At 37.9% G+C, this 60,948-nt stretch overlaps 2 protein-coding genes across 2 annotated transcripts; both read right to left on the bottom strand.

Annotated features, from left to right (window-relative positions):
• Window positions 1-1,172: 1,172 nt before the first annotated feature.
• LOC138764897 (probable G-protein coupled receptor 139) lies at window positions 1,173-44,645 on the bottom strand. The gene is made up of 3 exons (XM_069941330.1): window positions 44,438-44,645; window positions 5,728-5,984; window positions 1,173-2,062 (listed from the first exon to the last, which is right to left on the bottom strand). Exons 2-3 carry the CDS (start codon window positions 5,792-5,794, stop codon window positions 1,173-1,175), a joined length of 957 nt encoding a protein of 318 aa, XP_069797431.1. The 5' UTR covers window positions 5,795-5,984; window positions 44,438-44,645.
• A 3,572-nt stretch (window positions 44,646-48,217) lies between these two features.
• On the bottom strand, window positions 48,218-56,052 carry LOC138764895 (probable G-protein coupled receptor 139). Its single transcript, XM_069941327.1, has 2 exons — window positions 55,215-56,052; window positions 48,218-49,399 (listed from the first exon to the last, which is right to left on the bottom strand). Exons 1-2 carry the CDS (start codon window positions 55,396-55,398, stop codon window positions 48,501-48,503), a joined length of 1,083 nt encoding a protein of 360 aa, XP_069797428.1. The 5' UTR covers window positions 55,399-56,052; the 3' UTR covers window positions 48,218-48,500.
• Between the last annotated feature and the right edge of the window lie 4,896 nt (window positions 56,053-60,948).

Raw genomic sequence — 60,948 nt, 5'->3', positions numbered from 1 at the left:
ATGTAACAGTAGTTGGCCTCATGGAAAAAATGAATGATCGGCTTTGAGAGAGAAGGTTAAGCCGCTCGTGAAAGGGTATGAGAACAACCTGAACAACAACGTGAGCAAAACAAAAGAGATAATTGTAGACTTCAGAAAGTTGAAGGTCGAATATTCTCAATTATTCTACAACGGTTCCGTCGTGGAGAGAATAGAAAGCATAAAGTTCCTTGTGGGAATAGAAAAGACGGCCTATCCCAGACCTATAACATCTCCTCATTAGTTAGGAAGGCACAGCAGAGCCTCCACGCCCAAAAAGAATAGAAGAGAGCAAAACTACTGGCCTCCATGTGGACAGTTTACAGAAGCACAACTCGGTGTTGCCTCGTTGCCTGGTTTGGTAGCCGTAAAGCATTGGACCGCAAGTCAGTACAGAGGACCATCAAAACAGCCGAGAGTATCACTGAGGTCACCCTCTCCTCTATTGACGACATTTACTGGGTGCGTAAATGTTATCAATAGGAATTAAAGAATTATTGAGGACCCTTTCCATTCAGCATACACTACCGACAAGAATCAACATCATCTGGACTGCCAGGCTGGGAAATGTGTGTGCCTGTGTGTCTGAGCTCTGAGAGAGAGAGAGAAAGAGAAAGAGAGAGAGAGAGAGAGATATTATTGTGCACTGTGTATTGTGTGTGAATACGTGTGCACCATAATCAGGAGAAGCGCTGTTTCGTCAGGTTGTAAATGTAGAGTCAGATGATAAATTCGAAACTGTTACTTCCTCAGTTTCAGAATCCTGCGGTGGTGTCTAATTTTGTGTTTAGATGTGCGTCTCTGTGTTATTTTCAAGTCACTTTTTGGTTCGAGAATTCTTTATGAATAAAAAGTGATTTCTCTGAGTGAGATTCTTTTTTGCTTGAAGTTTTTGTGTGTCTGAATTGATTATTGGAGATTCGTCGTTATTCTGAGGTGCTAAAGAATATTCGCACAACATTAGATCCAACTTCTTTAATGTGGAACCTCTGTTCAGGGTTGTGGCAGCGATTCCATGCTTTAGACTAGAGACTTCTACTTCAATATAATCAAAGTGAAGTCTTTCCCCTCAACCCAGTGACAGCAATATAAAGGAGAAATTTGAAACAGTAACAAACGAAGTCGATCAAAGACTGGAGATTCATTCAACTGGTTTATTTATTCATTAGTCGAATGATTGAATTTACAGGGTATTTCACCGCAGTCTTGAACTGTTCTCTGAACTTTGACTGGGTTTTCGCATAAATGAATGTGTTTGTGCAACAACTTAAGTTGAGCAGTATAAATCCGACTTCTTCCGATACATATTTGGATGGAGTATAATTAATTGGATCTATTCCTGCTATGATATAGTACAAGAAATCTGTCACATATACCATCCATAACAGTATGAAGCTGCCGGACAAGGTAAAGAGCAAGATCACTGATCTTCGTCTACTTTCCGTTTCTGGGTCACGGCGATTCTGGTTTCTCAGCCCCTTACGGACTCGACTCACTGCTAAAATGTATCTCACTGTCAGTGCGTTGAGCAATAAAATTAAACCAAATGGGAGCAATGGACAAAGAATCGCATCGAACCACTCAAACCCCATCCATCCTGGTTCAAGGAAAATATTTTTTTTATCCTTGCAACCCCGCGGCACATTGTCGATTGTCACCCAGGGCTCTAGCGTAAAGTAAAATGGCACATTTTTTACGCATATCAGAATTGTGATTGTTCCTAGAATTATAATCGCTGTTTTTCCAGTGCAATAGTTTGCTTTCAGTTTCTGACAACAAATGGCGACAAATCGGTCGAAGGTGAAAGTGACAGTGAACCAGACAGAGCAGTCTGTGGCTGCACAACTCAGGGCGTATAGAGCACTGCAGACAGGCGTGATGTCCAAGAAGTTCCTTATAAAGTAATAATCAACGATCCTCCACAAAATGACAGCAGTAATAATGGTCAGCAGGTCCGCCACTGCCATCGCTACCAGGTAGCATGTGGTACAAGTGGAGAGCCCACATTTACTCCGGGACAAGATCACAATCGCCACTAAATTCACTGCAAAATATAGAAAAGGAAAAGTCTTTGTTAGTTTCCATATCTAACACTGCATGCTAATTAGGGTAACTCTCCAAAGGCTTGTCAATGGTGGCTATTCCAACAGAATTCAAACAGGGGATTAAAGGAAAGGGGGAAAATAACATTCAACCGAGAAATTGGATGGAAATTTGTAGGTTCTGCTCGTGCTCCAACAAGGCAGGGAAATATTAACTTTTTGGGGGTCTAAAAGTGGTTTCGCAGACATCGTATTTTGAAGTTGTGGCATCGATCCTGGTACAGAAAAGCAAAAACTATCCTGGCACTAGATTTAAAAAAAACACTGTTACTGTTGTGTGGATCGTTAACGGGTTATCGAGCTGAATGAGTTACAAGACCACCATGAAGAACTCCTGCTTAGCCATCCGACGCCCGCACTTCGCCAAATCTGATCACCTGGCGGTACTTTTACTTCCGGCTTACAAGCAGAGACTGAGAACTACAGCACTCGTGATTAAGACGGTGGAAGAATGGTACTGGATATTGGGGTAATTTGTAGCTGTGGAAAAAAAATGGTCAACAGCTGAATTGACCTTAACAATGCGCAAGTCTGCTAAAGAATAACTCCCGATAACATTTAAGTCTGCTAAAGAATATCTTTAGATAACTTTGTTTTCTAATAAATACTTTAACCACACTATGTTCTTTGAACACCCTTCACTTCCCGGGATGTGATCAACTCCTTCATATCATTGGAACCCATTCTGATGACTTTACAAACTAACTTGTTTGTATAAATTCGAGCTGTGCGACTGTGTAGTTCAGAGCTGAGCCCTGGCTGTTACAGGGACTGTTCTCCGAGATATTTCATTCTAATAAAGTCTCCTGAAGTTGACGCTGAAGCTCCGTCCTCGTAGTTATTTCTCCTCGACAGTAGCTTGGATTAAATTTAAACGTTTTTGAGAAATATTCACATGAATCAGGCAATGAAATAAAGGTTTCATCAAAATGTAATTGAAGAGTAGTGGAAAGCCAAAAAAATGCAAAACAAATGAAAGATCCAGCTTTTGATTTTTTTTTAATAGAGAGCAAAAAGTCAGGGTGAAATTGCAACATGAAGTAAAATTCAAACAGCTGACATCTTGCCTATCACAATACTTTTCAATGTTGGTGGTCAATATTTTCAACGCTTCCGGTTCATTTTGCAGCGTCATTTCTCTGGGTTTATTCCAGTGCTTCATCAAATTGCCTGCACTGGAAGCCATTGCTCCAAGTATTCGCTGATTATTGCAAAGAAATTACATCCATTCGCAAACACCTAGTAGAGCCCACCTCACTGACAAAAGGCAAAGGAGGAAAAACCCAACACCCAACCCCAACCAACCAATTTTCCCCTGCAACCGCTGCAATCGTGTCTGCCTGTCCCGCATCGGACTTGTCAGCCACAAACGAGCCTGCAGCTGACGTGGACTTTTTACCCCCTCCATAAATCTTCGTCCGCGAAGCCAAGCCAAAGAAAGAGTAGGAATATGTAGGAACTCGACAACAATCGAAAATGGGCTAATAAGTAACGAGAATTTGCAGCAAGGAGCCAGTCGTCTCCTGCCTTCTCTGACATTACAAAGCAATGTTGCATGAAAATTGTTCTGTTACTCGGCTCATATCCATTCCTCTGATGTCCAATAAAATCCATTGGTTTCTGCTTTGAATTAATTCAACAGCCAAACAGCACTATAACCCTTCGGTCAATAATTCCAACGATTCCTTCTCTAAGGTAATGTTTCATCTTCGCTGTCACGTTCCTGGACACCTCAATTCAAGGGAAAAAAAAATATCTTCTACGTCTGACTTTTCAAATCCGGGCAGAATTAAAGGTTTCAATGAATATACTTCCTTCAATCTCAATAAATCAAAGAGCAACCTTGATTAATAATATCTCAAAAGTCGAACAATCAATGTGTTGAAACTTCGATACAATATGTATCAGTCCTTAAACCCGATTGCAATATTTCACTTGGCGTCACCTTAGGCCACCAATATATTTTCAGTACTCTTGGTCCCAAATCTCGTCAATAAAGACAAACGTGCATGTTGTCATTCCAGTCGCTTACTGTGATCTGTTGGAATCTAGGGGTTAAAACATTATGAAAGAAATGATTAATTAATAATTTTATGTTTACTGCATGGTTCAGGGAAAAAGAGGAATGTGATTAAGTGGCAATCACAGCATGGAGCAAAGTTGGCTGAGCAAAATTGTCTGCTCCCAAATACAGGGAGAGGAAATGCATAAAACGATTTAGGAGGAATGCTCAAACTGAGGAGGTGGTGGGTAGCACAGGAGACACAGGGCAGACCAGAACAAAGAATGGCCTGCAAGAAACTAAGTGAATGGAAAACCAGTCTAGGAGGAAGATTAAGGCATGAGGAGGTGTTAAAGAGAACAGCAGAAATTGGCCAGACAGGAACAGAATGGTGATTAGAAATATCTGGGGATGAATTAATTTCTGATCAAAACAACAGGATAGTCTGGCCTGGAGGATTAAGATGGGAGTGCTACACCCCAGATATCTGCAAAACAGGAGATGACTTGTGATAACCCTTATGCAAAAAAATCTAGCAAAGGAAGACAACTTTTGTTCTGGGTTGATCTATATAAACTGAGCCAACTGGACAATAGGGGTCAGTCTTGGGGAATAGCTCACTGTGCAGGTGACCTATGAACTAATGACTGACCCAGAGCTCTGTTAAGTTTTATTCTTGTGCTGTGTAATAAACTGACTGTTGAACCGAATACCTTCTCCTATCACTTCATTCAAAGAACACGCTGGACTCAGACTACACATAGACTAAATTAAGAGTAAGGTAAAGCCAGAGTCCGACAGATCACACAATATTTTTATCAGTAATGCATCACGGGAATAACTTGAACCCATGAATAGTAACTTCTGCGCCGATCAAATTAGTCCGCCATTGTATTTGCTTTTCTATCAAACAACTTTCTTCGTTTTCCACTTTATATTCTACTTGTCTTATTCCGGCATTCATTCATCTGCCCATCTGCTTAGAAGCCTCTGAGCATTCTCCCCGAAAAACAGACTGTGAGGCAACTCTGCATAGTCAGAAACCATGATGTAGGTGGCACTTTTGTCAGTCGTAAATATTAACGAGAGAGATTATGAGGAAATGGGTTTCTGCAACACTCACAACGAAACCGCATTAATGGTTGTATCAAACGAGAAAAGAATTATTTAAAATATAATTATCTTAATCGACGATAGCATGTTGCCCGCGATTAAAAATGGTTATAAATACCTTTCAGAAAGCCTTCCGAAAATGTACAAAACGCACCATCCAGTTAACTGCTACCGCCCTCTTATTTATAATTATGAATACAATGTCGAAATACCTACTCCCTGGTTTAACAAACAAATTTTTCTTTCGATAAAATAGTTTTGGTTCTCCGAAGTCACACCATCAATTCTAACTGTCCTGTTTACCAGTTCTTTCGTAAAATATCCCACATAGCCTTTCAAACGTTGATGTGACTTGAATTCGCCTATAACTTGTTATCTGTCTCTGTCTGTCTCTATCTATCTCTATCTGCCTGCAGAGAATAAACGATTGCAAATGATTGCTCATCTATTCTATGTGATTATTCTGGGATCGAGCATTTTATTGTCACTTACCAGGAACACCAATGATGGCAAGGATCATAAAGTATATTTTCTTGACACTGTTGATTGTTTCGAACATATTTGAACGCTTTGTTTCGGACTATGGGCAATGACTCTTCGTGAAGCTCGCTCTTGATGCAATCCTTGAAGTTAATATTTCTGCAGAGGATGTTCTCCACTGGGATTTGGAGCATCGCTCGATTTATTTGTAAAATGTTGAATAAACATATTGCGACATCTTGCTGGCACACCGTTATACCTAAATTGAACTGGAAATTTGTAAAAAGAATTCACAACATTTTGGAATATTCGTCAATGAAATGTGTAGATTTTTGTCTTGTCTTTGTGGAAATAAAATTCTAAGTTAGAGCTGAGCGACAATATAGTGGAAAAAGGTCTACTCCTTTCTCATTGAGGCAATTCAGAAACGATACGCATAAATATGGGTTGTGTCAATAACAGTTCATAATGAAATTAATGTAAGTATTGTTGGCCATACATTGTAAAATTGGACATTCAAACCAATGCACAGCTGTGGTCTCGGTGAATCTTAAAATGGACAAACGCATCTCTTTCCTCTGTTTACGGTAGATAATTAATTTAATTATCTTATCTGAGTGGTTCCTGGTTTACTCACTGCCTCTAGAATTTGCAGGGGGTGAGAATGCGAGAAAATTAAGAGAACAAATTTGAATTAGTGCAGGATTAGGAACTTTACCACGAACCTGGTCTCATTCATGCTGGGTGACTGGAAGAAATCTCTGATGTCACGCCTACAAAGAAAACCATTTCAATATCACCAGTAATCGCCAGTTATCTGTATACTTGTTGCAAATGCAAAACAATCAATTGAACCAAACTTGCGACCCAGTACCATCGCGTTATCTGATAATGTCGTCAGGAATAATGCAGCCCCTCGAGTAGGGAATTCCTAAATTTGAGAACAAACTAATACAGTCTCTCTCGTTCACAAAATTTCCCAAAACCGAGGGAATGCATAAATTAAAATGCAACACAAAAATGTTCCCTGCCTCAATTTTAACACTGGCTACCAAATCGATTTAATTATCGAAGATAACAAACCTTTTCAATTTCAATTGAAAATAGAAAACATCTCCCATGTCTCTCGCTGAAACTAATCCAGCTGCAAAACCTTGTTCGAATGCACGAATTCTAGGTTTTGGAATATAACAAGATTCTTGCATTACTTTTTTTAATGAATGAACAGCACACTTATATTAGGCGCTCCTCCAATAAACAAATCAAAAGGCCACCATAACATAACCCAATATTTCAGGAATGTAGCGCGCTGATCAATAAAACAGTATTTGACACCATTACAGGCTCTCGCCGGTAACGTTTGGATCTGATAAAATAAACTCAACGGATTAAGAATAACTATTGAAACTACTTTGAATAACTTGTCTGTCACCACGAGAGTCTTTAATTGATAGGGTATTTCCAGGTGAAAAGGGAGTGTACAGCGGTTAACACAATTCATTCTTCACGAATTTGGAATGTGTTCAAAAGAATCGAGAAGAATTTTTATATACAAAATTTGACAGGAATCTCTTAATATTTGGATATGAATTTGGAATGCTCAGCCACAGAGGTACTTCAATATATGATGAAAGTAAGTATAAATATAAATTAGATGAGAGTAAAAAGGCTACTAATTATTTTTAAAAAAGAGAAACAAAATTTTCCATTTACGTCCAAAAAATGACATTGACTATCACAGATTGGTTATGATTAAGGTAGCACTTGAAGGTTCAAGAGCCTGGAAGTTGTGGTTTAAAACTTTTCTTGAACCTATAGGTACCGGAATTCAGGTACCTATACCTTTTACGTGAAGGTGGCGCAGAGGTGAGATCGTTTATGACATGATGACATTGATGGCTTTTTGAAGCCGCGCTTCACAGAGATGTCTTCAATTGATAGGCAATCGGTGAGAAAAGTGGGTAGATTTAGTTTCCAAATCAAGATGTGATGTAAACATCGATATACTTCCTCAGTACCATGGAACCATAGGCCACTGCAGCGCAGAAACTGCCCATCTAGTCTGTGCCAAAAGATTTGTTACACCTACTCCCAGCAACCTGCACACGGGTGATAGTCCTCCATGCAAATTCCATCCATTCTCACCGTCGTCTGCGTGAAGTTCCCCTCAAACTTTTCACGTTTCACCTTTAACGCGTCTCACCCAACCTCAGTGGGAAATAAGTGTTTGAATTGACCCTTTCTATACCCCTCAAAAATGTGTATACCTCTATCAAACTTCCCCCATTCTCGGACGTCCAAACTGTTCACTATTCCTGTACAACTCAGCTCTTCAAGTCCTGGCAACATCTTATATATTTCAATATGGCTGTAGAGGTTTGACAGAATATTAGACACGCCAAATCTCCCCGGACTTCTTAGAAAGTAGAGGCGTTGGTGAGCCTTATTCAGACTTCTCTCCGTGTGATACCATGTGATATCTTCCGAAATGTCGATGCATAGCTCGTTGGATCAGCAAGCTTTCTTCACTGCTGTCTCCCTGATGAAGACAGGCCTCCTTTCCAAATGTTCACAATAAACTACTTGGGCTTGCTGAATTTGAGAATAGGATTGTTGCCCTGGCACCGGATAATCAGATTCGTGAACTCCATTCTGTCTTGTGACTCATTGTTTCCCGTTATCCGGCCAACAATTCCGGTTGTCAGCGAATTTATGAGTGGCATTGGAAGAAAACTTCGATATGCATTTGTGGCTGCAGCGGGACCAGTTCAGTGGTTTAAGCAGTCTTGTTCCGCCCTGTCACTGTTCAGCGAGAAGGAGTCATGCTGCCAGTCCTCTTTTACGTTTAGGCTGCAGAGATCCTCAACCCTGCAGAACCCTGAATTTACTGTTCGTTTAGTTGGTGTGATGGTGTTGAATGCCGAACTGTAGTCAATGAACTTCATTCTGATCTAGATGTTTATGTGGTATAGATAATCGAAAGCAAAATGGAGTGCAAAAGAGATGTCATCCGCTGCGGACTTTTTGAGACGGTAGGCGAATTGAAGTGGGTCCGAGTCCTTGTGAATCGAGTGAAACACTAAGGTCTGCAGAAACACAGAAATGCTGGAGGAACTCAGGCCCGAAACGACGGTAATACACTTTTACGGCCCATGGGCACTGCTAAGACCTGCTGAATTCCTCTGTGTTTTTCCCGGGTCCTCCTGAGGCAGGAGTCGATTCTCTATATCAAAATTTCTTAAAGCATTTCATCACGGTAATCAGATAATCAGTGGTCGATGATGAAGGGAACCTTATTCTTCTTGAGTACTGGCATGACGAATGCTCTTTTGAAACAAGGGGGGAGCAGTTCAAGACTGGAAATGTTTGGTCATGAAGGTTAGGTACACATTGAAGGCCAAATGATGTCCCAGGATTCTCCCTCTTGAAAATATTTTTGCGTCAGCGGAGAACAAAGTCGCTATGGTCTAATGAGGGTGCACCATGCTTTCCTTTTCAACGCAAGTGTCCAGGCGTTGAGCTTGACGGGAAGGGATCTTTCGCGGGTTTTAACGGTACTTGGTTTCACCGTCTCGGGTTGTTATACAATGCAAACCTGGCACAACTGCTTCACCTCCATCCGTGCCTCCAGCACCGTACGGAATTGTAATTTTGCTTCGGTAATTCCCCCAGAATTATACCCGGTCTTCCTGAATGTCTCCAAATTGCATGACGCGAACGCACGGATCTTGACTTCGGGAAGTTGTGGATCTCTAGGCCCACGGATAACTTCATTGGAGCAACGCATTTTTCAATGAATTTGGTAACAGCTGTGGCATATTCAAGCAGATTCGCCACCGAGTCGTTCAACGTGGCCCAGACTACTGATTCCAGACAGCCTCCAATCCGACTTCTGCTTCCCCAGTGTAGCTATGCGTAGTCTTCTCTGCTTGATCATCGTTTTTCAGTTTTTTGCTGAATATTGTAACGGGAAGACTAACCAGTTGGTCTGAGTGTCTACTGACGCGGAATGGACCGATGCTCTGGAGTGTTCATCCCATGTTGATGCAGGAGGTAGCATGGAAGGGCCTCCTTTAACTAGCCCATAGACGTCCTCAGTGGTGACTGTATAGTCTTCAGGATCAAGGGTCAGTTTTGACGTATGGAGAGGGGAAATGTGGTTCTGCAATCAGGAAAGCTGGCGTGAATTCCCTCGGGAGATTGAAGGTTTAGAATTTCAGGGCTAGACGTTCCAGATAAGCGTAGCAGAAATTGGATCGGATCGCTAGGCCGGAAGACCAGAGAGAGTAACCCATGATGCTGACACCGCCGCCTCGCCCTTTAACTCCGCACACCGTCCGAGCCATGCATAATGGACCGAATCTTTAGAGTTGAGATAAGCCATGTCTCTGTGAATCAAGAGTACCTAGCAGTTCTTAACTACTTCTCGCACAGTCTTATTATCCTTTGATCTTCAATTTTATTCACCAGAGATCATTTTCGAAAAAAATACTGGGGTGGCGGTGTACTCCCGGGCGACCACGTTTTCGTCCCTCAGATTCGCGGGGGGAGTGTGGAGACAGCAGGGGGTATGAATATTAATGAATTAAAACGGATTTAAAGCGCGTCAGTTTCAGAATTGTTATTACTTGCTTGTCGTGGGGCTGTTTCGTCGATTTCAATGCGAGATCGTAAAATCGCTAATTCCTTTCAGTGCGGTAAGAGTTTGTTTTTCAGTTTTTATTTCGAAACGTGAGCAACCCACTCTGCTGCTTTCAAGGTGTCATCCTGGCTCTCTCTCTCTCTCTCTCTCTCTCTCTCTCTCTCTTCCTCCCCCTCCTCTCTCTCTCTCTCTCTCTCCCCCTCCTCTCTCTCTCTCTCTCTCTCTCTCTCTCTCTCTTCAAGAATATCTGTGGAAATGTAGATCATTGCAATGTACTGATGTATTGGAACTATGAGGATAAGTATTATAGTACGATTACAACGTATTTTCGAGGACTTGAATGGTTTGACGGTGCTTGCATTGAAACAGTGGAAGCCAGTTTTAAAAATGTTTCAGAGGAGGTGCTGAGGAGTTGAAATGGGTCCAGCGACTCTGGGAGGGGCACTTTGATGCATTCCATCACCAGGCCATCGAAACTTTTATAATGATGGAGGTCAATTCGACGGGGCAGTAGTTATTGAGGCCTATTACTGTCACCATCTTTGATAATGGGTTTTTGGTGGCAGTCTTGAAACCGGTGGGGACAACGGACCTCCAGTGACACGTTGAAGATATCCGTAAGGCTGATCTGCACAGTTATCTGGTCCCACTGCCTTGCATGGGTTATCTTCAGTTCAGTTGCGGCCTTACAAGGACTCCATTCATAATGGGACACAGAGCATTTTTGGCGTCAGCCTGTTCTTCTCCTTGAACCATGCATAGAAGATATTCCATCTGTTCAGAAGGAGGTGTGTCTTTAACTTGCAAGGTTGTTTTGTGATCTGTTAAGGTATTGATCCCTTGCCACATGTATTTCATCTTACCGGGGTCACACAGCTGTCTTTGGATCTTCTGTGCTTACCCATGCTTTGCCTTCTGGGTTGCACTGGAGAGTTTAGCCCTTGCTGATAGTGCCATTTTGTCTCCAGTCCTGGAGACAGCATCACCAGCTATGAGAAATGCCTGGACCTCCGCATTCAAGATTTTAGGTGGTTCTTTCACCTCATGATTTTACAGACACCACACCCTGATGCGTTTTCAATGCTTGCAACAGATTCTGTTGAAGCCAAGCTTCTCAATGATGCTGACTTCTAAACACAAGCAGAGCATGTGGTCATTTCAAGAAGGAAACACTTCTTGTCTAAGACGCACAATGCCCATATAGAAAAATTAAAGGAAAATCAATGTAGTGAATGATGAAAATTTGTGAGAAAAGAAGGCCTTATGACCACAAGACTGAGGAGCATAAATCAACTATTCAGCCCATCCATTCTCCCCTGCCATTCAATCACGAGCTGATCCATTTTCCCACTCGGCGCCCTGACATCTCCCAATAACCTTTGATGGCCTGTCAATCTCAGTCTTGCACCCAATGATGTGGTCTCCAGAACCGCTTGTGCCAACAAATTCTCTGCAAATTCCCTCTGGCCGAAGGTCCTAAGCATTTCTGTTTTAAGTGGAGGCCCTTCAATCCTTGTTTTTCCCTTTTGTCCTAGACTCTCCCACCATAGGAAACAGCCTTTCTGCATTCCATTCCTTTCAACATTCAAAATGTTTCAATGAAATCCCCTCTCATTCTCCTAAATTCCAATGAATCAGGCCAAGAGCAGTCAAGTGCTCCACATAATCCTTTCATTTTCCGAATCATCCCAGTGAACCTCCTTTGGATCCTCTCCAACCTCAGCACATCTTTTTGTAAATGAGGAGCCCAAAACTGCACAACTGAGGTCTCATCACTGTCTTATAAAGTCTCAAGATCACTTCCCTGCTCTTATATTCTATTGCTCTTTAAATGTAAGCCAGCATTGCATTTGCCTTCTTTGCCGCCTTCTCAACATACAAGTTTACCTTCAGGCTATCCTCCAAGAGAACTCCCTGGTCCCTTTGCATCTGGTTATTTTTAATTTTCTTCCCATTAAAAATATAGTCTGCCCATTTATCTTTACTACCAACCTGCATGACCACACACTTTCTAACATAAATATTTCATTTGTCACTTCTCTCCCATACTCCTGATCTTTGTAAGTCCTTCTGCCACCTCTGCATTTCCTCCACACTATCTATTCCTCTGCCTACCTTTGTATCATCTGAAAATGTGGCCACAAAGCCTTTCATTCCATAATTCAGATCATTAATATACAAGATAAAAAGAAGCAGCCCCAACGCCAATCCCTGTGGAACACCGCTAGCAACTGGCAGCCAATCTGAATATGATCCTTTTATTTCAATTCTGCTTCCTGCCAATCAGCCAATGCCCTAATCATGCTAGTATGCTTCCTGTTGTACCGTGGACTCTTATCTTGTTAAGTAGCTTCATGTGTGGTTGGAGTAAAATACAAAGGTCTGCAGACACTGTGATTGATGTAAAAAATACAATGCAGGTCAAACATTGCACTTAATGTAGCAAAGATGAAGATACATAACCAACATTTCAGGCTTGAACCCATTAACAAGGTTATGAACAAATGTGATAATCACAAACAATAGTTAACGAGTCAATATACTAATAAAACATTAATGTTAAACACTAAATGTGTTCTCTCCACAGTTCCTGGCTGAACATTTGAGTACTTCCAACGATTTCAGTTCTTTTTATTAATTGGTGTATGCTTTTTGTTGCCATGCAAGTTCTGAAATCAGCTTTCACAATGTAATTGTTGTCAACTGAAGACCTTAAAATTAAAGAGGAGACAAACGGAGCTTGAACTAGAAACATGACCGAGGAGTCACATGATGGAGTAGTGACTGGTAGGGTAATACCAGCCCTCTCCAGAAAAAAGAAAAAAAGTGAAGAAAATACAAAGTTCAATAAATATAAAATATAAGAAATAAAAGATAAAGTTGTAGAGAAAAGAAAGAAAATGGCACCCAAGAAGGAAAAAGTTAAAACAATGGAAAAAAAAAGAAAAGACGCCAGAAAATAAAGGAGAAGGCCTTACCTGCACGAAGAAACAGGGAGCCATGATGGAGAAGAGCGCCTGATCTCTGAGGTTGGTTACGGCCCCGCAGAGTTGCGACTCCCTGACTGATGGACTGCAAAAATGCCACTCTGAGCCAAACAAAGGAGAAGGAAAACACTGACGGGAGGGGGGCTCAGTCGAGGAGCAGGCAACCACAGCACAACCAGCTGAGGGATGCCCGACACCAGGGCTCTCAGCTGGAAGAAGATGAAAGCAGCAGGAGAGAGAGTGAAAGGAAAGAAGAACAGCAGCAGGAGGCTCAACAGATGAGCATCTCAGAAGAGGACCAACAGCAAGAGGCCAAGCAAGAAGAGGCTCAACAAAGTGAGACAAGCAACTCATCAGGAAAGTCAGAAAAGATACAGATACAAAGAAGAGAAGAAGAAGACACAAACACAGGTACAGGCACAGAAGAAGGGGAAGAAGAAGATCAAGATCTTCACAGAGAAATAGAAGGAAAAACAGATGGACAGAATATAGATGAAGCTTTTTTCAAGAACAAATGAGAGCACTAAAAGAATGGTTGTCATTAGAATTTAGTGCAATTTTTTTTAAAAATGAAAAGAACAGAAAAAATGAAAAGGTTAGAGCTAGTCATGACAGAAATAGGGAAAAGAGTAGAAAATGTGGAAGAATGAAAACCGGTTGTAGAAATGGAAGTAAACGACTTAAGAGGGAAATTGGAAGAAAGTGAATAAAAAAAATTAAAGAGACACAAGAGTTGTTAGCTCAGAAAATTGATATGTTGGAAAATAATAGATGGCAAAACAACATCAAAATAGTGGGCCTAAAGGAAGATGAAGAAGGCACAGATATGAAGGAATTTATAAAAGAATGTATCCCAAAGGTCCTGGGAATGACAGAAATGCAGGAGGGAATGGGAAATAGAAAGGGCACACAGACCACGAGCTCTGAAACCACAGACACATCTAAAACCAAGATCCATTTTAGTAAAATTTTTGAAATATACAAGAGAAAATATACTGGAACAGGCAAGGAATAAAATGAGAGAAGACAATAAACCATTGTAGTTTATTCTTTTACCCAGACATAAGTTTTGAACTCTTAAAGAGGAGGAAGGAGTTTAATACAGCAAAAACAATTTTATGGAAAAAAGGTTATAAATTCATGATAAGACATCCAGCTGTACTTAAACTATTTATCCCTGGGGAGGAAAACAGACTATTCTTGGATCCGGAGGAGGCACAAGAATTTGCAGAACGCTTGCAGGAAAGAAGGAGAGAATAAAGAATGGTGATAATATATATATAAAGATGTAAAAATAATGTTTATGTAAAGAACTAAAGAAGGAAAAGAGAAGGGAAAAAAGGAAGTAAGGGGGAAAATGGGAGAACATTGTTATATGTGTAAAAAAAAGTGTTTTCTGGGGAGTTGGGGGGAGAGAATAACTGTCACTATAAAATCAGTTGCCGCTTGTGAGCAGGTTCGCAATCCAAATGAAAAGGGGAGTTGTGGTTGCCCGGCAAGGCATAAGGGGCAACTCAGAGAGTAGGGGTGGGGTATTTGGGGTTAAGGTAATATTGGATGTGGGAGTTGTTTGAGTATTTTATGTTTTAAATGTGTTGTCATACAATGAGTTTAAAAAGGGAAAACTGAGAGATGAAAATAAGGAAAAGCGGGATGGTGGTGGTGAGGAAGCGGAAATGAGGTGTAAACAGGATATAAGATCACCATGTTGAACTATATGACTATAAACATTAATGGAATACATAATCAAATTAAATGGAAGAGGCTATTAAATTTACTGAAAAAAGAAAAAATAGATATAGCATTTGTGGAGGAAACGCATCTAACTGAAATGTAACATAACAAATTAAAGAGAGACTGGGTAGGGCAGGGAGTGACAGCATCATATAATTCAAAAGCAAGAGGTGTAGCTATATTAATCAATAAAAATGTACCAATCAAAATAGAGGAGGAAATAATAGATCCAGCAGGGAGGTATGTAATGATAAAGTGTCAGATATATTCAGAATTTTGGAATTTGCTCAATATATATGCACCTAATGAAGAGGATCAAAAGTTTATGCAAGATATTCTTTTGAAGATTGTAGATACACAAGGAAATATATTGATAAGAGGGGATTTTAACCTTAATTTGGATCCAATGTTGTATATAACTGAACAGAAGACAATCAAAAAGAATAAAGTGGCCACTTTTATGGTTAAATCAATGCAGGAAATGAAACTTATGGATATATGGAGAAGGCAGCACCCAAGAGAGAAGGAATACTCATATTATTCAAGTAGGCATAAAACATACTCAAGGATTGATATGTTTTTGTTGTCAGCCCATATTCAAGGGAGAGTTAGGAAAACTGAATATAAAGCTAGATTACTATGTGATCATTCACCCCTGTTATTAGCAATAGAACTGGAGGACATCCCACAAAGAACATATAGATGGCATCAAGGAAAAAGGACAAACAAATTACTTATGATCCAATAGAGATTAATGAGAACTTTAAGGAATTTTATGAACAATTATACCAAACTGAGAATGAGGGGAAAGATGATAAAATAGAAGAACTTTAGCTAAAATTGAACTGCCGAAATTGCAAGAAGGGGAACAAAACAAACTGATAAAACCATTTGAAATAGAGGAAATACAGGATATATTAAAAAAGCTGTCGAACAATAAAATGCCTGAAGAGGATGGATTCACATAGAATTCTATAAAACATTTAAAGAGTTATTAATTCCTCTTCTCCTGGAAGTAATGAACCAAATAGAAGAAACACAAAACTCACCAGATTCATGTAAGACATCAATAATTACAGTAATACCAAAGATGGGAAAGGATCCACTAACACCAGCATCATATAGAACAATATCTCTACTTAATTCAGATTATAAGATAATAGCAAACTTATTAGCATACAGATTGGTCAATTGTGTACCAAAAAGAGTTCAAGATCAAACTGGATTTATTAAGAAAAGACAAACAGCAGATAATGTCTGTAAACTTATTAATCTAATTCATGCAGTTCAAGGAAATAAGAAGCCAACAGTGACTGTTGCTTTAGATGCAGAAAAAGCTTTTGACAGGGTAGAATGGAATTATTTATTTAAAGTATTACAGAGGTTCAATCTACCAGACAAATATATTAATTGGATTAAAGCATTATATAATGGACCATTGGCGAAGGTAACAATAAATGGATATGTATCAAACCAATTGAAAAGTAGGTCAACTAGATAGGGATGTCCATTATCCACCTCACTGTTCACTTTAGCAATAGAACCATTGGCAGAACTGATAAGAACAGAAAATAAAATAATTGGGATAAAAATAAAGGAGGAGTATAAAATCAGTTTATTTACAGCTGATATCATAGTATACTTAACAGAACCAAAAATATCAATAAAAGAATTATGTAAAAAATTGAAGGAGTATGGAGAAATATCGGGGTACAAGATCAACACAAATAAAAGTGAAGTGATGCCAATGAGTAATGCGGATTATACAGAATTTTAAAAAGAATCACCATTTAAATGGCAAACACAAGCAATCTGATACCTAGGTATTAGGTTAGATAATAACTTAAGCCATCTGTACAAATTAAATAATCAGCCACTCTTAAAGAAATTGCAGGAAGACTTAGAATATTGAAAAGAATTACTGCTAACATTGATAGGAAGGATAAATTGCATTAAAATTAATGTCTTCCCAAGGATACAATACTTATTTCAATCGTTACCGATTCCCTTAACAGTGAAATTCTTCAATGAACTAAAGGGAATAATAAGGAAATTCTTGTGAAAAGGAGGGAAACCAAGGGTAGTGTTAGATAAATTAACAGAGAGGTATAACCAAGGTGGTTTGCAGTTACCAAAAATTATTATAGAGCCGCACAATTAAGGTATTTATCAGATTTTTACCGGACAAGGGAAAAGCCAGACTGGATTAAGATAGAACTAGATAAAATAGGGGAGAAGGACCGGAACATATACTTAATAAGTGGGATGAAAAGCTGGTACAATATAAAAGCTCACCAGTACTGCATCATTTACTCAATATATGGAAGAAGATCCACTTAAATAGGAAAAAAATGAATTACCAAATACCAAAATTACTATTGATGGAAAATCCACTAATCCCTTTTACAATAGATAACCTTTCCTTTAGAGAATGGGAGAGAAAAGGAATCAAAAGAATAGAAAATTGTTTTTTGGGAAATAATTTATTAACATTTGAACAGTTGAAGTACAAATATGGAATAATTCATGGTACAATGTTTGCATATCATCAACTGAAAGCTTGTTTAAAGGATTAATTGGGAAACAGACTGAGATTACCAAAAGGAAGCAGCTTTGAATATGTGATTACAGACACAATGATAATTAAAAGATTTATAATGAACATGTACATTAAGCTGCAAGATAAGGAAAATGATGAAATAATCTATAAACCCAAACAAAAGTGGAAAAAGGATTTAAACATAAAGGTAAAAAATGAAACATGGGAAAAGTAATGTTCTGGAACTATGAAGAATACAATAAACACAAGGTTACGCATAATACTGTATAATTGATTACACAGGTTATATATCACACCTCAAAAGTTAAAAGAATGGGATCCAGCATTATCAGATAGATGTTTTCGCTGTAAGAAGGAAATGGGAACAGCAGTACATTCAATTTGGGCATGTGAGAAAGTGAAAATGTTTTGGGAAGATCTAAATCAGATAATAAATAAAATCGCAAAAGATAACATACCAAAAAATCCAGAGATCTTTCTTCTAAGTAATATAAGAAGTAAGGAATTAAGCTTCAAATTGGATAAAGTGCAAGAATGGATTATTATGATAGCCTTAGCAGTCGCAAAAAGATATATAATGCCAACTTGGAAAATGAAAGAGAGCCTGAGAATACAGCAATGGTACATCAAAATTAATAAATGTATTCCATTGGAAAAAAATAACATATAATTTAAAAATTAAAGTCACATTATTTGGGAACCATACATGGAATATAACAGAGAGGGCTTCCCTTGGACCTTCACTCCCTAAAATGATAAGAAGATAAAATGACTTGATCCAGTGTGTAAAAGTAGATGACACGCTTTTCTTGTTTATTTTTCATTGTGTGATGACATTGTTTCATGGTTTTATTGTATTTTATATGTTGAATATTTATTGGTTTTGGAGGGGGTGGGAAGAGGGGAGTTAAGGTAGGGAGGAAAAAAGAGAGAAAATGCCACTGTGTATATTTAATGAGAAACATTTGTATATTATTTTGATTGTTAGAATTCACAGTATGAAAAATAAAAAGTTATAAATTTTAAAAAACTAGAAACATGACTGTGTTTGAAATCAAAGAATTTGGCTATAACATAGATCATCTCATTGATAAAGCACGATGATGTGTTCAGCAGGGATCATTTATCTCAACAATGTAAAGAAGGGAAATGGAAGCACTGAATATTCACAACCTCTTGAGACTTTGAAACACCTCAGTTTCTTGAATGATGAAATAAATGGTTCATGAAATTACAAAATGAATAAGTGACCTGTTTTGTAGGTAAGCAATGGAAAGTTAGAGACCCTCTGCAGTAAATGGCTATAATGATAAAGTTCAGCCAATTTATAACAGGAACCATTGGTTATTTGTTCAACTAAGCAATGTCCCTTTCTGTATGCATTGACAAATATGCAATAGTTCCTTCTGCTGTTGAAATTCAATGGGAAGAAGGTGGATAATAATATGTTTAATTGAAGAACAAATGCTCACAATTGAGGGCAGAAAACATAATGATCCACCTGTTTATTCATAAAGGGCAATGGATGAAAAATTGCTTCTCTCAAATTGTTAGCTGTGAAAACATCTTGACCAATTCTAAAATGTCATGTTAAACCTGGCCACCATGCTCAAAAGATCATTCCTGTTTTTGAGAATTCCCTGCACTGACAACAGTAAATTTGTTAAATTAAGAAAATGGGAAATTCAATATATGATCAGTAATCAACAATTGGAATATCAGTCACCTGACTGCAAAACAATTCAACGCAAAATGTCTCAGAACAAGCTAACATGGAGATTTGCAAATATTCTGAAATATGCTTACTGGAAATTCCAATAATGGAAGTGGTATGTAATATATTTTACTGCCACTGTAAAATGTTTCCAAAATGTTCTAATGATGTAGAGTGTTCTTTTGTGATGCACACAGCCTGACTCGTTTAAAATCTGAGATGAAAAAATTCCAGTTCCTTCAAGTTATACATTGAGAGAGTATAAAATAAATTTATTTGCAGATGATGTTTTGATATATCTAATGAACCCTATGCAATGGTTGGGGTGTCTTCATGCGAGATTGGAACAATATGGTACATTGTCAGGTTATAAGGTTAATTGGGATAAAAGTGAAATAATGCCTTTAGCAGCTGCAGATTATTCATCTTATAAGCAGATTGCAAAATTTAGGTGATCCTGATAAAATTAAATACTTGAATAATTGTAGATGATAATTATAATCATTTATATGATTTGAATTATTTGGCATTATTTGCCAATAACTTTGATGGGGTGAGTGAATTGTGTAAAACTGAATATCCTTCCCCAAATACAATATCTTTTTCAATCGATTCTGTGCAGAATTCCTTAAAATTTTCTTAAAGATTTGAATGCCTTAGTGAGGACTTTTCTGTGGAAGGGTAAAATGGTGAGGGTGTCGTTACAAAAACTGACTTGGAAATATGTTTTAGGAGGATTGCAACATCCTCATTTTCAACATTAAATTTAATTGGCACAATTAAAATTTATTAATAGAATATCTGAAGTGGACAAATCTTTGGCTGAAATTGAAATGGCTCAGATTAATGAACAAAGAAGGAATTATTTTATTTATAAATGGAATTCTCAGCTTCTGCAGAGTTATCATTTACCAGTCTCGAAGCATTTCATGGAGTTATGGTATAAGAAAAATGAAATTATAGGGACTGAAGGCAAAGTTTTGGCCAAAACTTCTTTGTATCAGAATAAACATTTTTTTCCTTTTCAATGAATAATCAACCCTTGAAACTTTGGGAACAGAGAGGTATTAAATTGGTGCAGGATTGTTATGAAGCTGGGTATTATATTTCATTTCAAAGAATGAAGGAAAAATATGGAAGTTCTTTGAATATGTTATTTACTTATTATCAGGTTCGAGCTTTGCTGTTAGATAAATTTGGTTATATATTAAGGTTATCTAGGAGATCTAGATTTGAAAGTTTACTTATTGAAGGAGACAAAAAGGGATTTATATCAGAGAAATATGCCTTATTGCAGTATCAGATGCATAAGCCGGATGTTTATAAAGCAAGGATTAAGTGGGAAAAAAGATTTATCTGTTTCAATTTCTCAGGATGAATGGATGACTATATGTGAATATAGTATGACTAAATTAGTGAATGTAAGATATAGACTAGTTTATTATAATTTTATACATCAGCTTTATTTAACTCCTAGAAGTTAAAGAAATGTGAGTTTTTTTCTTCTGATTTGTGTTTTCGATGTGGTAAACAAGTTGGTTCTTTTTTACATTCAGTTTGGTTGTGTGAGACAGTGAAACCTTTTTGGAGTAGAATTATGGAATTTTAGAAGGTTTATTTAAATTTAAACTTTCACTTAATCCTGTGGTATTTTTATTGGGTTAGATTAAGAAATTGAGTTTGGAATTAAAATTAGATAAGTTTCAAATTCCATTTTTAACATTAGCATTAGCTGTGGCGATAAAATATTTGGCTATAACCTGGAAAAATGAGACTGATTTAAGCATTCAAAGGTGGCATATGGAAATGAGGTCTTGTATTCCACTGGAAAAGATAACAAATACTTAACATAATAATTATTCACTTTCTGTTAAAGTGTAGAGACTATATATGAAATATTTGAGTTTAAATATGTAGTCGTTTTCTATTTCTTCTCCCTTGGGTGGGGTTGCACCAAACATGGTGACTGGTTGATTGTTATAAGTGTTGAACTCTTTCTTTCTTTTTATTGGGGTAGCTAGTGGGGGGGTGGGGAGGGGGCGATTATATGGGATAAAACATGTATATTTGTACTTTATTTTTTGTTTGCATCCCTTATTCTGAATTATAAATAAAATATACAAAAAAAGTTACATGTTGAGAGGTTTCCACAAAAATTGTGAGGTTGTATCATCCTTTAAATGTGCAGTGTTTGAACAATGAAAGTGCATTTTAATTAGTTGATTACCAGACCAAAGTAAATCCCAATGGTGATGACATCAGTTACATGAGGGAATTCATTCAAATTAGTAAAAATACTCTACAATTTTGATTAAATTACTTTTGGCCACATGTCGCATCTGGGTTTTGTTAGAATGGTAAGCATTTATTGTCTATAATTCGTGAACCGTGCAGACTTCTAAGGTATTTTTGATTAATTACATCGGTGTATGTGCTATGGAAAATAAAGTGCATAAACTAAGGTCTTATATCTCTAATAATTATTGGAGATTACCAATTTCCAGATGCTAAACAATTTCATCCTGGCTGCCAGCTTATGAGGGCAATAGAGTAATTACGCAGCACCACAGCAGGTGTTTCCAATTTCAATTTGTTCAAATTAGATCACAAATACTTCTTTAAGGGGAATGCCAATTTTTCACCCACAGAACAATTATTGTGAATGAATATGATGCATTTCAAATATTGTGCTTATCTGGAGGCTAAATTCCAATTGTTACTATGTCCAAATGCAGGGTCTCGAACTGAAAAGTCATCAGTTCATTTTCTCCACAGATGGTGCTGGTCCTGTGTTCCATCAGGAGTTTGTTTATTGCTTCAGATTCCAGCATCTGCAAAGTCTTGTATCCCTGAGTGTTACAGTGTATGGAAAAAACATTGTCCAGTATGCTGAATAAATTTCTGCCTTTTTTATTTAGCCAGTTCAAGTTTGGCCAGGACAGGATTCCACTGTGATTACTCTTTTCAGTAACATGTATATTGTTCTCGATACTGCTACGGGATAACTTACCAGGAGACAGAAGCAGCCAGGTAGGTGACACAATCGCTCAAGGGGTAGCAGAGACAAGGTGAATGCTAGTAGAATGAAACATGATCGTTTGGGGGATCAGATAGAATATGTCACCTCCAGGGTGTCAGAGACAAAAATATACATACCTGTGTGATGCAGAATAACCTCAATGAAGATGGTGAACAGATGAGTTCATTGAAATGTTAGTAACAATAATAAAGTTAGAAGAAGGAACGAGGCCCTGGACTCAATATAGGGAGTTAGGTGGAAGATTAAAAAGCAGTACCTCAAAAGAGTTTTAATTTCTGCATAACTCCAAGTTCCCCTGATATTGAGGACAATAATAGGATTAAACATGGGAATGCAGGGCTGGGGATCTGGTGCAGAAGTGGAGGGGGAGGATTCTTATGTTTTTTTTTTTTTTTTAAATTTTTTATTTTTCACACCATAAATCACAATAGCCATGATATACACTTTTTCTTTTCCACACATTTACAGTGACTTTTTCTCCCCCCACCCCTCCTCCCAAGCCACCCCCCCCACCCCACCCCCCTCTCATCCATTTTAGGTATACAATCTAGGTTGCATTAATTCAGTCAGACAATGTTGTCATTCAACAAAAATACACCAGAAATTCTACAGAGTCCATTCTTTTCTTTCCTTCTCCTTCCATCAACTTAGGTAATGTTTGTCCCCGGTAGGTTTTCGCTATTGTATTTAATGTAAGGCTCCCATACTTGTTCGAATATTTCAATATTATTTCTTAAACTATATGTTATTTTTTCTAATGGAATACATTTATTCATTTCTATATACCATTGTTGTATTTTCAAATTATCTTCCAATTTCCAGGTTGACATAATACATTTTTTTGCTACGGCTAGGGCTATCTTAACAAATTTTTTTTGTGCATCCTCCAAATCAAATCCAAATTCTTTGTTTTTTATGTTACTTAGGAGAAAGATCTCTGGATTCTTTGGTATATTGTTTTCTGTTATTTTATTTAATATCTGATTGAGATCTTCCCAAAATTTTTCTACTCTCTCACATGTCCAGATTGCATGAATTGTTGTTCCCATTTCTTTTTTACATCGAAAACATCTATCAGATACTGTTGGGTCCCATTTATTTAACTTTTGCGGTGTAATGTATAGTCTGTGTAACCAATTATATTGTATCATACGTAGCCTCGTATTTATTGTATTTCTCATCGTTCCAGAACATAATTTCTCCCATGTTTCCTTTTTTATCTTTATATTTAAATCTTGTTCCCATTTTTGTTTAGTTTTACCATTTGTTTCCTCATTCTCCTTTTCTTGCAGTTTAATATACATATTTGTTATAAATCTTTTGATTAACATTGTATCTGTAATCACATATTCAAGGTTACTTCCCTCTGGTAAACTCAGATTGCTTCCTAATTTATCCTTCAAGTAGGATCTCAGTTGGTAATATGCCAGCGCTGTATCTCCATCCTCGGCTGCACCATTTCATCAGATGCAAGGATCGACAATGAGATAGACAACAGACTCGCCAAGGCAAATAGCACCTTTGGAAGACTACACAAAAGAGTCTGGAAAAACAACCAACTGAAAAACCTCACAAAGATAAGCGTATACAGAGCCGTTGTCATACCCACACTCCTGTTCGGCTCCGAATCATGGGTCCTCTACCGGCACCACCTACGGCTCCTAGAACGCTTCCACCAGCGTTGTCTCCGCTCCATCCTCAACATCCATTGGAGCGCTTACACCCCTAACGTCGAAGTACTCGAGATGGCAGAGGTCGACAGCATCGAGTCCACGCTGCTGAAGATCCAGCTGCGCTGGATGGGTCACGTCTCCAGAATGGAGGACCATCGCCTTCCCAAGATCGTGTTATATGGCGAGCTCTCCACTGGCCACCGTGACAGAGGTGCACCAAAGAAAAGGTACAAGGACTGCCTAAAGAAATCTCTTGGTGCCTGCCACATTGACCACCGCCAGTGGGCTGATAACGCCTCAAACCGTGCATCTTGGCACCTCACAGTTTGGCGGGCAGCAACCTCCTTTGAAGAAGACCGCAGAGCCCACCTCACTGACAAAAGGCAAAGGAGGAAAAGCCCAACACCCAACCCCAACCAACCAATTTTCCCTTGCAACCGCTGCAATCGTGTCTGCCTGACCCGCATCGGACTTGTCAGCCACAAACGAGCCTGCAGCTGACGTGGACTTTTTACCCCCTCCATAAATCTTCGTCCGCGAAGCCAAGCCAAAGAAGAAGATCTCCAGTTATATTGTACTTATCTCTCATTTGTTCAAAGGATAAGAATCTACTTCCTGAAAAACAATTTTCTATTCTTTTAATCCCTTTTTTTCCCCATTCTCTAAAGGAAAGGTTGTCTATTGTAAAAGGGAGTAGCTTATTTTGCGTCAATATTAGTTTTGGTAATTGATAATTTGTTTTATTTCTTTCTACATGGATCTTCTTCCAAATATTGAGGAGATGATGTAATACTGGAGAAGTTCTATGTTGTACCAATTTTTCGTCCCATTTATATAATATGTGTTCAGGTATCTTTTCCCCTATTTTATCTAATTCTAATCTCGTCCAGTCTGGTTTTTCCCTTGTTTGATAAAAATCTGATAGGTATCTTAATTGTGCGGCTCTATAATAATTTTTAAAGTTTGGCAATTGTAAGCCTCCTTGTTTATACCATTCTGTCAATTTATCTAGTGCTATCCTCGGTTTCCCCCCTCTCCATAAAAATTTCCTTATTATTTTCTTTAACTCTTTCAAGAATTTTTCTGTCAGTTGTATTGGCAATGCCTGAAATAAGTATAATATCCTTGGAAAAATGTTCATTTTAATACAGTTTATCCTTCCTATCAGTGTTAGTGGTAGATCTTTCCAATGCTCTAAATCGTCCTGTAATTTTTTCATTAGTGGATTATAATTGAGTTTATATAATTGGCCTAGATTTTTGTTTATTTGTACACCTAGGTATCTTATTGCCTGCATTTGCCATCTGAATGGAGATTCCTTCTTAAATTTTGAGAAATCCGCATTATTCATAGGCATTGCTTCTCTTTTATTTACGTTTATCTTGTAACCCGACACTTCTCCATATTCCTTCAATTTCTTATATAATTCTTTTCTTGATAGTTCTGGTTCTGTTAAGTACACTATAACATCATCCGCAAATAGACTGATTTTATATTCCCTGTCTTTTATTTTTATTCCTTTTATATTATTATCTATTCTTATCAATTCTGCTAGTGGTTCTATAGCTAGCGCAAACAATAAAGGTGATAGTGGGCATCCCTGCCGCGTTGACCTGCTTAAGTTAAATTGCTTTGATACATGTCCATTTACTGTCACTTTCGCTAACGGTCCCTTATATAATGCTTTAATCCAATTAATATACTTCTCCGGTAAACTGAATTTTTGCAATACTTTGAACAAATAATTCCATTCTACTCTGTCGAAGGCCTTCTCTGCGTCTAAAGCAACTGCTACTGCAGGTGCTTTATTTCCTTCTACTGCATGAATTAAGTTAATAAATTTACAAATATTGTCTGTTGTGCGTCTTTTTTTGATAAATCCAGTTTGGTCTAAATTTACAATTTTCGGTACCTGTTCTGCTAATCTGTTTGCTAATAGTTTAGCTATTATCTTATAGTCTGTGTTTAGCAAAGATATTGGTCTATATGATGCTGGTAAGAGTGGATCTTTCCCTTGTTTTAGTATTACTGTAATTATTGCTGTTTTACATGAATCAGGTAAGCTTTGTGTTTCATCAATCTGGTTGATTACATCCAGGAGGGGCGGTATTAATAAGTCTTTAAATGTTTTGTAGAATTCTATTGGAAATCCATCCTCTCCTGGTGTCTTATTATTTGGTAATTTTTTTATTATCTCTTGTATTTCTACTGTTCCAAATGGTTCTCTTAATTTATTTTGTTCCTCTATTTGTAGTTTTGGTAGTTCAATTTTAGTCAAAAATTCCTCTATTTTCCCTTCTTTCCCTTTGTTTTCAGTTCGGTATAATTGTTCATAGAATTCTCTAAAGTTTTCCTTAATTTCTTTTGGATTATATGTAATTTGTTTGTCTTTTTTCCTTGATGCCAATACCATTTTCTTAGCTTGTTCTGTCTTAAGCTGCCATGCTAGGATTTTGTGCGTTTTTTCCCCTAGTTCATAATATTTCTGTTTTGTCTTCATTATATTCTTCTCTACCTTATATGTTTGTAATGTTTCATATTTTATTTTTTTATCCGCCAATTCTCTTCTTTTAGTTGTATCTTCCTTCATTGCTAATTTTTTTTCTATGTTTACTATTTCCCTTTCCAACTGCTCTGTTTCCTGATTATAGTCCTTCTTCATCTTGGTTACATAGCTTATTATTTGCCCTCTAATGAATGCTTTCATTGCGTCCCATAGTATAAACTTATCTTCCACTGATTCCGTATTTACTTCAAAATACATTTTTAATTGTTTTTCAATAAATTCTCTAAAATCCTGTCTTTTAAGTAGCATGGGGTTTAATCTCCATCTATACATTCTTGGAGGGATGTCCTCTAGCTTTACTGTCAATATTAAGGGTGAATGGTCCGATAGTATTCTCGCTTTATATTCTGTTTTTCTTACTCTATCTTGCATACTATCTGATAACAAAAATAGGTCTATTCTTGAGTATGTTTTATGTCTAGCCGAGTAGTATGAGTATTCCTTTTCTTTTGGGTTTTGTTTCCTCCATATATCCAAAAGTTTCATTTCTTGCATTGATTTAATTATAAATTTGGTTACTTTGTTCTTCCTGTTAATTTTTTTCCCCGTTTTATCCATATTTGGATCCAAATTCAGGTTGAAATCCCCTCCTATTAGTATGTTCCCTTGCGTATTAGCTACCTTCAAAAATATATCTTGCATAAACTTTTGATCTTCTTCGTTAGGTGAATATACATTAAGTAAATTCCAAAACTCCAAATATATCTGACATTTTATCATAACCTATCTCCCTGCTGGATCTATTATTTCCTCTTCTATTTTAAATGGCACATTTTTACTAATTAATATAGCCACTCCTCTTGCTTTTGAATTATATGATGCTGCTGTTACATGTCCTACCCAATCTCTCTTTAATTTCTTGTGCTCCAATTCAGTTAAGTGTGTTTCTTGGACAAATGCTATATCAATTTTTTCCTTTTTCAGTAAATTTAGTAGTTTCTTCCTTTTAATTTGGTTATGTATTCCATTAATATTTAAAGTCATATAGTTCAGCGTAGCCATTTTATACTTTGTTTATCTTCTCCTTCCGTTTTTCCATCATTACCTTTCCTCCTTTTCCATTTCTGTTTTCTTATTTTCAACTCTTTATAAGACAACATTCCTACCACATCCAACATTTTCCTTATTCTCCTATTCATATCTTCTTTATCCCCAATCTCCCCTTCCCCTCCTGAGTTGTCCTTTATCCCTTGTCGGACAACCACATCTCCCCTCTCCATTTGGGTTTGCGAATTCACTCGCAAGCGTCAACTGATTTTGCAGTGACCACTATTTCTCCCCACCCAGCCCTCCCCAGAACAGATTTCACTTTTCATATGTAACAAAGGTCACTCTTTTAATTCCCTCCTTATTCTCTCTATTCCATTACCTTCCCTTATTCATTCTTGTCTATACTATCTATATTTTCCTCTAAGTACAGATACCTTCACGTATGCACATTTTATCTATTCATTCTTATACCTCTTTACCCACATACATATCAATCGTGATCATTTTTACTCTCATTACCCGTCTTCATCCCTCAGTCTACTTTTGTAATTGTTCTGCAAATTTTCGTGCTTCTTCTGGGTCCGAGAATAGTCTGTTTTGTTGTCCTGGAATAAATATTTTCAATACCGCTGGATGCTTTAGTATAAATTTATACCCTTTCTTCCATAAAATCGCCTTTGCTGTATTGAACTCCATTCTCTTCTTTAGGAGTTCAAAACTTATATCTGGATAAATGAAGATTTTTTGCCCTTTATACTCCAGTGGTTTGTTGCCCTCTCTTACTTTTTCCATTGTCTTCTCCAGTACCTTTTCTCTTGTAGTATATCTTAGGAATTTTACTACAATAGATCTTGGTTTTTGTTGTGGTTGTGGTTTAGAGGCCAATGCTCTATGTGCCCTTTCTATTTCCATTTCTTGCTGTAGTTCTGGACATCCTAGGGTCTTAGGGATCCAGTCTTTTATAAACTCCCTCATATTCTTGCCTTCTTCATCTTCCTTAAGGCCCACTATCTTTATGTTATTTCTTCTGTTATAATTTTCCATTATATCTATTTTTTGAGCTAACAGTTCTTGTGTCTCTATCGCTTTTTTATTAGATTCCTCCAATTTCTTTTTTAAGTCTTCTACCTCCATTTCTGCTGCTACTGCCCGCTCTTCCATCTTGTCCATTTTATTTCCCATTTCTGTTAAGGTCATATTAATTTTATTTATTTTCTCTTCTGTGTTGTTTATTCTTTTTCTTAAATCATTAAATTCCTGTGTTTGCCATTCTTTAAATGACTCCATGTATCCTTTAATAAGAGAAAGTACCTCCTTTATCTTGCCTTTCTTTTCTTCTTCTATTTCACTGTACTCTTCCTCTTCCTCTTCTTCTTCCTCTGGGCTGGCCATCTGTTGTTTCTTTGTTGCCCTTTTCTTCTCTTCTTTCTTGTTTCCATTGTCTTCTGTGGTCTCTTCTTGTTGCAGGTGTTCTGCAGCTGTCGTTGCCGGTTGTGGAGATCGACTCCCCAGTTGGTCGCCCCTCCCGTCGGTGTGTTTTTTTTCATGCGTATCGCGCATGTGCGAGGAGTCGCGCATGCGTGGTTGCGCACTTTTACTCGGCTCAGCGAGCCATTTTTGTAGTCCATTATCTACCGACCTGAGGGAGCGGGTTTCTCTCTCCACAGCGGGCCTCTTCGAACAGGTAAGGCCTTCACCTTCTTCCTCCGTTGTCTTCTCTTCCTCTCTTCTTACCGTTGCTTTCGATTTTTCTTTTTTTGTCGCCATCTTCTTTCCACCTTTATACTCACTTTTCTTTAACTTTTATTTCTGTGCCTTTGTGTTTTCCTTTGTTTTTCCCGACTTTTCTGGAGAGGGCTGGAGTTCACTGTCCGGCCACTACTCCATCACGTGACTCCTCCCCGGATTCTTATGTTTTTAATGTTATTTAAAAATTGCAACCATACATGCTTTCAAATATATTTCAAAGATTTAATAATATATTCAATATCAAATATATGATGATATTACCCCATCACCTCCCTCCCCTCCTCCCACCCCCTACAGTCTCAAGAAAAGAAAGAACAGTTAAGAGTTAGAATGGAAGAAAAAAAGAAAGAAGAAAGGAATATAAACAAAATGAGAAGTGTTAAAAATGTTAAAATAAACAAGAAAATGTGTCATCTACTTTTTACACACTGGATCAATTCGTTTTGTCTTCTTATCGTTTTAGGGGGTGAAGGTCCAAGGGAAGCCCTCTCTGTTATATTCCATATATTGTTCCCAAATTTGTTCAAATAATGTCATTTTATTTTTTAAATTATATGTTATTTTTTCCAATGAAATACATTTATTAATTTCGATGTACCATTGCTGTATTCTCAGGCTCTCTTCCATTTTCCAAGTTGGCATTATATATCTTTTTGCGACTGCTAAGGCTATCATAATAAATCATTCTTGCGCTTTATCCAATTTGAAGCTTAATTCCTTACTTCTTATATTACTTAGAAGAAAGATCTTTGGATTTTTGGTATGTTATTTTTTGTGATTTTATTTAATATCTGATTTAGATCTTCTCAAAATGTATTCACTTTCCTTCTTACAGCTAAAACATATATAACCTGTGTAACCAATTATACTGTATCATGCATTAACTTGTGTTTATTATATTCTTCATAGTTTCAGAACATAACTTTTCCCATGTTTCATTTTTTATCTTTTTGTTTAAATCCTTTTTCCACTTTTGTTTGGGTTTATAGCTTATTTCATCATTTTCCTTATCTTGCAGCTTAATGTACATGTTCATTATAAATCTTTTAATTATCATTGTGCCTGTAATCACATATTCAAAGCTGCTTCCTTCTGGGAATCTCAGTCTGTTTCCCGATTTATCCTTTAAATAAGCTTTCAGTTTTTTTTTTAATTTTTTATTTTTCACACTATAAACCACATTGATCAAGATACATACATTTTCCTTTTCAAATATATAGTGTCGTTTTCTCCCCCCCTCCTTCTTCCCATCCCACCCTCCCTACCTTCCCCCCCCCCCACATTCATTTAAAGTACAGAATCTAAGATACATTAAACCAGTCAAACAATATTGTCACTCAATAAAAATAAACAAGAAATTCCACTGAGTCAATTCTTTTCATTTCCTTCTCCTTCTGTCATTTTAGGTAGTAGATGACCCCAGTAGGTTTTGTCTATTGTGTTTCATGTATGGCTCCCATATTTGTTCAAATATTGTAATATTATTTGTTAAATTATATGTTATTTTTTCTAATGGAATACATTTATTCATTTCTATATACCATTGTTGTATTCTCAAGTTATCTTCTAATTTCCAGGCTGACATAATACATTTTTTTGCTACGGCTAGGGCTATCCTAACAAATCTTTTATGTGCACCATCCAAAACAAGTCCAAATTCTTGGTTTTTTATGTTTCTTAGGAGGAAGATCTCTGGGTTTTTTGGTATATTGCTTTCTGTAATTTTATTTAATATCTGGTTTAGATCTTCCCAAAATTTTTTTCATTTTCTCACACATCCAGATTGCATGAATTGTTGTTCCCATTTCTTTTTTACATCAAAAACATCTGTCAGATACTGTTGGGTCCCATTTATTTAAGTTTTGAGGTGTAATGATCTTGTGAGGTATCCAGTTATATTGTATCATACGTAACCTCATGTTTATTGTATTTCTCATAGTTCCAGACCATAACTTCTCCCATGTTTCCTTCTTTATCTTTATCTTTATGTTTAAATCTTGTTCCCATTTTTGTTTAGTTTTACCATTTGTTTCCTCATTCTCCTTTTCTTGCAGTTTAATATACATATTTGTTATAAATTTTTTGATTATCATTGTATCTGTAATCACATATTCAAAATTACTTCCCTCTGGTAACCTCAGACTGCTTCCCAATTTGTCTTTAAAGTAGGATTTCAGTTGGTAGTATGCCAACACTGCATCTTGAGTTATATTATATTTATCCTTCATTTGTTCAAAGGATAGTAATTTATTTCCTGAAAAACAATTTTCTAATCTTTTGATCCATTTTTTCTCCCATTCTCTAAAGGAAAGGTTATCTATTGTAAAAGGGATTAACTGATTTTGCATCATTATTAATTTTGGTAATTGGTAATTTGTTTTATTCCTTTCTACATGAGTCTTCTTCCAAATATTGAGCAGATGATGTAATAGTGGAGAATTCCTACGTTGTACCAATTTTTCATCCCATTTATATAATATGTGTTCAGGTATCTTCTCCCCTATTTTATCTAGTTCTAATCGAGTCCAATCTGGCTTTTCCCTTGTTTGATAAAAATCTGATAGGTATCTTAATTGTGCGGCTCTATAATAATTTTTAAAGTTTGGCTGTTGTCAGCCTCCTTGTTTATACCATTCTGTTAATTTATCTAGTGCTATCCTCGGTTTACCCCCTTTCCATAAAAATGTCCTTATTATTTTCTTTAACTCCTTGAAGAATTTCTCCGTCAAGTGTATTGGCAATGCCTGAAATAGGTATTGTATCCTTGGGAAAATGTTCATTTTAATACAGTTTATCCTTCCTATTAGTGTTAGTGGTAAGTCTTTCCAATGCTCTAAGTCGTCCTGTAATTTTTTCATTAGTGGATAATAATTGAGTTTATATAGATGGCCGAGGTTTTTATTTATTTGTATACCTAGGTATCGTATTGCTTGCATTTGCCATCTGAATGGTGATTCTTTCTTAAATTTTGAGAAATCCGCATTATTCATTGGCATTGCTTCACTTTTATTTGCGTTAATCTTGTAACCCGACACTTCTCCATATTCCTTCAATTTCTTATGTAATTCTTTTATTGATAATTCTGGTTCTGTTAAGTATACTATAACGTCATCTGCAAATAAACTGATTTTATATTCCTTGTATTTTATTTTTATCCCTTTTATTTTATTTTCTGTTCTTATCAATTCTGCTAGTGGTTCTATAACTAACGCGAACAATAAAGGTGATAGTGGGCATCCCTGCCTTGTTGATCTGCTTAAGTTAAATTGCTTTGATATATATCCATTTACTGTCACTTTCGCCAAAGGCCCCTTATATAATGCTTTAATCCAATTAATATATTTCTCTGGTAAACTGAATTTTTGTAATACTTTGAATAAATAATTCCATTCTACTCTGTCAAAGGCCTTCTCTGCATCTAAAGCAACTGCTACTGTTTGAGCTTTATTCCCTTCTACTGCATGAATTAAGTTAATAAATTTACAAATATTGTCTGTTGTTCGTCTTTTTTTAATAAATCCAGTTTGGTCTAGATTTACTATTTTAGGTACATAGTCGGCTAATCTGTTTGCTAATAGTTTAACTATTATCTTATAATCTGTGTTAAGTAAAGACATTGGTCTATATGATGTTGGTGCGAGTGGATCTTTCCCTGTCTTTGGTATTACTGTAATTATTGCTGTTTTGCATGAATCTGGTAAGCTTTGTGTTTTATCAATCTGGTTGATTACTTCCAGGAGGGGAGGAATTAATAAATCTTTAAATGTTTTATAGAATTCTATTGGGAATCCATCCTCTCCTGGTGTTTTATTATTTGGTAGTTTTTTTTTTATTATCTCTTGTGTTTCTACTATTTCAAATGGTTCTGTTAATTTATTTTGTTCCTCTATTTGCAATTTTGGTAGTTCAATTTTAGTTAAAAATTCATCTATGTTGTCTTCTTTCCCTTCGTTTTCAGTTTGGTATAATTGTTCGTAGAATTCTCTGAAGTTTTCATTAATCTCCGTTCGATTATATGTGATTTGTTTGTCTTTTTTCCTTGATGCCAATACCATTCTCTTAGTTTGTTCTGTCTTAAGCTGCCATGCTAGAATTTTGTGTTTTTTCTCCTAGTTCATAATATTTCTGTTTTGTCTTCATTATGTTCTTCTCCACCTTAAATGTTTGTAGTGTTTCATATTTTATTTTTTTATCTGCCAATTCTCTTCTTTTAGTTGTGTCTTCCTTCATTGATAATTCTTTTTCTATATTTACTATTTCCCTTTCCAACTGCTCTGTTTCCTTATTGTAGTCCTTCTTCATCTTGGTTACATAACTTATTATTTGCCCTCTGATGAACGCTTTCATTGCGTCCCATAGTATAAACTTATCTTTCACTGATTCCGTATTTATTTCAAAGTACATTTTAATTTGTCTTTCAATTAATTCTCTAAAATCCTGCCTATTAAGTAGCATGGAGTTTAATCTCCATCTATAAATTCTTGGAGGGATGTCCTCTAACTCTATTGTCAATATCAGGGGTGAATGGTCCAATAATATTCTAGCTTTCTATTCTGTTTTTCTTACTCTGTCTTGCATACGAGCTGATAACAGGAATAGGTCTATTCTTGAGTATGTTTTATGTCTACCCGAATAATATGAATATTCATTTTCCTTTGGGTGTTGTTTCCTCCATATATCCAAAAGTTGCATTTGTTGCATCGATTTAATTATAAATTTGGTTACTTTGTTCTTTCTGTTAATTTTTTTCCCAGTTTTATCCATGTTTGAATCCAAATTAAGATTGAAATCCCCTCCTATTAGTATGTTCCCTTGCGTGTCTGCTATCTTCAAAAAAAGATCTTGCATAAATTTTTGATCTTCTTCGTTAGGTGAATATACATTGAGTAAATTCCAAAACTCCGAATATATCTGACATTTTATAATTACATATCTCCCTGCTGGATCTATTATTTCCTCTTCTATTTTAATTGGTACATTTTTACTGATTAATATAGCTACTCCTCTAGCTTTTGAATTATATGACGCTGCTGTTACATGTCCTATTCAATCTCTCTTTAATTTCTTGTGCTCCATTTCAGTTAAATGTGTTTCTTGCACGAATGCTATATCAATTTTTTCATTTTTCAGTAAATTTAGCAGTTTCTTCCTTTTGATTTGGTTATGTATTCCATTAATATTTAAAGTCATATAGTTCATCGTAGCCATTTCATACTTTGTTTCTCTTTCCTTTCCGTTTCCTCATCATCACCTTTCCTTCTTAACCATTTCTGCTTTCTCGTTTTGAACACTTTATAAGACAACATTTCTAAAACATCAAACATTTCCCTTATTTTCCTATCTAAAATTTCTTTAACCCCACTATCCCTTCCCCTTCCTGAGTTGCCCTTTATCCCTTGTTGGGCAACCACATCTCCCCTCTCCATTTGGATTTGCGAATTCACTCGCAAGCATCACCTGATTTCGCAGTGACCGTAACTCTTCCCCACCCATCCCCCCTAGAAAAGATTTCAATTTTCATATATAACAAAAGTCACTCTCTTAATTCCGTCCTTACTTCCTCTCTTCCCTTTCATTCCCTTATTAATTCTTAGCTATACTCTATATATTTTCCTTTAAATATGGATACACTCATGTACACACATATATACATACACACACACATATATATATATATATACCCATATACACACATACATATAGTTCGTGGTCATTTTTACTCTCGTTACATGTCTTCATCTCTCTGCCTGTTTTGTAGTTGTTCTGTAAAACTTCGTGCTTCCTCCGGAACCGAGAATAGTCTGTTTTGCTGCCCTGGAATAACTATTTTAAGTACCGCTGGGTACTTTAGCATAAATTTATATCCTTTTTTCCATAGGATCGCTTTTGCTGTATTACACTCCTTTCTCTTCTTCAGGAGTTCAAAACTTATGTCTGGATAGAAAAATTTTTTTTGACCTTTGTATTCCAGTGGCTTTTTGTCTTCTCTTATTTTCTTCATTGCTTTCTCCAATATGTTTTCCTCTTGTTGTATATCTGAGGAATTTTACTAAAATGGATCTTGGTTTTTGTTGTGGCTGTGGTTTAGGGGCTAATGTTCTATGTGCCCTTTCTATTTCCATTTCTTCCTGTAATTCTGGTCTTCCTAGGACCCTTGGGATCCAATCTTTTATAAATTCTCTCATATTCTTGCCTTCTTCATCTTCCTTAAGTCCCACTATCTTTATATTATTTCTTCTATTATAATTTTCCATTATATCTATCTTCTGAGCTAACAGCTCTTGTGTCTCTAACTTTTTTATTAGATTCTTCTAATTTCTTTTTTAAGTCCTCTACTTCCATTTCTACGGCTGTTTCTCGTTCTTCCACCTTCCATCTTTTTGCTATATCTGACATGACCATCTCTATTCTATTCATTTTTTCTTCTGCACTTTTAATTCTTCTTTTTATTTCACTAAATTCTTGTAATTGCCATTCTTTTACTGATTCCATATATTCTTTAAAAAAATATATATCCATTGTCTTGCCTTTCCCTTCTTCTTCCATTTCTCTATGTTCTTCTTCTTCTTCCTCTGGGTTGGCCATCTGTTGTTTCCTTGTTTTCTTTTTTCTCTCTTCTTTCCTGTTCTCTTTATTTTCTATGTTCTCTTCCTGTTGTTGTGTTGCAGCTGTTATCCTCAGCTGTGGAGATCGACTCCTCAGCTGGTCCCCCCTCCCATCAGTGTTTTTTTTTCATGCGCGGTTGCGCACTTTTACTTGGCTTCGCGAGCCATTTTTATAGTCCCGAGCTCGGGACTTCCACTGACCTTAGGGAGTGGGCTTCTCTCTCCACGGCGGGCCTGCTCGAACAGGTAAGGCCTTCACCTTCTTCTTCCGACATTTTTTCTTCTTCTCTTCTTCCCGTTGCTTTCGACTTTTCTTTCTTCGCTGCCATTTTCTTCCCACCTTTATTTTCACTTTGTTTTAATTTTTATTCTTGTACCTTTGTGTTTTGTGTATTTTTTTAAACTTTTCCAGAGAGGGCTGGAGTTCCCTGACCGGCTACTACTCCATTACGTGACTCCCGCCAAGCTTTCAGTTGATGATATGCAAACATTGTACCGTGAATTATTCCATATTTGTACTTCAACTGTTCAAATGTTAATAAATTATTTCCCAAAAAACAATTTTCTATTCTTTTGATTCCTTTTCTCTCCCATTCTCTAAAGGAAAGATTATCTATTGTCAAAAGGATTCGTTGATTTTCCATCAATAGTAATTTTGGTATTTGGTAATTCGTTTTTTTTTTCCTTTCTAAGTGGATCTTCTTCCATATATTGAGTAAATGATGCAGTACTGGTGAGCTTTTATATTGTACCAGCTTTTCATCACACTTATTAAATATATGTTCCGGTACCTTCTCCCCTATTTTATCTAGTTCTATCTTAACCCAGTCTGGTTTTTCCCTTTTCTGGTAAAAATCTGATAAATACCTTAATTGTGTGGCTCTATAATAATTTTTAAAGTTTGGTAACTGCAAACCACTCCGTTCATTTATCTAATGCTATCCTTGGTTTCCCACTTTCCACAAGAATTTCCTTATTATTCTCTTTAGTTCATTAATGAATTTCTCTGTTAAAGGAAATAATGAATGAAATAAGTATTGTATTCTTGGGAAGACATTAATTTTAATGTAATCCCTATCAATGTTAGCGGTAATTCTTTCCAATGTTCTAAGTCTTCCTGCAATTTCTTTATTAGTGGCAGATAATTTAGTTTGTACAGGTGGCTTAAGTTATTATCTAACCTAATACCTATGTTTCGGATTGCTTGTGTTTGCCATTTAAATGGTGATTCTTTTTAAAATTCTGTATAATCCGCATTACTCATTGGCATCACTTCACTTTTATTTGCATTGACTTTGTACCCCAATATTTCTCCATACTCCTTCAATTTCTTATGTAATTCTTTTATTGATATTTCTGGTTCTGTTAAGTATACTATGATATCATCTGTAAATATTATTTTTATCCCATTTATTTTATTTTCTGTTCTTATCAGTTCTGCCAATGGTTCTATTGCTAAAGCAAACAATGAGGGGGATAATGGACATCCCTGTCTAGTTGACCTACTTAATTTAAATTAGTTTGAGACATATCCATTTACTGTTACCTTCGCCAATGGTCCATTATATAATCCTTTTATCCAATTAATATATTTTCCTAGTAGATTGAACCTCTGTAATATTTTAAATAAATAATTCCATTCTACTCTGTCAAAGGCTTTTCCTGCATCTAAAGCAACAGCAACTGTTGGCTTCTTATTTCCTTGAACAGGATGAATTAGATTAATAAGTTTACAGACATTATCCACTGTTCGTCTTTTCTTAATAAATCCAGTTTGATCTTGTTGTACACTTTTTGGTACACAATCGACCAATCGGTATGCTAATAATTTTGCTATTATCTTATAATCTGAATTAAGTAGAGATATTGTTCTATATGATGCTGGTGTTAGTGGATCCTTTCCCATCTTTGGTATTACTGTAATTATTGGTGTCTTACATGAATCTGGCGAGTTTTGTGTTTCTTCTATCTGGTTCATTACTTCCAGGAGAGGAGGAATTAATAACTCTTTCAATGTTTTATAGAATTCAATTGGGAATCCATCCTCTTCAGACATTTTATTGTTCAGCACCTTTTTTAATATATCCTGTATTTCCTCTATTTCAAATGGTTTTATCAGTTTGTTTTGTTCCCCTTCTTGCAATTTCAGCAGTTCAATTTTAGCTAAAATTCTCCTATTTTATCATCTTTCCCCTTGTTCTCAGTTTGGTATAATTGTTCAGAAAACTCCTTAAAGCTCTTTAATCTCTATTGTGTTGTATTTAATTTGTTTGTCCTTTTTCCTTGATGCCAATACAGTTCTTTTAGCTTTTTCTGTTTTAATTTGCCAGGCAAATATTTTAAGTGTTTTTTTTTTTCTCCAAGTTCGTAATACTTTTGCTTTATTTTCATTATGTTCTTCTCCACCTTGTACATTTGTAATGTTTCATTTTTTATTGTTTTTGTCTGCCAATTTTCTCCTTTTCATTATATCATCCCTTTTTACCAGTTCCATTTCTGTACTATCTCCCTTTCCAACTGCTCTATTTCCCGATTGTAGTCCTTTTTCATTTTAGTTACATAACTTATTATCTGCCCTCCAATAAAGGCTTTCATTGCATCGCATAATATAAATTTGTTTTTCACTGATTCCGTATTTATTTCAAAATATGTTTTAATTTAGCTTTCAATAAACTCTCTAAATTCCTGCCTTTTAAGTAGCATGGAGTTTAACCTCCATCTATATGTTCTTGGTGGGATGTCCTCCAGTTCTATTGCTAATAACAGGGGTGAATGATCATATAGTAATCTAGCTTTATATTCAGTTTTCCTAACTCTCCCTTGAATATGGGCTGACAATAAAAATGTATCAATCCTTGAGTATGTTTTATGCCTACTTGACTAATATGAGTATTCCTTTTCTCGTGGGTGCTGCCTCCTCCATATATCCATAAGTTTCATTTCCTGCATTGATTTAACCATAAATTTGGCCACTTTATTCTTTTTACTTGTCTTTTGTCCAGTTTTATCAAACATTGGATCCAAATTAAGGTTAAAATACCCTCCTGTCAATATATTTTCTCGTGTATCTACAAACTTCAAAAAAAAATCCTGCATAAACTTTTGATCCTCCTTATTAGGTGCATATATACTGAGCAAATTCCAAAATTATGAATATATCTGACACTTTATCATTACATACCTCCCTGCTGGATCTATTATTTCCTCCTCTATTTTGATTGGTACATTTTTATTAATTAATATAGCTACACCTCTAGCTTTTGAATTATATGATGCTGCCACTACGTGTCCTACCCAGTCTCTCTTTAATTTGTTATGTTACATTTCAGTTAGATGCATTTCCTCCAATAATGCTATATCTATTTTTTTCTTTTTTCAGTAAATTTAATAGCCTTTTTCATTTAATTTGGTTATGTATTCCATTAATGTTTATAGTTATATAGTTCAATGAGAGCATCTCATATCCTGTTTACACCTCATTTCTGCATCCTCACCACCACCACCATCCCCCTTTTCCTCATTTTCATCTCTCAGTTTTCCCTTTTTAAACTCCTTGTATGACAACACATTTAAAACATAAAATACTCCAACAACTCCCACATCCAATATTACCTTAACCCCAAATACCCCCCCCCTACTCTCTGAGTTGCCCCTTATCCCTTGCCGGGCAACCACAACTCCCACAAGCGATCCTGCTTGCAAGCGTCAACTGATTTTGCAGTGACCGTTATTCTCTCCCCGCAACCCCCCAGAAAACACTTTTTTTACACATATAACAAAGTTCTCCCTTTTTTCCCTTACTTCCTTCCTTCCCTTCTCTTTCCCTTCTTTAGTTCTTTACATATACTTTGTTTTTACATCTTTATATACACTTTATCACCGTTCTTCATACTTATTACATCTCGTCATCTCTCCTTTTGTCCTACAGCATTCTGCAAATTATTGTGCTTCCTCCGGATCTGAGAACAGTCTGTTTTGCTCCCCGGTTATAAATATTTTATGCACAGCTGGATGACTTAACGTGAATTTATATCCTTTTTTCCATTGGATCGATTTTGCTGTATTAAACTCCTTCCTCTTCTTTAAGAGTTCAAAACTTTTGTCTGGGTATAAAAAATATTTTTTGACCCTTGTATTCCAATGGTTTATTATCTTCTCTAATTTTATTCCTTCCCTGCTCCAGTATATTTTCTTGTTGTATATCTCAAAAATTTTACTAAAATCGATCTTGGTTTTTGATGTGTCTGTGATTTTGGAGCTAGTGCTGTGTGTGCCCTTTCTATTTACATTCCTTCCTGCATTTCTTTCATTCCCAGGACCTTCGGGATCCATTCTTTTATAAATTCCTTCATATCTGTGCCCTCTTCATCTTCCTTTAGGCCCACTATTTTTATGTTGTTTCGTCTACTATAATTTTCCAACTTATCAATTTTCTGAGCTAACAACTCTTTTGTCTCTTTAATTTTTTTTATCACTTTCTTCTAATTTTCCTCTTGTCATTTACTTCTATTTCTACAGCCGTTTCTCATTCTTCCACATTTTCTAATCTTTTCCCTATTTCTGTCATGACTAGCTCTAATCTTTGCATTTTTTCTTCTGTTCTTTTCATTTTTATTTTAATTGCACTAAATTCTAATGACAACCATTCTTTTAATGATCTCATTTGTTCTTCAAAAAAAATTATCTATATTCTGTCCATCTGTTTTACTTTCTATTTCTCTGTGGAAAATCTTGGTCTTCTTCTTCCTCTTCTTCTGTGTCTGTACCTATGTTTGTGTCTTCTTCTTCTTCTCTTCTTTGTATCTGTGTCTCTTCTGGTTTTTCGGATGAGTTGCTTGTCTCACTTTGTTGGGTCTCTTCTTGCTTGGCCTCTTGCTGTTGGTCCTCCCCTTCTGGGCTGCTCATCTGTCGAGCCTTCTGCTGCTGCTCTTCTTGCCGTTCACCCCATCAACTTTCTTCCTCACCTGGTACTACACTCCCTCTCCTGCTGCTTTCCTCATCTTCCTGGTGTTGGGTGTCCCTCAGCTGGTCATGCCTTGGTTGCCCTCTCCTTGGCAGAGCCCCCCTCCTGTCGGTGGTTTCCTTTACCTTAGATTGTGCAGTTGCGCACTTTTGTTTGGCTCAGAGAGCCATTTTTCCAGTCCACCGATCGGGGTTCGCAATTCTGTAGGGCAGGGACTGACCTCAAGGGTTGGGCGCTCCTCATCACCACAGTGTCCTGTTCCTTCCTGCAGGTAAGGCATTCTTCCTTCTTCTCTGGTGACTTTTTTCTTCTTTTTTTCCAGCTGTTCTTACTTTCTTCTTGTTTCTCTTCTCTGTATCTTTATCTTCTATTTCTTGTACTCTATTTCTATTAAGCTTTGCTTTTTCCTAACTTTTTTTCTATTTTCCTGGAGAGGGCTGGTTTTCATGACTGGCCACTACTCCATCACGTGACTCCAATTATGCCCTTCTGGTTTATGCCAAACTATTTTTCTTCCAGAACATTTCCCTTTTCACCCTTAACCCATGCCCTCTGTTTAGTGTCTAAAAATCTTACTTATATTTACTCTATCTCATAATTTTGTATTATATCCATCAACTCTCCCCTCATTCTTCAACACTCCAGAGACATTCCCTGTAACTCCCTTCCTGAAGTGCTGGCAACATCCTAGTAAACCTTCCCTGCACTCTTTCAATTTTATTGATATCTCTCCTGTAGTTATAAGAATTGCACACAGCACTCTAAATTTGGCTCTACCAATGTCTTATACAATAACTAACCAAATCTTTAAGGACATTAATGAGATATTTATAGTGTATTCGATCTTCCAGAAGACATAACTGTACTCACTATACTATTGGCTGAAGAACAAGTGCATTAACATGCGTTCAATCTATAATCAATGTAATGCACAGCATCTGTATATGTGAGCTGTGTTTATAGCCTGTCTGCATCTATCCTGACTAAGCATGCCCAAACCTATGCAAAATTATTTGCATCGCACTTGCATTGAGTGCATACTCGGTCATGCTTGGACTGACCAAAACACCTTGTTTTATGGGCAATATACAAGTAGATTTAAAATATGACAGGAAATCACAAAAATATGCCATATCTAGAAAAGTGTATGTGATAGGACAGTAATAAGGTGATTTTCATGACCAGCTGCCAAAAATTCAAAACATAAACCCAAAGGTGTTTAGTGAATAAAATCTTCATTGTCCAGTATTATTACACTGATCCTATAATAATTTGGAACACTTTGAGTACAATGGCTTGGAAAGGAATTTATCACTCTATCAATTATTCTTCTTTCAATAATACTTCTCTGCTGCTTATGTGAAGTTGTTTTTCATCTGATCATTCAGTTATAAGTTGTCACGAAATGATAAAAATAAGTGAATGAGAAAGTAGATTGTAAGAATATGTTAAAAATGTAAGTTTTAACTTGGTGACTGGAAGAGAAAAGGGGGGCTGCATTCTTTTCTTATTACCAGCCTGGGAGATGATAAGAAGATCCTTAATTGGTAGAATGGAGTGAGACTAACAGACAAATCCAGAGATAATTTAATGAATGTATACTTATAAGGTCCCTTCGAATGGACCAGAAACTAAAGTATGGAAACTAGACATTAAGTGATGTTGTAAGAAATCAGTAGTTCCAAATGCAGCTGTTCCACGAATGTCGCATTGCACAGTAAATTGGAGACCGCACCGCTATTATGGCACATTTTTTTCTCTATGTGGTGACATGTTTTTAATTTAACTAGGCATTATTTTCATACAAGATGTTTCTATTCAGGGATGCTGAGATGCAAATAAAGAGATACTTATTTAAATTTTATATAATCATAAATGGGGTCGACTTTAACTCATAAAAAGACATCTTTTTTACATTTTCATTGATTTAGAATTAGATAATTACCAGATCTCTTTTATTTACTTAGCGCTGGCAGTGGCCAAGAAATGTATAGCGATTACTTGGAAGAATAGAAATGTATTGTCTTTAGATAGGTGGTATTCAGAGATGCAGTTTTGTTTGGTTATGGAAAGAATATCTTTTTCTATACAAGATAAGATGTCTGACATGATAATTTTCTGACGCTCATTCCACTGCTGCATGATCGTATTCTCGTTTAAATAATTTAAAGCATTGTACCTCTGCCCATTCGCATAACTAAGGCTTTCTGTGAAGTGAAATTAACGTGCAAGCTGCAGATGCTGGAACATTAAGCAAATGAAGAAGTGCCGGAGGAGCTCAACAGGTCTTATAGCATCCATGGGTACAAATAGTCAGTCAGCCTTTGGGGTCTAAATCCTTTATCATGACCAGAGGGAAGGGGTAAAATTAATTATCTAAGGGAGGAATAAAATTTCTGGGGCTCATAGTTGTTGTGTATAGGGCAGAGGGTTCTAAAGATGAAGAGGTAGGCAGAGGGAGACACGACTAGGAAGGAAGAAAATATAGAGAGGGGTAAATAAGTACAGGAGTGGGGAAAGAAATGTTGGAAAGTGTTTGCGGTATCTAACATAAGGAAAATCGATGTTTAATGCTATTAAGTTTAAACTGTCCATGAAGAATATGATGTATTGTTCCAGAAATTTACATTTAGCGTCACTCAACAAACGATGAGGACACGAACTAACGCGTCATTGTAGGAAGAGTTGGGGTAGTTCAAATGATTGTCTACAGCAAGCTTAGGTTAAGAACTACAAACACAGATATTGTGTTCAGTAAAGCAGCCAGCTAATCTGAGATTGGTCTCACCAATCAAGATGATTCCACAGCGAGTTCAAATCATGTAGTGGATGAGGCTGGAAAATGTCCATGTAAAGTTTTATCTCACTTAGGACGACAGTTTATGTTCCTGATGAGCGAGAAAATGCAGCGACAAGTTTAGAACTTTCTACAATTAGAGCGAGCTGTGGTGGATGGGATGGAAATGTGAGTGAGAATGGAAGAGTGAACCAGAGGGTTTAGGACAGAAAGATCCCGGCGAAAATGAAGAAGAATTGAGAGGGGACGATATGGTTGTTAGTGGTATCACATCGAAGTTGACGGAAGTGTCAAATAATATCTCGGATGTGGATGATGAAGAAGAAGAAAGTGAGGACCAGAGATACTCGGTCCTTTTTCTTCCTGTGGTAGGTGGTCAAAGACTGAATTAGGAAAATAAGAGGAGATACAAACGTGGGCTTTATCATCGCCAGTAAGGAGCGATCCGAGTTTATCAGAGAAAGGGGTTATTTCGGATGTCACGGATTGGAAGTCATTATCCAGGGAACAGATAGAGTGGAGACAGACAAATAGTGAGAAATGGAAAAAATCCTTCCAATGGACGATATATAATCCCAGTAGCTGTTAGATTAAGTGAGTTGAGTCTCACAGTTAACCCTCACAGCTAAATGAATTACCCACCAACCAAGAGAGGAAATAGATGTGTCCGTTTTGCTGTTCTATACTAAAGCTCGTTCTCACCAATTCATGAAGGAACTCTTGCCGGCCTAATGGTTTTCCATGAGCATCACTATAATCTTTTGTCTTGGAGCCAAGAGACTGGGGCCCAGCTGTCGGGCGATGCTCACTAGCCCTGTAAAAGAAGAATAATGCATGATACGTAATTTAAAATCAATTCAACAAACGGTGATTGACAGACGAGAAAAGATGCAGAGGCCGAGAAATCTGAAACATAAATAAAACTCTGGCAATATTCAGAACATCAAATAGCAACAACAAAGAGAGAAAGTGAAAATGTCAGTTATTCTCATATTTCCGCAACGTTGGCTATTTCCTGCTTCTCCACTTGTTAAAGTGCATTTCTCTCACAGTCCGACTCTGTAGTTGTAACTAGCATTCTCGATGATGCAATGGCTTGAAAACAACCTTCCTCGTCCCCACTTGAATCTTACCGTCAGTTTCATTCCGATAAACTCCGTCTGAAAATCTCTTTGAAACTTTTTAGCACCCTGAATGTTACACTTATTTTGTAACGTTGCTTTGTTATCATCTCTCCCATTCTATTTTCACATTCAAAATCCCATACATATTTTCTCATACTCAATCGCACTTCCATTTTTACTCAAGGAATTTCCATTGAATTCTCTCAATATTAAAATTAATTGCTTTCACTCTGAGAATATAATTGCAGTTCCATCACAGAGATAAATTCAATGGCATGTTTTCATTTTTTAATCTCATTCCTGCTACGTCGCTCTGAGTCTGATATTACACTTTCCTCTTTCTGAACTGATCTCATAGAATCTCCATCCCATGTGCAGTATTTGAACTGCATATTGGAACTTGATTCCCTCTCTCTCGACATTTGACACCAACTCTTACATGCTTATAATTTCACTCCCTCTCTTCGTTTTACAGATATGGTTCCCTGAGGGAATTTCGTCTTTGTTCATTCTTCGAGAAGACCATCTATTTCCTTTCTCGGAGAAAATCTCTCCACTAACACCTCTATTCATATTTTTTATGACTGTGGAGATCAAGCCTATTTTCAAATTATAAACGTTATTTCAATTCCTAAAATCATGGCTTATTGTCATTTTGTCACTCAATGTTTCGCACTTCATTCCCAGATTCTGTTCCCTGATTCTGAGAATCTCCATCAATTCGCTTATTTCTTGAACCGGATTTCTGTTCCCCAAGTGTCCGAATTTCACATTCGTCCAGTCATTTGAAAGCTCATTCCTATTCCTTTTGCTCTCATCCTCTCAACCGTGTTCTTCTGGTTGAATGTTCCATCCTCGTTCGAATTCTCTCACTCGCTTACGATCATATTTTATCCTTTTACCACTGACATAAGACGAAACAGAAATATCCATTCCTATATCCTGCCACTTTCGCGTTCCACTTTCACCAGAAGTTTTCATATTCCTCCAAGCATAAAGCTTTGATGGGTTCTTTCACACTTTTAGTCTCATTCCCTTTGCCGCAGTCTGGGAATGTCATTCCAATTTCGTCATTTTGGGAATCTTCTTCCGATTTCCTTAAACTTAAAAATGATGACTCCATTCTCGATCTCTGCCTCATTCCCGCTGTTTGAAAATTTACATGCTCTGGTGTCCAAGAGTGAATCATAAAGGCTACATCTATTGCATATTTGTGATTAAACATACTATCGAATATTCAACAGCGGTCAAATTTAGGTTTGCCTAGATGTGGAAGGAGCATGTTTACTCTTTGTGTTGGAATGGGGAAGAGAGATTGAGGAGGAGAGAGCGTGATGGTAAGAGGAAGAGAGGGAGGGAGAAGGAGGGAAAGACTCATAGATGGAAATATACAAAGATGAATTGCTGCCATTTCAGACGACTTGAACCCCGAGATCCACCTCACAGATACAAAAATATAGTCGTTGGTATCTGAAACATGTTTGTGTCATACAAACATGCACTGCAGTAGGATTGAGCTGTTGCCTATAAATATACTGAATTTATATGTTCAATAGCACATTTACCGCACTCGGAGTCCATGTACAACAAATGACATTCTCTCAGGATCTTCTCATTCACTGAGAGAGACACGTTTTCCGAAGTCTTAGAGGAGGGACGCTGTTTTGAGCTTCCTGACATTGCTTGAAGTTAAGTGCCATCGACTGGTTCGGTCTGTCCTTGGATGAAAATGCGAACAGCTGACTTGGCCAGTGGAATGGAACATGAGTTGCACCAGGTGCGGTTATAGGTCACGCGTGAGCTTCTGAGTGAAATACCCAAAGGTATTGAGGTTTGTGGGAGATGGTTGTGTGGATCCCGATTCCGCAGGGTGCTCACACGAAATGACTGAATTCAACTACAGTCTTGGTTGGATCATTCTTTAATCTGCAGATTGGGTTAATTTCATTCACCGCTACTACTGAACTGTCATTCAGGAATCAGTGACAAAAGTCCCCCCGAGCAGCTCCAATACATTCTTTTTTTTCCTGATCGGTAGCATTCTGAATAATGTAACACCAATCATAATCGACCTCATCTTTTAACAACCAATAATTAGTTCCTCTCATATACAAAGTATCTCTAAGTTAGTACGCTTGCTGTATAATATTTTACCAATCCTAAGACCACAGCTTATCAATACTAAAGCTAGTTTCTCACATCTGCGAAGTCTCAGGGTGCTAATCGGTGCAGGTGCATATCAACAAATGCTCTATTGTTCTCTCAGATGCTGCTGCGACCTTCATTGTTCTGACATATTTTGTGTGTCAGCTTTTAGCTAATTTCTATCTTCTGAGCATCATGTTGCTGAGCACGACTACACTAAACTAGCACCTAGTTCTACCAACAGTTTAGCCAACGTCCTCTGTTGCTAACGTTGTGTGTGACTAGCAGGCCCGATGCACGAGTGGCAGAACATGACACAGCGGTTGACGTGAGTGAACAGTGGACAGTGTGAGCGACCGGCAGACTCCATTGTAAAGCAAGAGACATTGACATCGATCTGGCCGGCCAGCCTTGTGTGTGTGTGTGTGTGTGTGTGTGTGTGTGTATGTGTGTGTATGCCCGTGTGTGGTTGTGTATGTGTGTGTTTAAGTGTGTGTGTGTGTGTGTGTGTGTGTGTATCTGTGTGTGTGTGTGTGTGTGTGTGTGTGTGTGTGTGTGTGTGTTCATGTGTGAGAGAGTTATCAAGAGCTACTCTGTGGCTCTACAGCGGAACGTTATATTGAGTTTCTAAATCGCAGGAGTTACTGAGTTATTTTGATGCTAATTCTTGATCTGCTCCGCTGGTTTGCATTTTCCATGCCCCGTCGGTATTCCATAAAGATTGGAATTGTTTTATGAATTTAAATAGTTGTACTTTTACACGTTAATCGCTCATTCTAACGTCTAATTTCATTGTGAAGATTTTAATGTTATTTTTATTTTAAGATATTTTGTAGGTCTGATTTGACGTTCCACTTAAAAGTTTATCGTAATTATGATTCGTTGAATTGGTACCTGCTGCTTTATATTGGGTGCATGCCTTAGGGTATTTGAACTAATGATAAAATATTGTTTACAACTTCTGCCTGGCACTGGCTTTGGACGTGTTCAATTAGATTCCTCGACTTCGTCAGTCGATGTTCCAATGGTACACCAAACGGTATTATCGTCGTATTTGTTTAGGTAAGAACCAATGCATAACTTTGTAACCTAATAAATGTATTATGAGCTCTACCAATTTAGCTACCTTTCTACCTCGGCACAGCCACGGTATTTCTGAGCTCTATACTATTTTCAGTTACTGCATGAGGTTCGGTTTGTTTAATGTATCGGGAATGCAAGAACAGATTGAATTCCTTGTGAGGTACGAAGCATTATTTTAATTGCAGGTCCCATGGTCATCGTCGTAGATGAACTAGTTTGTGTCATTTGAAGTCTGTTTAATTTTGATCATTACTTCGAGGGACTTTACTCCGAGGTTTCCTTTGGGATTACGTCAATCTCTCTTTGCCTCTGAGGGGTGATATTTTATTTGATCACACCTCGTTGTCAAATTAATTATTTAAATTGCGCCTGACGATAAAATAAAAACAAACAAGATTTCGTGGCTCCTCGCGTCATTGAGCACATTTCACAACTCGAGAGATGGAAGATTTCACTAGTTCCTTCAGTTGTTCCCTGAGCTTTTTCTGGGTAATGGTGTAAAGGGCCGTGTTTGTACAGCAGCTCAACAGCTGCAGCATGAAACCTTGGTCTTGCACAAAAATAGCTGGACCGGTAAACACAACGCGAACATAATACAACTGGACCCATATGAAATACCCTGTGAACAGCGACCATAACAGGATGAAATTCGCCGAGATAGCATACAGCAAAGTGACGGATTTCCTGCGGCTCTCCATCTCTGGGTCTCGAAAACTCTCCCGACTGCTGGCACCTCGAAGTCTTCTGCGCACCCTGCTAGTCACCAGAATATGTCTTACAGTTAACCCATTGAGCAGCAAAATGAGGACAAAGGGGATTGCCGGTGTGAAGATATAATGAACGAATGTGGCTGTTGCCCAATTCTCTGATCCCAGAACACCGACTCTTGTCAAACAAAACCAAGGGGAATTATCAATGAGATATTCACCTGTGAACATAAAATACCAGAAAATGTTCTTCGAAAAACTTAGCACGCTCGCCGTTCCAAGTACAAACGTCGCCGTTTTCTCGGTGCAATAATTCCTTTTCATCTTCTGGTAACAAATGGCTACAAACCGATCAAAGGTGAATGCGACGGTGTACCAGACAGACCAATCTGTCACTGTATAAACAAGGACGGCGTGAATATTACACAAAGGGATGGACTTGAGGAAACGGAAGTTGTACCTGTAGGCAATTGGTATCTGCCTCATTATCAGATCGAAGATAACGATCAGTAGATCCGCCGCCGCCATTGCAAGGAGGTAAAGCGTGACATTTTTGGACAGACCGCAGTTCCCTCGGGACAGGATCTTAATAGTCACTGATATTACTGTAAAAAAAGGAAAATAAATTATATTTCTGACGCTGAATAGAGTTCAGAAATAAACAGTAAACGACTGGTTACTTTACAAATCCCCCGAAAACTAAAGGAAGGTCGAGCCATGTTTATGGATTGTAACTGTGGGGAGAGTTGGTGACCAGAAACGAGCATCCTGTGTAAAAGCAATTTCTTGCCATGCATCTCTGCCGGGTTACATACGCATCTTACTCATAGCCAGGACTATGCACTGTGGGGTACTTCCAAAATAAATCCATGTGATTGATACCAGCTCGATTACCATAACTGCCGGCACTACAAGGGTGCTTCCGTGTCCATTTTACTGTAATTTTAGAACACGTTCCATTCTCTTTGGCTTGGCTTCGCGGACGAAGATTTATGGAGGGGGTAAATGTCCACGTCAGCTGCACGCTCTTTTGTGGCTGACAAGTCCAATGCGGGACAGGCAGACACGGTTGCAGCGGTTGCAGGGGAAAATTGGTTGGTTGGGGTTGGGTGTTGGGTTTTTCCTCCTTTGTCTTTTGTCAGTGAGGTGGGCTCTGCAGTCTTCTTCAAAGGAGGTTGCTGCCCGCCAAACTGTGAGGCGCCAAGATGCACGATTTGAGGCAATATCAGCCCACTGGCGGTGGTCAATGTGGCAGGCACCTAGAGATTTCTTTAGGCAGTCCTTGTACCTCTTCTTTGGTGCACCTTTGTCACGGTGGCCAGTGGAGAGCTCGCCATATAACGATCTTGGGAAGGTGATGGTCCTCCATTCTGGAGGCGTGACCTACCCAGCTCAGCTGGATCTTCAGCAGCGTGGATTCCATGCTGTCGGCCTCTGCCATCTCGAGTACTTCGATGTTAGGGATGAAGTCGCTCCAATGAATGTTGAGGATGGAGTGGAGACAACGCTGGTGGAAGCGTTCTAGGAGCCATAGGTGATGCCGGTAGAGGACCCATGATTCGGAGCCGAACAGGAGTGTGGGTATGACAACGGCTCTGTATACGCTTATCTTTGTGAGGTTTTTCAGTTGGTTGTTTTTCCAGACTCTTTTGTGTAGTCTTCCAAAGGCGCTATTTGCCTTGGCGAGTCTGTTGTCTATCTCGTTGTCGATCCTTCCATCTGATGAAATGGTGCAGCCGAGGTAGGTAAACTGGTTGACCGTTTTGAGTTTTGTGTGCCCGATGGAGATGTGGGGTGGCTGGTAGTCATGGTGGGGAGCTGGCTGATGGAGGACCTCCATTTTCTTCAGGCTGACTTCCAGGCCAAACATTTTGGCAGTTTCCGCAAAACAGGACGTCAAGCACTTAAGAGCTGGCTCAGAATGGGCAACTAAAGCGGCATCGTCTTCAAAGAGTAGTTCATGGACAAGTTGCTCTTGCGTCTTGGTGTGAGCTTGCATGCGCCTCAGATTGAAGAGATTGCCATCCATGCGGTACCGGATGTAAACAGCGTCTTCATTGTTGAGGTCTTTCATGGCTTGGTTCAGCATCATGCTGAAGAAGATTGAAAAGAGGGTTGGTGCAAGAACGCAGCCTTGCTTCACACCATTGTCAATGGAGAAGGGTTCATCCAAATGCTGAGCTTTATTCCATATAATTAACCGGTGCAGAGAGAAAGACATTTAAAATCTGGCGATGTATGTTGGGAGGAATCTGGCAAATTTATTGTTGGGAACAGATTGAGCACGGTGGTGTTAGAAATTAAAGTACCTTTAAAGAAATTGCTCGAGACAAAAATTGAGAACAAAGAACATTTATTACTACAACAATGCAAAATTGGGTGCTTCCCCTTACCCTGGGAATACACACATACACTGGGGCTCACCCAACTTTTATACAGTTGATTTCAGTATAGGAATACCCTCCCCCTTACATTCTTCTGCCTCCTGCTGGAGAGGTTTGGCATTAGGCAATCCTGCCTGCCTACGTGCAATTTCAGTATACTTGGGGGGGGGGTATCCTGTCGGTGTCCCTTCATGTTATTGTCCTTATTCACACCTTCCTGATTCTCGGGGCTACAGTCTCTTGATATGCAGAGTTGGCTCATCCTGTCTAGGGTTGGCTAATTTAATATGTATAAATCTGTGTAAGGTTAGCTAATTAGAAATGTATGACTTGGTACTTCTGTCCAGGGCTAGGAGACCCTTATCTGATCCAGACTACCTCAACTTCCTACATTCTATTGTACCTTACCATTCCTTATCTTAGTCTTATGGTCTTGTCACAAAGACTAGAAGATTCTTATGTTAATCGTGCTGACTCTGCTTTCCTGCATCCTAAGCCCCAAGCTTATCCTGTTTGAACTGGTTACAGCCATTTACTGATGGACTTTAGTTTCTTCCATGTTCATAATTTTAGATCAATTTTCCCATCTCTCACAGTGGCATTTTTTGTGGGGTTGTTGACAAGTAAACTCAATAAAGATCTTCTCCGGTAGGTTGAAATTCATTTCTGTTCGTGTTTTGACATGGTTAGTAGCTCCAATCCACTTCTTCGCAATCTGATTAACCTCTTTTAGATTGCATCGAAAATTTACTTCCTTGTCCTTTGATACTTGTCTCCCAATAATGACGCTACTCATGTGTTGGATTAGGGCGCCCACACTACGGGTGCTCAGCCGGTCAAAAATGCATTTACCCTGACCACGTCATAGGTAAGACATGCTTCCAATTGCAGCTCGTTAAAAAATTATATTAAGGTATTAGAGCTTGGGTAGGATGAACTACGGAACGTTCGGGAGGCTGATGAGGTGCTAAACATAAATTACAGGAAGGAGTCACACCCAGGAGACAGAAGGGAAAGGATAAGGGAACAGACAGTGGACATACGCTTGAAAATGACCACATACCAGGTACAAACACCGAAGGTAAGGCCACTGGAACAGAGTGTAACCCTGTGGATAAGGCCATATGCAGTGACCAGGAGTTCACTCATGAGGGGAACAATGATGAGATGAGATGATGTGGATGAGATCACGAAACCGGATGATATTTCCCCTTAGTGACAGAGTCCCGGAGATCTTCTAAAGAGTTAGGGTGAAAGCCAGAATTCGTGGAACATGTAGGGTCCAACGGTGTGGATAGGAAGAGTGATGAGCTCCTACTAAGTGAGTTCAAAGAGTTACCTGTGCAGTTGAAGGCCAGGACCTCCAGGATTATGATCCCAGTATTTTTACCTGTGCAACGTACCGATTAGGTAAGAAATAGGAGGATAATGCAGCATAATATATGGTTAATGAGATGGTGCAGGAGGGAGGATTTTGAATTATTGAGCTCTCTTTCAAGAAATGAGTGGTCTGTACCTGAAAGCCATTTTGCATCGAATCTGGAGTGGGACAAAGATCCTTGTGGGAATACATCCTTGTGGTACCAGATCCTGGGTATTCAAACAACATTTGTAGGGAGGTTGGGAACCAAAGCACCAGGGCAGATAGAGGAGTAGAGGATGATATATACCATAGAAGTGAGTGGTGGAGCAGGGAACCAGCAACCAGCTGAAGCAGTGAATGTGTCGCTTTTGCAGAGATATGTTGATGGGAAGGATATGGTCAGTTGGACCAGGCAAAATAATAGTTCGGCACAGACTAGAAGAAATTGGGGGCCCATTTCTATGCTGATATTTTCTGTTTCTATGATATATGGAGACAATTACACCGGGATAATTTAGGTAAGTACAAAAATCATAGATTCAGCGTTTAACATGTAAATTAAACTAAATTGCGTTGAACCGTTTTCGTGGAACATTGCAATGAATGCAAGTGTCCCTTGTTACGAGCCTAAAAGGACCCCAAGACAAATAGTTACCTAACCAAATATTGTTTTTAATTATCTTTAAACATGAAAACAGAATCAAGCTTTCACTTAACTCTATTAACTTAACTAAACCCAATTTAACTCCCTTCTAATTCAATGCGCATGTGTATGTGATGTGTGTGTAAATGTAAATGTCATTCTTCCAAGTTCTCTGGTTGCAGGCCATTCTTATACTGTGCACAGAATTTAACATGTATCAAGTTCCATAGGCTTTGGTGCTTGAAAAGTAAATGTTTACCACCCAGAAGGTTCTTGTTGCGTTTGCAGAGAGTGATTTGCTGTTCCAGGATTTCCACAACTGAGGTACCACCATTAGGCACATCAGTGCCTTGCTGATGAAACTTGCCCCATCAGGGATGTCCATCTTTCTTTCAGGCTATTACAGAGTGCATTTCTGTTTCATTTATTCAAAGGGAAATATCAGACAAATAGTACTTCCAGCTATCCACCACTCTGGAGCTTCTGTTTCAGTTCTAACAAGTTTCTTAACTTACAATGTACAGCTCTATCTCTCTCTCGATTTATCTCTCTGTCTCTCTCTCTCTCTCTCTCTTTTGTCTTTCTGTGCACTCGGTCAAAACCCTTGCATAGAGCTTTTTCACAACTAGAGCGGCTCCTCCTTCTAGCTTTAATGACGTCATTTCAATTAGCACTAACTTGTCAAATGTCCACAGCATTGTCCATAGTTTCAGAAAATTCTTCAATATGAATTCCTCAATATTTCAAATAAGATCATATTCTATCACACCCTTTGCTGTGAACATATTTGTTCCAGATGTGCAAGACCTTTCTTGGGTGACCATTTCGTTCAATGAAATGGCTCTGCACCGTTCCATTGAATGGGACAAGATACCAATGCAAAAGATGCTGCATTACAAAAGCCTAATGCATGGTCACGGCACGCAAGCATACACGCTTGTACACGCAGTGCTGACTGCGACGCATCGCATGCTTCAACGTCATAAATGACAAAGGACTTTAATCATTAACTTAGCATCTCTTTCCACTGTTGTTCCATGATCTGTTTTTTTTTGCTGCAGTGCATTCGGCCTGTTTTTCAGATTTCCAGCACTAATTGTTATTATTCCTCTTTGTTTTGCATATAATTGTGAGAATAAGAATGAACACCACGTGAAAATTGCACGGTCCGCCACGGAAGGGGAAAATAAGCTGTATATTCTTATCTCGAAGCGCGATAAAGAGTGCCGCTCCTCAGCTGGAACAATCTATAGTTACAGTATCAAGCTTTAGTTTAGTGAGACCATTCTTAATTGCTTCAATAATTTGCCTCCCGGAGCCAAATGAATCCTATGACAACTAAACTGAAATAATAGCCATTGTTCGTTTTTGAATGGGTTCCCTTTGCTTTCCATGATTTCCTGAAGATATTTGCAGACATTTATTGCATACTAAATTATTTCATGATCACGCTGACCATTTCCATCTACCAAACACCCCCTATCTTCCTTTGAAAGCCTTCCACTTGTCAGATGCCCTGATAACTAGTTTAGAACTTTCAACTGTGGGCCAATCCTGTCTTTTCCAGTAATTTCAACACTGAAGGGGTTACCGTAACTGGTCACGAAGTGATCTCTGATGGACATTTCAGGTACTTTCCCTGCTACGTTTCCCAAAATGTCGTCCAGTATCAGGCCCTCTCGGGTAGGGACGAATATATTTTTATTGTTGAAGACAATTTAATTGCCTACGTGAAATTATTGGGACAAATGGAAATACGAGGTTGCCAAGCAGTTCATTCTGTCTTGAATGTTGTTTGTGGCGCAACAATAAATGTTCTACTTTTGGAAGGATGGATTACTAAATGGATGTATCAACGTACCAGGAACACAAAGTACTGCTAGTATGTGATCGTAAATTTGAAACAATATTGCTGTTAGCTGTAATTTGGCAAGTTAATACACAGGGATTCAAGAAAGCAGAATCAACAAAAGTTGGAAAGAATAAAATGAGAATCGTTTCGGATCAATATCGTGCGCAGAAAAGCTTACCAGGAAGAGCAGTCATAGCCAAGATGGGATAGTAGATAACTTGAATTCCTCGGACCAGATAATATATTCGCCAATGCAATGGGCGTTCATCCCGTCTCAAAAACACTTCGAACGCCCAGAAAATATTCTTCCTCGTGGTTGGATCATTCTGATCCACGGTTCCTATATCCATATCAGTGAACATTTCTGCACTTCTGTTTTCAGATGTAAATCCTTCTAGAGACTGGCAAAGCGGGAGCTGGTACCCTCACTTTCAACTAACGGCAACTGCAAAATAAATACCACATTAATAGAGGAAGTGAATCCCTTGTGACATATTCAGATCCACTGAGGCTGTCGTTAATTATGTGCGCCAAAACAAACATGTTGATTCAACTCCTCTCCGCTCAACGTTTGTATCACAAAAAGTAGAACAGTTATCAGTCTGCACGTGTGTAAGAAATGGTCATCTTTTCGGTGATCCATGATTTCGCCGTTGATGCGAGAGAACCAGTAGACATAGGGAGGGAAATGAGGCTGTCAATGTTGTAGATCGTCTTTTCAAAACCTTAATAAGGTGCAAGACAGAAGACAAATAGCAATGTTTTCGCATCCCAATGTCAAACTGCAGAAGGACTGTTGAATAAATTGCAATTTAATCAATGATGTACAATAATAACGATTATAAAGTAGTTATTTCTGGAACGATATAAATGTTTGTGATACACGACGGTCAATTTTGACTCTGTACGAATTTAGTTTCTGACATGTTCAATTCAACATGTTGCTATGAGAATAAACCATCAAGGTACCCGCTTGAGAGTAAACCGTCAAGGTATCTGATCTGCAACATGATGCTATACTGGGACCATTTGTGGCTGGCAGTATGCCAGTGGAAAGCATTGTGATGTGACCGCTGGAGATCTTGCAGCTGTCCGTGATCTGAGTTAAATTCATGCTGTGCACGAATAAAGCCGGACATATCGTTAAAAAGGGCAACATTTATTATTTCTACATTCTAGTATCTGCAGAACATGTTTTCGTATAATGAAGATATGTGTTTCTGTCCCAGTATTTCGATGTATGCATTTTTGCTAGAATTCCGGACTTTCTTGTATTTGAAACATTGCCACACTTTCAACGTGACAACTCAGCAATTATCGACAGAAGTAATATAGTTGGCAAGACCAATGGCAGGCAAGACACATGAGGAATTTAATGGGTAGAAGTATGAATTTTTCTATTATGACAAAATGGACAGGAGGATACGAGGAAAACACCATGACATACTGGTAAATTAAATCGCAGGTCGTTGTATGAAGCGGGCAATGCAAAGTAAGAAGGGAGTTAACAAACCTTTTGGACGTTTGGCATACATGGATAGGTTATGAACTAAGCGATAAGCCACTACTAAACTATGGCAACAGATTTAAAACTCCATGATTTCAGAAAGAGCGAGAGGATATTCATAATGTGAAGATGTTAAACGAAACGGTGTTGAACATGAGAAAAATAAATTAATGAAAGGTCTGTGATTGTTCTTCTTATAAGAAATAATTTAAGGGGCTTTTCGGTCCGGTTTTCCAATAGATTTAAGTTATCAGGAAAAGTAAATAAACTACAGGCATTGTGTCAACCTTCCATAGGAACTCTATAGAGAGCGTCCTGGCAGTCTGCAGCACGGTGAGGTACGGTTGCTGCAGAGAAATGGATCAGAAGACAGTCCACAGGACCATGAGAGCGGCAGAAAATAACAATGGGGTCTGCATCCTACCCCCTACCCAACCCCCCAACCCCACTCCCACCGCAATCGATGTGATTATTGTCTGAAGTGGACACGCAAAATCATTGGGGATCTCTATTCCCCTGCAAGCAGCATCTTTCAGTTGCTCCCATTTGAAGGATTTACAGGAGTATTAGAGCAGCAGCACAAGGGTGAGGAATAGCTTCCTCCCACAGCCAGTGAGAAGGCTGAACCACAAAAGGAACTGCTCACACTAACCATCCGAGACTCTCACATGCATAAAATAATATCTATTTGTGTATTTGTACAGTTGAATTACTTGTCATGCATATGTATTGTTTCTATGCAAGTATGTTATGTCTGGTTGTGTTTCTGCATGTTTTGCACCAAGGACCAGTGAACGCTCTTTCGTCGGGTTGTACTTGTACAATCAGATGACAATAAACTTGATTTGAAAATATCGGAAGGACGGAGCAAATTCTGCACTTTTAGAGGCAATTAAAGAGACTTTATTGAGGGGAGATCCTATCTGAAAAATCAGAATTGACTTCAATTGGCTGCTGAGAATGACTCACTTGGGAGAATGTTCCAATATATCAGAATCCATAAGATATGAGACAACCTAGCAAGCTAGATCTAAAATTCACAGTGATTATAATGCAAAGACAATGGTCTAGGGTTTTTGTTCCTCGAGTAGTTTTCTCTTACACAATGCCATTGCCGGGTTAGCAGGATGTACAAAGCAATAACAGAGTGAATTCAATCGGAATTGAGAGATGATGCGTTTTGACAATGACGCTGAATATACATAGTTGAACTCTGACAAACAGAGAGAAACCAAAGCATTTTTATTCCTAAGGAAATGAGCACAAGTCGATTTGGTGTTCGGAAAGTAGATTAGATATTTGCGCTCACTAGCCAAGTAAAGTATATTAGAGCAAGGAAGTTGTTGTACAATTGAGTAAGATAACAGTCAGGCTATAATTGATCTATAGTGTACAGTTCTGGTCACCATGCAGCGAGACTGTATACCGCATGGAAAAGATTCACTGAGATGTTACCCATGTATATGAGAAGTAAATGGGAAGATACGACTGTTTTGCTTGCGGTATAGAAGTCGGAGGGGGCCCTAACATTATTGCAGAAAATTACATGGGGGATAGATTTAGAAGCTCGTGAGGAACTCTACGCCTTGCGTGAAGAATCCTTCGGAGATGGGAAAATTAGATTGATACCAAGTACTCCGTATGCTCTAATCAGAAACAAAAGAAAATTTGTTTGCTGGAGGAACTCAGCGAATGGAGCGACATCAGTCGCGAAAATTAATAGGTATGCCTCAATATGAAGGGGTGGTTTAAAAATTGAATGCGCTACCTCATCGATTGGTGTTCCGTCGAACATTGAAATGAGCACTTGATGGCACAATATGCCACAGGTCGAATACTGGAAATGCGTTTGGGTAGTAAATGCTCTTCCTGCCCGAAACAAACAGGGAGGCTGCAAGGACTGGTTCAGTGTTGTATGGCACTACAACTCTGCTGGATCCTATCTGGCTTGCTGAGTACGTCCAGCGATATTTGTAAAATAATAATATGCTACTCGAGATACTGCAATACTGACCAGAACAAAAGGAGAATAAAACCTGAATTTTCTAAAAGCATTTAACGATTTAAAATTCTAATATTTACATGTATTAAAAGAAAATCTCCTCTCAGTAACATTATCCATGAAATTATAACATTACACACCCTTGTTACTTCCCCTGATTGAGAATTCCGATGGTCTTTTTCAAGCTTTACACGACTAAATGTCAATACCTATTTCTATCATGTAGAACAGACCACAGATATTCAAATGGTTTTCAAAGCTATTTTTTCCTCTCCATTAGCTACACAGGAACAAACTGGAATTTGAAGAAGAGAACTGGCGCCTTAGAGATGAATGCTTTTAGATGGTTTCATTTATCATTTCAGAAAACTATAATTTGCACAGGATATGTGAGCAAAACAAAGTGAAAATCTGGAGAAAAAAAAGGTTTACATTTTGACAGGCGTTTCGACATTCTTAACAGAGATTGTTTATTTTTTATAGGTTAGAAGTTCACTGGAAAAGAATCAAAACCTGGTGACTATAATTAGCTGAGACTTCGTTGAAAAGAGGAATCGAGTCGAGGGATTGATTTATTCTGCTATCAAGCATGCTTACATGATACTTTTCTGACGCTCATTCCACTGCTGCATGATCGTATTCACGTTTAAGTAATTTAAAGCGTTGTAGCTCTGCCCATTCGCACAACTAAGGCTTTCTGTGAAGTGAAATTAACGCACAAGCTGCAGATGCTGGAACATTGAGCAAGTTAAGAAGTGCCGGAGAAGCTCAAAACGGTCAACCAGTTTACCTCTCTCGGCTGCACCATTTCATCAGATGCAAGGATCGACAATGAGATAGACAACAGACTCGCCAAGGCAAATAGCGCCTTTGGAAGACTACACAAAAGAGCCTGGAAAAACAACCAACTGAAAAACCTCACAAAGATAAGCGTATACAGAGCCGTTGTCATACCCACACTCCTGTTCGGCTCCGAATCATGGGTCCTCTACCGGCACCACCTACGGCTCCTAGAACGCTTCCACCAGCGTTGTCTCCGCTCCATCCTCAACATCCATTGGAGCGCTTTCATCCCTAACGTCGAAGTACTCGAGATGGCAGAGGTCGACAGCATCGAGTCCACGCTGCTGAAGATCCAGCTGCGCTGGATGGGTCACGTCTCCAGAATGGAGGACCATCGCCTTCCCAAGATCGTGTTATATGGCGAGCTCTCCACTGGCCACCGTGACAGAGGTGCACCAAAGAAAAGGTACAAGGACTGCCTAAAGAAATCTCTTGGTGCCTGCCACATTGACCACCGCCAGTGGGCTGATAACGCCTCAAACCGTGCATCTTGGCACCTCACAGTTTGGCGGGCAGCAACCTCCTTTGAAGAAGACCGCAGAGCCCACCTCACTGACAAAAGGCAAAGGAGGAAAAACCCAACACCCAACCCCAACCAACCAATTTTCCCCTGCAACCGCTGCAACCGTGTCTGCCTGTCCCACATCGGACTTGTCAGCCACAAACGAGCCTGCAGCTTACGTGGACTTTTTACCCCCTCCATAAATCTTCGTCCGCGAAGCCAAGCCAAAGAAGATATATACAATCTTGTTGGAAGAAAGTACAATTGTTTCTGGAATACCTGTATAAGATTAAAATACCTTTAGATCCGACAGTATTTTTATTGGGTAGTGGTCTGGGATTAGATAAATTTCAACTTGCTTTTGTATATTTAGCATTATCTGTAGTGAAAATATGTATTGCTAGTACGTGGAAAGATACGAATATGATTGATATTAATAGATAGCATAATGAGATGAAATATTGTTTAATAATGAAAAAAACACATATGTTTCACATAACTATAGCTTTTTTATTAATAAGTGGTTATATTCAAAATATTTACATTGATTAGATCTTAATATGTATGCTTAATTTTTATTTTTTTTTCTCTTTATGGCTCTCCTTAGGAGAGTTGGCTGGAAGCAGGGTCTTCTTTTTTTCTCTTTTTATTTTTTCTTTCTTTATTCTTATATATATAAAATATATCATTCATGTTTAGTTTATTGATATGTATGTTACATATTATCTGTATGTTGAACAAATAAATAAAGTTTTTAAAAAAACCTTCTGCGGCTTCATTCAATTGTGGGCAGAGTATTTCCATTTCCATGCAGTTATGTGCCCTGACATTATAATTTCAATAGTGCAACTGTAGAAATTGGTAAGTGGGGCAGGTGACATGCCAAATTTCCTCATGCTATTCAAGAAATAGAGCTGATGGATCAGTAAAGTTCATGGGAATTATTTACTCCAATGGGTTTACCGATGTCTATTATTCAGTGGATAATCTTGTAATGCAGACTGAAGTGTCTTCAACCCCTTCTTATGAACGGCTTTTCATCAGCTATTTAATTTTAT

Source organism: Narcine bancroftii, chromosome 5 (assembly GCF_036971445.1).
Source record: "Narcine bancroftii isolate sNarBan1 chromosome 5, sNarBan1.hap1, whole genome shotgun sequence".
Taxonomy (NCBI): Eukaryota; Metazoa; Chordata; class Chondrichthyes; order Torpediniformes; family Narcinidae; genus Narcine; species Narcine bancroftii.
This window is presented reverse-complemented; position numbering and strand designations above follow the sequence as displayed.

What these genes read in the sequence shown, in the direction of transcription:
- LOC138764897 (XM_069941330.1), bottom strand. Translation starts at nt 5,794, where the DNA reads ATGTTCGAAACAATCAACAGTGTCAAGAAAATATACTTTATGATCCTT. An exon ending in TGCCATCATTGGTGTTCCTG is followed by an intron (nt 2,063 to 5,727) that starts GTAAGTGACAAT and finishes TATATTTTGCAG; the next exon opens with TGAATTTAGTGGCGATTGTG.
- LOC138764895 (XM_069941327.1), bottom strand. Translation starts at nt 55,398, where the DNA reads ATGTTCACTGATATGGATATAGGAACCGTGGATCAGAATGATCCAACC. An exon ending in GGCTATGACTGCTCTTCCTG is followed by an intron (nt 49,400 to 55,214) that starts GTAAGCTTTTCT and finishes CTTTTTTTACAG; the next exon opens with TAATATCAGTGACTATTAAG.